General features: G+C 40.0%; 3 protein-coding genes across 6 annotated transcripts in view; 1 reads left to right on the top strand and 2 right to left on the bottom strand.

Moving 5' to 3' along the window:
• The window catches only part of iqgap2 (IQ motif containing GTPase activating protein 2), a 34,890-nt gene extending 752 nt beyond the window's left edge, over nt 1-34,138 (bottom strand). The window contains exons 1-39 of one of the 2 annotated variants that reach the window (XM_069178168.1): nt 33,856-34,138; nt 31,294-31,393; nt 25,643-25,799; nt 25,159-25,236; nt 23,226-23,302; nt 21,048-21,115; nt 20,045-20,158; nt 19,732-19,910; nt 17,548-17,635; nt 17,193-17,356; nt 16,537-16,624; nt 16,128-16,291; nt 15,813-15,973; nt 15,261-15,385; nt 14,867-15,030; nt 11,396-11,422; nt 10,951-11,041; nt 10,267-10,434; nt 10,012-10,154; nt 9,717-9,887; nt 9,331-9,414; nt 9,056-9,127; nt 8,895-8,964; nt 8,217-8,425; nt 7,888-8,040; nt 7,593-7,756; nt 7,137-7,361; nt 6,660-6,800; nt 5,860-5,944; nt 5,459-5,691; nt 4,479-4,611; nt 3,826-3,928; nt 3,588-3,729; nt 2,551-2,638; nt 2,184-2,396; nt 1,897-2,057; nt 1,576-1,719; nt 666-774; nt 1-254 (exon numbers count right to left, since the gene is read on the bottom strand). The exon at nt 1-254 is cut by the window's left edge and continues 752 nt beyond it. In XM_069178168.1, the coding sequence (XP_069034269.1) occupies nt 141-254; nt 666-774; nt 1,576-1,719; nt 1,897-2,057; nt 2,184-2,396; nt 2,551-2,638; nt 3,588-3,729; nt 3,826-3,928; nt 4,479-4,611; nt 5,459-5,691; nt 5,860-5,944; nt 6,660-6,800; nt 7,137-7,361; nt 7,593-7,756; nt 7,888-8,040; nt 8,217-8,425; nt 8,895-8,964; nt 9,056-9,127; nt 9,331-9,414; nt 9,717-9,887; nt 10,012-10,154; nt 10,267-10,434; nt 10,951-11,041; nt 11,396-11,422; nt 14,867-15,030; nt 15,261-15,385; nt 15,813-15,973; nt 16,128-16,291; nt 16,537-16,624; nt 17,193-17,356; nt 17,548-17,635; nt 19,732-19,910; nt 20,045-20,158; nt 21,048-21,115; nt 23,226-23,302; nt 25,159-25,236; nt 25,643-25,799; nt 31,294-31,393; nt 33,856-33,901 (5,016 nt within the window). In that variant the 5' untranslated portion in view covers nt 33,902-34,138 and the 3' untranslated portion in view covers nt 1-140. The remainder of the gene's footprint in view (nt 255-665; nt 775-1,575; nt 1,720-1,896; nt 2,058-2,183; nt 2,397-2,550; nt 2,639-3,587; nt 3,730-3,825; nt 3,929-4,478; nt 4,612-5,458; nt 5,692-5,859; nt 5,945-6,659; nt 6,801-7,136; nt 7,362-7,592; nt 7,757-7,887; nt 8,041-8,216; nt 8,426-8,894; nt 8,965-9,055; nt 9,128-9,330; nt 9,415-9,716; nt 9,888-10,011; nt 10,155-10,266; nt 10,435-10,950; nt 11,042-11,395; nt 11,423-14,866; nt 15,031-15,260; nt 15,386-15,812; nt 15,974-16,127; nt 16,292-16,536; nt 16,625-17,192; nt 17,357-17,547; nt 17,636-19,731; nt 19,911-20,044; nt 20,159-21,047; nt 21,116-23,225; nt 23,303-25,158; nt 25,237-25,642; nt 25,800-31,293; nt 31,394-33,855) is intronic. The other variant, XM_069178169.1, reaches the window with a different exon arrangement.
• f2rl2 (coagulation factor II (thrombin) receptor-like 2) lies at nt 12,605-14,871 on the top strand. The gene is made up of 2 exons (XM_069178172.1): nt 12,605-12,816; nt 13,234-14,871. Exons 1-2 carry the CDS (start codon nt 12,753-12,755, stop codon nt 14,271-14,273), a joined length of 1,104 nt encoding a protein of 367 aa, XP_069034273.1. The 5' UTR covers nt 12,605-12,752; the 3' UTR covers nt 14,274-14,871.
• A 2,185-nt stretch (nt 34,139-36,323) lies between the features above and the next one.
• Nucleotides 36,324-67,137, bottom strand: sv2ca (synaptic vesicle glycoprotein 2Ca). 3 transcript variants are annotated; one of them, XM_069138785.1, is made up of 13 exons: nt 67,120-67,137; nt 59,825-60,441; nt 49,770-49,950; nt 48,485-48,636; nt 43,168-43,301; nt 42,676-42,765; nt 42,087-42,197; nt 40,974-41,062; nt 40,407-40,571; nt 40,081-40,214; nt 39,726-39,932; nt 39,424-39,583; nt 36,324-39,284 (listed from the first exon to the last, which is right to left on the bottom strand). In XM_069138785.1, the coding sequence occupies exons 2-13, from the start codon at nt 60,420-60,422 to the stop codon at nt 39,101-39,103; spliced, it is 2,205 nt and encodes a 734-aa protein (XP_068994886.1). In that variant the 5' UTR covers nt 60,423-60,441; nt 67,120-67,137; the 3' UTR covers nt 36,324-39,100. The 3 variants fall into 3 exon arrangements, with proteins under 3 accessions (XP_068994886.1, XP_068994884.1, XP_068994885.1); XM_069138783.1 differs by lacking the exon at nt 67,120-67,137 and adding an exon at nt 66,416-66,601 and having other exon boundaries at nt 59,825-60,636; XM_069138784.1 differs by lacking the exon at nt 67,120-67,137 and adding an exon at nt 66,416-66,601.
• Between the last annotated feature and the right edge of the window lie 4,550 nt (nt 67,138-71,687).

Here is a 71,687-nt window from a genome sequence, read left to right as displayed (position 1 = left end):
AAATTATAAGCAGATGAAACAGAACACAGTTTTTCACCCCGTCACGTTTTCTGACAACAAACAAACTCCGTACAGTAAAAAGGCACCATCTGTTTCCTCCTCCACTCCTGTTGCTTTCTCACCCCTTGTGCTTCACTTATTTATTTTCCATAAAACTTCTTGTTCAGGAGGAAGATGAGTAAATTGACGTTCACTTTGGCTTTGTCGAACATCTTCATGACGGCCACGCCTTCGTACTGCAGCTGAAGGAGGTCCTGGACACAAAATATGGGAGATGCAATGAGAAACTCAAACAATCAAGCTTGCCTTAGATAAATGTGACTGTTAAAATAAATGATAGCATCTGTTATTATAGTTGATATTCTCACAACAACGTGGCCCAAGCTTTACAGCCTGTTCTAGTCTGTAAATACATATTTAAACACTGTGTGCTGTGTATATATATAGAATAATGTTTTCACATTCATTACATACACAGTGTTGTTCATCACTAAATGTCTCCATTATTGTAGTCAGACATGGGTCATTTTGGCTTTATTTCTATGATAATAACTGCCAGCAGTCCAATGAGGGGAAGAGGAAATACAGCCATCTGTCATCAGTTCAGTGCTGACTAGTGAGCGGCTTTATTTCATGAAATTCTGACGCACTTGGGAAATATTTACCTGGAAATGAAGCTGGACTTTTTCCATCTCAACACCCATAAACTTGGCCTTCACCTCAAAATCTCCAACTTCCTCAGTAGGCGAAATGTCGAACATGACATTTTTGAACCTGAGAGATGAAAGACAATAAAAGTGACAAACAGGACACATGAGAGAGTTGTTTTGAAAATTATAGATGATTTTGAAATTTGTACTTTTCCAAATACAATATCAAATCACCTAATTGAATCTGTGTTGACAGACTCGAGCTGTGCATTCGTAGTAAATTAGTCGAAAGGGTGACTTAGCTTCACATTTTAAGGCACAAAGTTGTGGCCATGACAGTATACAATGCTTCAAATATGAACAATGCAGCAAAGAAGCTACAAATTGTAAAACATGGAATGCCTTATACACATCTTCAAGCCAACAGCAAAGAAGATCTTTACAATCACCACAGTTTCAAGGTGGACACCCAAGAATAGTGTCACCAATTCAGTATCTGACCAAAAGGTAATATGTGGTCACAGTTTCCCCTTCTGTTTCTGAGTTATGGTGTTGAATCATGGACAGAACTTTTTTTTATTTTTTTTTTATCACTTCATCATTCTATCAGCTACAAGGCATTTGTGTGAAATGTTGTCATTATTAGCAGATTAAATCTTGATTTATAGCCACACACATGTTTTGTGAGGTCACAGTGACCCTGCTAGCACTAAATGCAGACTAGGAAACTGTTCTGTCTTACTCATGATAGGGTGGTTAACTTTTGACCAACATTTTAAGATGATACACACTAATTTGCAACAAGGACGTTGGTTAAAAGGAACTGATTTGATCATGCAGACTTCAATCAAAAATCTCAAAAACTTAATTACAGGTGGTGTTGGAGCAGTGCTAAAGAGAACAACAGGTGAACAACTCAACTCACTGGTTTGTCTGAAGACCTTCAATCTCCAGGATGACTCCCTTCTCATGCAGCCTCGCTCCAGTGTACTTTAGAGAATGGGCCTTCGACTTCTTGCTGCCCTTATCGTCTCCTTTGCTGTCCAGTTTTATAGATCGGCGTGAATTCCTGGAAAAACCAAAAAGTCACATGATGTAAAATCACGAGAAATAATGTTGCATCCATCAAACAATCCACACAAATGACAGAACGCAAGGAGACAATAGATATCCTCAAATAGTGAAAGGAATCGTGCAGTAGAAGTCTTGATCCTGAGAGGGAGTAAGAAATGAAGGTACAACTCACTTCCGGTTGAGGTTATCCAGACAAGTCTTGATGTAGGTATCATAGTAGTTCATCTGTTCCTGGTAGAACGCAGTTTTTGAATTGAGTGCAGTCAGAGTCTGCTGGAGCTTCACGAGCTCAGCCTTCCTTCTCTGTCTGTAGCGTCTCTGGTAGCGAATGTCCTGTCAATTACAGGTTTTAGATGCACTTACAAACGTAGAAGCCGGCAGACTGCTCAGAAGTTAACACGGAAGGCGTGCAAATTTTAGATGTGGGGGAGAAAGAAAAAAAAAGAGCTGCTTATGAACCTTTGATATGTCGTTGATGAGGTCCTGGAATGCGTTACTTGCAGTGACGAGGCCAGCCTGCTCCAGGTTACGGAGGTTCCTCGTGATCTTCCTCTTCTTCTGCTCGAGAGGCAGCTGGCTGTCCTCCAAGACTGCTGGGCTGCTCTTCAGACCCTCTGGTGTCTGAGCATCCTGGACTGCCCGGCGCTCTACAAGCTTAGTGTGCTCTGATTCCTACAGGAACAGTCATTTTAGAAGTGTACACATTAGTTATCACATTATGTTGCAAGCGCAAATCCAAAGTGAAATGATTACACATGTTGCTTTGCTAAATAAAAGGTGGCCGTTGGGCCAGTGGGTAAGGGGAAATAATATTAAAAGAAGTCACCTGTAGCACATTGGCTGGGGTTTCAAGAATTTCAGGCAATGTTTCTCCGTGTTGAATCCAAATCACATCGACTATTAGCTTTTTAGTCCTGATGCAGACACAGAAAAAAAACAACAACTGAGAGATCTCTCTTGATTTCAGTTCAGGTTTGAAGTCACCAAATCAAAAACACATGAAGCTGTGGTTGTTGGCATCCTGACAAGTAACACGCCACCAAGAACAAATCCATTTTCATTGGCAGAACGAAATAATAATTCCCAACCTTCAAATATATACAACATTTTTTGGGGGAAATATTCCATATACCTTGATCACACCCACATTTTATACTCCAACATATGTAACACCACCTCCTATTATCTGCTTTACCTTCATCATGAAGGTTATATTTGAACACGTATCCAGTTTCCTCAAAAAGTACTAAAGAGATTGCGATAAAACTTGGTGGTAAATTGGAAGAACAACAAAACAGTTTTGTTATTTTGTCCAATGTTCAAGACTGTATTCCTATAATAGGCATGGAATTGTTAGCAAATTTAGATGACACGTACACATAAATCAACTCCGCATTCACATTTATTTCACTACTTAAGTGCTGTAAATGCAAGAAAAGAAAGACGAGTCAGACACTGTTAATGCAGCCTCATTTGAGAAAGTGTTCCAGACGGAAACATGTTTATAGGTGTGATAACGCGGACCACAGAACCGCTTCCTTTTTGGACAGGATGTGATAGAAGAGCAGGAAAGACAACAGAGATATGGAACGGAGTGATAGTCACGGAGAAACGCACCGTGTGAAGCAGGGTTAAGTGCAGTGCATCACACTGCATTCATAACAATCCCAAACTCTACACCGAGTCCTTCTGAATACGTGCGACTCTGTCATAGTTTTACAAGGTTCACCTGAATCCGGATCATTTCTTAATTCTCACCCTGGTATTCAGTTGATTGCATCTTCAAATTGTGTTACTGGACACGTCTGACAACAGGCTTTGCATACAGTTTTAGTTTTAGCATTCTGCAATCATCAAACCTACTTTGTAACGACAGTCTTCAAGTCCCTGTCCTCCCCTTCCAGCAGCTCAAACTTGCTGGTTAGGGTGAGGGAGATCTCCGTCTTTGCCAGCTGGCTCAGAGCGCTCTCTCTGTTGGAGTCGTTTGGATCTGCAGCTCCTTCGCCTGAAATAAAGCAGCGCAGCAGGTAAAATCATAAATATGCCATGCGCAGCTGGTGATTAAATTGTGATTAGCATGAATGAAAGTGCTCGACAGTACCAAGCAATGCTTCCACATCAGGGACTTCTCCGAGGTCCTGCAGCAGCTCGTGCAGCAGGTCATTGTGGTCTGGAGAAATGGCCTCCAGATGTTCCAAAAGGAGCTGAACGAACACAGACGGAGTTATTTACTGCTATTAGTCACTGAAAACATTGTTATATTATAAAAACCTTGATGGATTTAGCCACAGAGAAACAACAGAGCCAATTAATGGGTCACAGGTGCCAAGAGTCATCTTAAGTTAAACTGATTCTTTCTTGCTGAACCTTAAAAAAAAAAAAAAAAAAAAAAAAAAAGGGGGATGATGAGGTTTCCTAATAACAGAGGGCACGATGAGAACTGTCTCTTAACCGAGTGTGTATTTGTTTAGTTGTAATTTTCACATTTGTTTGAAAAAAGAAACCTTGAAATTTAGTTTGCTGGCAGAAAAGGAGAAATTCCCAGCAGATCAAATTAGTTATGATTGTAATACTTACACCTCCAACACTTTGTGCATGTGACAAAAAAGGTGAGCTGACATTAAAAAAAACAAAAAAAACACCATGAAACAGCATGCAATAGAGCTGATGTTATTTTTACGTAGACTTGAACTGCATCCCGAGTCGCTAATGAGAATCTGCAGGAAAGATTTGCTCATTTTGTTAAGAGTTTACCGAGTGGGTGTTGATGATCTCCTCTATTGAGATGTAGATGATAGGTTTGCTCAAGGTCACCATGTCGGAGTATTCGTCAATATTAAACTTCTCCTCAGGTTCAGGGACGTCACATGCCGACTGGAAAAATAACCTGAAAGACAAGAATATCACTCGTTATTGGTTGTCGGTCAATGAACCTCAAATACTGACAGAAAGCATTACCAAAAATCACACTGAACATAAAGGGAATTTTCTTTGACGTGACAAGGTCAGATGTTCATACAGAGGTTTATGTGGTTTTCCAGGAATGATTTGTCACTCACTTTGGCAAAACAAGGCAGATAACAGCACATGTACTGGCTCAGCCTTTGTCTTGTACAAGTCTGTGTGGAGTTTAGTTGATTGATGTGGACACGTATCTCCCAACTGCTGACACAGCATGTAAAGCCTCTTCTCTTGCCAGGATTACCTCTTTTTCTACCTCGTCAGCTTAACCCCACTACCCGAGCGTTGACTTTGTAACTGGAGGGAAATTTCTTCTGCGAATAACTACTTTTTCATTATTGATTTATCTGTTGTTTATTTTTATTTTTTTTCTCAATTAACAAATTAGTTGTTTGGTCTTTAAAATGCCAGAAAATTTAGAAAAATGGCACCCAGTGCTTCCCAAAACCCAAAGTGCAGGCTAAAATCTCTTGTTTTGTTCCAATGTGCGGTTCACAACCAAAATAACATTCCGTTTTTCTTAAAGAAGACTAAAAGAACCAGAAAATATTCACATTTTAGAAGATCGAATCAGATAACTTCAGCAATTTTTCATCAAAAAAGTGACTCAAAACAGCCAATTATGAGAATAATTGGCCTTTTCTGTCAATCGGCTAAATCGATTAATTGACTACTTGTTGTTGAAAACATTTTGACACACAAATTCAGGTTTTAAGAGAATATTTTGTTCCGTCTACACAGCATGACATTTTTGCCACGTTCCTATTTCTCACCTAAACTTCTCATATGTCTGAGATATGTAGGTGTTCATTGGTGTCATATGCGCATTCTCGCCCTCAAACAGCTTATTGGCGGCAGCATGCTGGAGCATCTTTGCCACAGATCCCAGGTTGCGACGCTGGTCAAGATGAAGCTGCCCTCCTGCCGACATGTCGATGATGTCGAAGCCATCGGGTGCCACGATGGCTGGGTTCATGTAGCGGTAGTACAGCAGGTTTCCTACAATCTGACATGAAAAATAAAAGGGAACAAATTATTGAAACATTTTATCAAAATAAATCTCTCACCTCGGCACGCTCACAATAATCGAGCATGTGGAGAGGACTGAATGTTTACCGTAATGTTTTAATGGAATACACAAAAAAAACACATTTATGCATTTGAGGGCTTCTACCTTCAACAGCTCGTCTTCCGACGCATCTGGAAACTTTTCGTGGAGGCTGTTCTTCAGAATTTTTGCTATGTATCTCATGCCATAACTGCATGCAAAACAAAAAACATTTGATAGGATGTCAAAACACAGAACATGCATTCACATGCGACATGGCAAATAATAAAACAAGTTTACGATGAAAAGACTATGTTGTATTTGAGAAATCAATAACTGCATTAATGACAGCAAGTACTGGTGAGTTTGTGTGTCAAATCATATGTATTTCTACTTTTTCTAGACGCTTTCAGCATAATCAAACTGTAAAGCAGCACCACCTAGTGGGATAAACAGTTTTCAGAATTTTGTGAAATGAGTGTTGTATTAGTGTTTTTTTTAATTAAAGAAATGATAAAAAGATGGATATTTATGTCACATGTAGAGCTCAAGTCACAAACAACTGATCAACTACTTGCACCATAGTTATGATTAGGAATAAATAGTCATGTTGTAAAAAGCAGCTGAACCTTAACAAGCAAAATGAGTCCCAGAGGACATGCCACAGCACGTGATCATGTCGTCTAGACCCATTTCATTAAAATTATGGAAGTCCTGATCTAAAGACACGAGATAGATCTTTAATCAGAGAATAGAAAATACAATAAAAATAAAAAAAAACAGCAAAATATGAAAACAGAAATTTTAATATAAAGGAGGAAAAGACTTTAAGCAATGAGAGCTAAACAATATGCACAAGCACTGATGAGCAAACCTGTCACAGAGAACACAAAGGAAATTGACACTAAACAGGTCCTTAAACTTACGGGATATTATCCAACGAGGACACAATGGAGTTCAAGACCTTATCAGTAGCAGTCCGAAGCGCCAGACTGGAGGCCTGCAGCCTGGTGCGAACTTCCTCATGTGACATGGCCTGCTCCGGAGTCACTTCATAAGGCAGCTTGCTGAGGGACAGTAAAAGTAGGCAAACATTTATCTACATGTAGGCTCATTGTTTTCAGTTTTCCACATTCATTTTTAGTGTTGAGCATCCCTGGTTACATGAAAATGCAGTTATAAAGTGGTGTGTTTCAGCTCAGTTCATTAAATGAGTGAAGAATGAGTTCCCAAAAGAGAGAAAAAAAAATTTTAAAACACGAAAAGAAAGGCGACAAAGTCAACACAACTGACCACTCAGCATGTGATGTATATCAGACCAAAATCTATAGACAAAAGCTTGGACCATACAAAGGACAACAAACTCTGTTGGCAGTATTGTCATAGACTGTATTTGCCACTACCTGGCCTCTCCAGTAGCCATCTCCAGCTGGTTGACCCAGGCTTTGTACACATCCACAGGGTTGGTGTTGATGCCTAAATCCTTGTCCTCAATGATTTCTTTGACCACCGGCGCAAGCAGCTGTCTGAGGGTGTTGTGACCACGTGCACCTCTGTTGAAGCTCACCACCATCTTGATGACTGTTGGGTTGCCCGTCACTATGTCCTGGATCTGGTCCACCTTAGAACTGAAGGACGTAGAGAAGATGGTACAGGAGATCAGTCGTGTCATCCGAACAACAAAACAAAATATACTGTACAGGCAATTCCCATGAACTCTCAAAAGATCTTACAGGCCCTTATTTTCTGTAAATACTGCACATTATAACCATTCCATTACTACAACAGTCACTAAGCGTAGACTAGGTATGGCGGACTAGAGATTATGGTACTGTCATGTTCAGAGCTGCACTTCTCACTTGATTTCTTCTTCCAGAGCAGTCTTAAAGAGTTTAAGCAGCAGGTACTCTTCTCTTTGGTTGGAGGCATAGTTGTACAAGGTGAAGATCACAGTGTCCATGAACTTAGTGGATTTGTTTTGGGGCATCTGAAAGATCAGCTTAGCCAGGTGGGACGGATTGGTCTGAAGGGGAGGGAAGAGAGGAGCGGAGGAGAGTAATGTGCATCTGCAACTGGACCTGGATATGGTCATTTTGAACAGTGTAGATTTAAGTTGGGGTCGACGAGGTACAGCAAGACATATTTCTGTAATACCTGCAGCCGGTAAAAGAGATGTTGGTAGGCTTCCAGTTTCCTTCTTTTGCCTTTACTCAGGCCTTTAATACCCAGTCTGTCTCCTGCAGTCAGGTCATCTTTACTCGCCTTACTTTTCTTGTTCTTCATCTTCTTATTATGGGACACGACATCCTTTTAAAGAAGCAATTATCAAATTAATTAGGAACACCGGCAAGACTAGATAAAATCTTAATCACACAACTTTTATTAGACTTAAGTACATTAAACTTGGCATTATCAGACGATGTATGATGTACTGTGGTATAACTTTCACTTCCTTGAACATTCAAATTACAAGCGTCGCCAACCTGCAGAGTGATCCTGTTCTTCACCAGCAGTCCAATTTTTATGTCCATCAGGTTCAAGTCCTTCTCCATCTGCTGATTGGAGCGAATCTTTGTGACGACTTCCTCCCTAAGTCGTGTCACTTCCTGCTCTTCCTGTAGATCCAGGGAGCTCTGCTCCAACAAGTGGACAAATTTACGCACCACTGACAAGGGAGGATCCTTGGCCCCAGCTACAATTTGGCACATAAGAAAGTCAGCAAAAGCACTGGTCTTTAATATACACATGTAAAGATACTGTTTTTGCAATTTCTTAATCACATATTACGTGTCTATTATGGGCTGAGTAATTCATACAAAAATCATATATCAAAGCATTTTTGGCCTAAATATCATCAAATAAATCAGAATACTAGCTATAATTTGGAAATGATGCTCATATCACATATATAGACTAAGAAATGTTTTGTAAAGTGATAAAATGTGTGAAATAATGACTAAGCTAGCAGAGATACCACACTCACCAAAGTTTAAAGATTAGTGATGCCTCACTATAATACATCCTTCAAAACCAGGAAAACAGTGCAAAATATGACCATAACCAAAATTTCAGTCTCTTACTTGTCTCAAACTACAATAATGATATTACATCAAAATAGCTCAGCTCTAACTGCAGGAGTATAAAATGACTTATTGACTCACTTAGTGTTCTGTAGTCATCTCTGGCTTTGTTTGCCTTTAGAAAAGCCTGGATTTTTACAATTTCTTTTTCCTAGATGTAAAGAAAACAGTTTTAAACAGCCTGGGGGACAAAAGAATAGAAATCCAGCGCAGTTATGTGGACTAAATGAAGTTTTACGTACATGATCTTTGAAGAACTGCTGCCTCTGGTTGTATTTCCGTTTTGCTTTCCACATTTTCACCAGAGACTGGATCTAAAAACATCAGTGTTTTCTGTCAGGTCTTTGATACGGCAGCTATGTTGTTAATGTCAGTCACAAGCAAAGTGTTTACAAACCCCAGTTACCGTGGTTATTTTTGTTTGTCACTGATCATTTCCAGAGAGTGCTGATAAAGCTTTTGTACATTTTTACAGATTCTTTTTTTTAATTTTTTTTTAATAAAAACAATTCATTACCTTGACAACAGAATCAACATTTTTCTGAAGCAAATTCATCCTCTCCGTGTAAATTTTCCTCTGTTTGTAACCTTTCCAGCCAGCCTGCAAAAGAAAGGAAAAGGTAAGGTCAAAAATGTTTGTACGTGTGACAAGATGCGTGTTTTACATCAATGACATCAGTGGGCAGAGATTATAACACTTGAATAGACGATAATACTCTTAGATGTCTGTGTTCTAAATATTATATTGGCTTTTCCTGGTTTAGGATTTTCTTCTACAAATTATGCAATTAAAGAATATACAGGGATTTCACTGTTTGTTATCTCGTGTAAATGTTCCCGTTTTCATTTGACTCTGTTGATTTATTATTGCAGCATTCACCAACACTACCTGCCATACACTACCTGCAATTTGACCACGTGCGATTCCTGCTGACTCAGGTACTCCATTCTTCGGCCGTGCTTTTTTCTGACCAGGTAACCTCTGATCTTCGCCTGCAGCTGAGTCACGAATGACTCGTTGGCCAGCCATAACTGTTCCCTGTTGTATTCTACAGTCACACAGCTGATGACAGTCTGAGGGAGAAAGTCATGTTAGTCCCACAAAAGTGAGATTATTGATTGTTTAAAAGGAAAAGTACCTTTTAAAATGAATCTCACTAAAACCATCTTAACGCAACAATATATCATGGAGTAGTACCTGGATGTCATCTTTACTGAGCTGACTACCATTGTGTTCAAATCCTTCAGGCTCCTCCCAGGTGCCCTGTCCAGTCTGCAGGTTATAGTAATAGTCATATCTGTCCTTGATGCAGTGTTTTACCCACACACTATCAGTGCTGCCTGGAAGAAAGCAGAAAGTACTCCTTTAGACACCGTGAACATCAAACCAACTCGACTAAATCCATTTCTCAAACATAACATCCTTACTGGAGATATTTGTTTATAAAGTTACCTATAGAAGCGCTGCTTGACTTTATCTGCACCAGTTCATCCTGGTATATGTCAGCACACTCAGGCAGCACTGCTCTCACTCCTGCACTGGGAGCCTGCAAAGCCTCCAATGTATTTTGGGGGTCCCCCTCTGCCACCATCCTGTTGATATCAGCTACAGCTCCAGCCACTAGCAACGCCAAGAAAGAAATTGTTGATTCAAATATGAAAAACAGCAGCGTAAAAAACAGCAAGTGGAACACATCAGAAGAAGCAATGAGGCTGTGGTGAATATAAAAATATAGACATGATGACAGTATTAACACGCATAGCGTCTACATTACAATATCAATATCTAACTGAAGAGGATGTTATACCCATCAAAATGTTTGTTGTTTTTTTTTTGCAAAGTTGTATTTAATATATAACGTGTACCAAAAAGCAAAGTCATAACATTATTTTGATGTCAAATACACTAACACTTTACGGCTGGACAGCAGAGGAGCTCATGTACATGTCTGCTTCAGTAACGCAACAAAAACAAGTCGTAATACTTGTGCCAGTGTATCTATAATGTATCAAGGCAATACTGAAAACAACCGAGTGCTGATTTAAGTATTCTGGTATTCTATGTGCTAGTCCTATGATAATAATTATTCACTAATTGTTTAAAGTGGAAGAGTGTATTACAGCTCTGGGAACATACATGCGAGAGCCTCCTCTTCATCCTGGTTGGCTGTTCGTATGGCCTCTTGGATTTGGTCCAGCCACAGCACTGCAGATTCATCACCAGAGCTCTGCAATCAGGTAAAAGCACGCGATCACGTCTCTTCTTTTCACAAGGAAGAGCTCAAACCACATCTCGGGACACAAAACTCTCCCCATGCATCTCCACACAACACTAACTTGATATTAAGTCAAGAAATCTGTTGAAGCAATTTGAGTTCAACATTCAATGTACAAGGTTAGAAAATCATTATAGTACATGTAGTTCATGCCAATTCATCAAGTTTGGATTATGGAGAGTTTGTGTAAAGAAGTAGGAGCAGTATTTTTCTCTACAGCAGTAGAACTTCATGGCCACACTGATTACACAACACTACACTACACAAGCTTGTGCTATTAGAGCAACAGCAATTAACAGACAGTACCATTTCCCCTGTGTCCAGAGGTAACATCTAAGAAAAAGATAAACAAATATCAGTAATTGTTGAGAACAGATGCTCTTATTGCATGTCATTAAGTTGGAGTCTTCCCTGTCCCAGAGTTTGTGCTTTTTCCTGTCGGTCTTCTCTCCCTGTACCTTTCTGCAGGTATCTCTGCCTCCAGAGCTGCCAGTATTTTGTTTGCCGTCTTTTTGTGCTGATCTTTTCTCTGTTCGTTCTCCCCTTACCCCAATCTGTCGATCCTGCCTCTAAATCTGCTTCTGTTGAAGGTTTCTTCCTGTTAAATTTTTTTTTTTTTCCCTCCCTACTGTCTTCACATGCTGCTCATGTGGGAATTGCTGAATTAGTGTGTTTCCTTCTATAATCTTGTAATATCTTGACTGTACTATGCTAAGCACCCTGACTTGTGATCCGATTTGGTGCTTTATGAATAAAATTGAATAATCCAACAAACATATCCTCGTTCACACTTAAAAACACTACCAGTGTAACATCACAACTAGCACAAACAATGTTTATTCAGCCTGATTGTTCTCAGGCTAATTTTAGAGAACTCTGGCTACATCCTTGACTATTAGGAAGGAAGTACCATTAAAAAAAAACACACGAAGCAGTCAGAAAGTAGTGTTCTTCTTTGTATCTGCATTTCATTTCCAGTTGTTAGTTTCAAAAGAAACTTTTGTTTTGCGTTTGATATAATTTCAGTGTAAAGTTTAAGGTGTAAATCAGACACATTAATGCGCCTGGATCGTGAACAGTAAAGAGAAAAGAACGAGGGAAAGCAACTTCACTGAAATGAATGGTTACTATCTTAAAACACATGATCCAGTTCCCATAATATATTCATGATCGAATTGCTATATGATGCACGAGCGTTAGAGTAGCATTCATTTTCAAGCAGAAGCGTCCTATATCCCACATTAATTACAGCAGTGATTCTTCCATTCCATTACCAAAAACCAAATACATTTTCATACCAAAACCCCTAAATAACTTAAACCTACTATACAAATTACTTCTAAGACTAATTTGTTTATGGATCAAAGCTGTTGATAAACCATCAAACAGCTTCCCTCCGCCCCAGTGAGTCACAGGGCAGTTACTGACGTAGACAGAAGGGAATTCAGTTTTCAAGCCTGGGCAGGAAACATGCTCACATAAGCGTCCCTCACATACTAACGGGAAGCTGAGCTTGAGCACGCATCGGTATCAGCTCTACTGTTGCGCTGCAAAGATGCAAAACAGAAAATTTCACCAGTGGACAACTCCTGAAAAGAAGCAAAACTGAGAGGGTTGAAGAAAAGTAACCTTTAAAACTTTTGGATATAGACTTAAAGGTGACATGGCTGACCTCATGCCGGGACTACTCATTTGTTTGATGGCAGTGCAGATCAGTCAACATGATGGTAAGTTTATGAAAAGAGAAGATTATCAAAAGGATTAACTAGATTTGTTTTATAAGGAAGAGCTACAGATTTAGATATTCATGTTTAGACTTTTGAAACGTTTTGGAAAACAAACTGAGTGAGGCCTCATTTCCTAAAATCGAACTTACAAAACACAGATTTAACCACTGTAGTGTAATAACAATATAAAATCCAAAATTAATAATATTGGCATTAAGACATTGAAAACTGTATACACTTGGGATTAAAAATGTATTTGCTTTGTAAAAAAAAAAAAAATTCTTTAGATGAAAATAAAACAGCAGAACAATAGAAAACGTGGTTCACTATTTTCTTTTGTATTGTGGTTTCAAATGTTCTTTTATTTAACAAAAGTTGGTTTAATGCCATAAATATTGTTTTTTCTATTTATTACAGGGAACAGGACCAAAACTAATAATCAAACAAGAGCAATACCAAAAACGTTCAAGGGGTTAATGCACAAACTAAATCTCACGGCCTCCAGCACGGACCCTCGGCTGTATGTGAACCCAGAGGACCCAGTGACAGCGTATACCACAGGGGTGCTCAGCACCTGGGTCATCCCCTCATCGTATATCCTGGCCATGCTGGTGGGCATCCCCTCCAACGCCTACATCCTGGCCTTCCTTAGAGTCCGACTCAGAGCAAAGTCCCTGTCCACAGTGCTTCTTTATTTGAACCTGGCCTTGTCTGACCTGCTGCTCCTGCTTTCTCTCGCACTGCGTGTTCACTACCACTTCAACGGAAACAACTGGATATTTGGGGAAATTTCCTGCAGGCTTATTACAGCTTTGTTTTATGGAAATGTTTACTGTTCAGCTCAGACCATTGCGTGCATCAGTCTGAAGCGCTACCTGGCTGTGGTCAAACCATTCTTGTACAGAAGGCTGTCTAAAACGCTGCTGGCCGTGTGGGCGAGTTTGGTTGTATGGTTCCTGTTCGCGGCTGCTATCACACCTGAGCTCCTGGTCAAGCAGACCTTCCAGGTTACCCAGCTGGGCATCACCACCTGCCATGATGTACTTCCCCTAGAAGAAAAATCCCATTCCCCGCTGGTGCCATACAGGCTGATGCTGGTTTTTCTGGGCTTCATAATACCCTTCCTGATTTGCATCTATTCCCACACGGCTGTGGTTTACCACCTAGGACAACGTGCTTGTGACTGGAGACCGTTTATCAGGGTCAGTACTCTGGTTTTCATCATCTTTGTGGTGTGTTTCTTGCCCAGCGGCATCCTGCATTTCGCACACTACATCCGCCTGTTTTCCAGTGGGGACGACAGACTGTATGGATACTATAGAGTAGCGGTGTGTCTCTGCTGTTTCCACAGTTGTCTGGATCCTTTCCTGTTCATGCTCATTTCTAAGACGGCTACCTCAGAACTACAATTCATCTCCCTCCGCGGGATACCTCAGAGACCAACAGTTATGACATGAGACTGGAACTCTGTGTACAAAAAAAAAAGAGCATCTCCTTGCGAGACCATTGTTGGGACACAGCAGGGAGGCACAAGAAATAAGGATGTGAGATTTGAGACCAGACACTGTAAATTTAACTGGGTAATCTATGTTATTTGCAAAACAATAACAATGTTGTGACACGAAGTCTTTTAACAGTATCGGAAAAATGCAAAATGTGAAACCTTTACGGACGTATTATGTACACCCAGCAAATTCGCAGACTGAGAAACTGTCAGCCTGGTGAGTCAAAGCACGTTAACGACTACAACATTTTGTTAAAGGAGAATGAAATCCAGAAATAGACAATACGTATATTGATATCTACTCCTGTTCTTCCAGTTTTTAATTTAAGGTTTTATATCAAGAAGAAGTAATGCAGATTTGTATGAAGTCATTTTAGGGATGAGATGCCACAGTACAAAAGTTACACAAAGTTATGGCATGTGGTTTAAAAAAAAAAAAAAAAAAAAAAGGCTTTTTCCTGTGTTACACTTTGAGAAATGTAAAAGGTGCGAGCATTTTTTTTTTTTTTTTAACAAATGCTAAATAAATGAAACAAAATGTTTTACCTGGCAGAGAAGCTGTTTGGTATATTGTAGGACATCATGGTAATGTTTGGCTGTGGCTGGGTTCACCCCCGTCAACTTGGCTGTAGGTAGGAGAAGGGCTGCAAGCGTCTGCTGATGATCACCGGAGTTAAGTGCCTCATTGATCTCAGCTATAGCTATGATACCTGGTGGAGGTGGAAAGAAACCTCTCAGTCAAGTTAAGATCAGTCAACGGGTTTCATTTATTGCAGGTAAATTCTTACTGAACACCGAATAACCTTTTTTGAGGTTTTAAATGATGATTTGGGAACTGTTGGCTTAAAGCCATTTTACTGAGATTGATTAATTGTGTCATGAGTCCATGAGTTGCACAGGACAAAGCACATGCTACACTTTGTAAACAAGACTTTCTTACGTTCATGTTCTTCATGGACCTGAACGTTGACTGTGTCGATGCATTTCTGAACATCATTCCAGGTGAGAAATTCTTGACCCTCTGCAAGAGCCTCAATTCGCTGTTTTATAAGCATGTCCGCATACCTGAGGAAGAGTGTCATGGAGGGTTTCAAAAATGTTTAGTGACATCAAATTAAAATTGCTACTCAGTGGCCCACCCTGCTGTACAAAACTGGAGACCTTCATGCAAAGATATAATTCCTGGAGCTTGTATTTTTTTATGTAATATTCTTTGTAAACATGCAACCAATTTAACTTCTGTAATATTACAGCATCAACAAAACAGTAATCAATAGCGTCAATTAGCAGATGCAAAATCAGGGTGGAAAATGTAGCTATAGAGTGGCTCCAATGGAAATGGCAAAGTGTGGCGTCTTGTTGCCAAAAGAGAAACCTTAATTTATAATCCTCAACCTGTTAATCAATGTTACACATATAGCTGATGTTCCCAACACTTTTTTTTTTTTGCACTGATATCTTCTGATATCTATCTGTCCTGCAGCCTTCTTACCTGTTGAGGTTGTCTTGGTCTATGTTGGTGAAGCCCAGAGGAGAGTCTGTTAGTTGCTCAATCACAGCCTGGGGTTCTTTGGTGTCCAGCACCTCGTTCAGCATTGCTACAGCTGACAGCATCTCCACAGCTACACTCAGCTCCTCGTGGCTCAATCCAGACTAACAAACATAAAGTCCCAAGATAAAAAAAATAAAAAAAATGAAGGGACATTTAACCGCAGTATATTTCAAAGCACTGACCTTCCCGCTACCTGTAAGCATATCTTTATCAGCATGTGTGTCCAGAGTCAAAGTTTGAAACATGATGTCTCACCCGCCCCCCTTGTAGCTGCAGACTGAAGAGCTCAGCCTGGTACAGGTTGGCAGCAGTTTGGTAGACGATTGGCAGCCGTGCCTCCGGGTTCACCAGCTCCTCCACCGTCTCCGCAGCGTTGCCAAGACGAATGGCTCTATTGATCGCTGCAACTGCTTCGAGTTCTAGTTCGGGAAATGATCACAGATCGTCATGTTTTGCAGATAACCTCAACTCAATTGCCCAGAGCCCTCTCAGTATGAAAACTAGATAAGACAAATCTTATCTACTAATAAAAACAATTAGTAGGACTTGACATACTTTGTGAGTATTGAGAAACTAACTTATGGGTACATGACGTTCAACTGATCAATAAGTAGCATTGATACACATTCATGGTCAGTAAAAAAAAAAAGAAAAAGGTGCTTACTTCGTTTCTCTGCCTCAGCAAAGTCATTGCAAGAGCTGACAACTCTCTGAATCTCTTCTTTGTCCAGAATCGGTGTCCTCCCGCCATCCTGCAACACATAGATTCCAGTAGATATCAATGAGAGCCCATAATTATTCAGCATGCTTTATTGCAGGGTTACGGAGGGTAAAGAGGCGCAGGGTGTTCATTACAACTGAAGATATGCCAGGTGATTTGTTTTTTTTCAGTGTCTGAGGGTGGAAGTAGAAGTTTTTCGTTAGAATATGTTCAAAGTGTGAGAAGGGAAAGCAGCACAACAGCCTTACAAAACTACAGTGCATTCACAGCAATACCTCGAAAATGAAGCACATCACACACATTGACAAAAATACCTCAACTCTGGAAATGTGTTTTTATAGGTAAGGCATGTAAATGCAGATTTGTTCCTCTCAATGAATTTTCACATGCACAGAGGATTATAAATTGTACTTTTTAAACTATGACCCTCAGGATCTCTAAGTACAGATTTTTTTCATTTAGCTGTCTAATGGGGGGTTACACACTGAGATCTTCAAAATCTGCAAATAAATCCAATTAACTGGCTGCATGAAAAGAAAACCAGAGTTGCTCTCACTCCCAAGGCCCCGAGTGGACAACTGAGCCATGCCTCAATATACCTTTGGTTTATGTTGGCAGTAGGTGGTAAAATGTTCCAGGTACCAGTGGCCGTTTGACTCCTGAACACCCAGCAAGGCGAGAGCTTCAAGCCTGAGTGCAGCCAACAGAGCGGCTTCATCCTGGGCTGACACTGCTTGATTCACCTGCCGTACTGCCAACTGGACTGGAGACGGAGGACAACAAGACAAACATCATTGAGTGATGCAGTAGTTACATTTGAAGTCTTTTGGATAAGCAATGAAACAAAGCTAAAGCAACTGTATATTCAGATGTCCTGTGTTCACATCCACCAACACTACAAAGATGTATTCAAGGTACAAGACAGTGTTTTGGTGAAAACTGCCAAGTCCTTACTGTTGACAAAGTCAATGCAGCTCTGGATTTCCTGTTGAGTCAGCAGCTCCTCATAAACATCTCTTTCTTCAGTAGCAACTGAGGACCGCTAAAGAAGGAGACAAAGACAAATAAATATAGTTGTTTGATATTTTTTCATTACAGCATAAATTACTTGTAGGTGGTCATGTTAATTTCTTCCTATCTATAACATTGGGGTGAAAAGGGACAGTTCTTGTTTGTACAGTATTTGTACAGCGAATGGGAGGCGAGATGCCGGACAGTGTGGAGGGCTTGTGTTTGGTAAATACAGCTGACACTGCAGTCACTGGAATGTGCTGGCATGGCCTGTGGAGTGAGTCAGAGCAGGCCACCCCCTTTCAGACCTCAGTGCAGAGTCCTCACAGTTATTATAAGTCATAAATGACCTGCCCAAGTCAAGTTTACGTTGTTTGCAAATTAATTTAGTTGAAAATTACCCAATCAGTCTCAAATGTTGTACAACCCTGTTTCCGAAAAAGATGGGACGTTGTGTAAAAGGTAAATAAAAACAAAACGCAATGATTTTCAAATCACATAAACCCATATTTAATTGCAATTAGAGCAAAGACAACTAATCAAATGTTGAAATGTTATTGTTTTATGAAAAAAATATGTGCTCTTTTTGAATTTGATTGCACCAACACATCTGGAAAAAGTTGGGAGAGGGGCAACAAAAGACTGAAAAGTTGCGTAAAGATGAAAAAAAAAAAACCCACCAAATTGAACATCTCACAACTAATTAGGTTAATTGGCAACAGATCAGTACAATTTTTAAGTATAAAAAGAGCATTTCAAGAGAGGCCGAGTCTCTCAGCAGTGAAGATGATGAGAGGTTCATCACTGACTGTGGAAAAATAGTGCAAAAAAATTAAGAATAATGTTCCTCAACGGAAAATTGCAAAGAATCTGTGGATTTCGTGATCTGCGGTTCATAAAATCATTAAAAGATTCAGAGAATCCGGAGAAATCTCTGTACACATGGGACAAGGCTGAAAACCATTATTGGATGGTCATGATCTTCAGGCCCTCAGGCAGCACTGCATTAAAAACAGACATGATGTTGCAGTGGAAATCATTGTCTGGAGTAAGAAAAACTTCTGAAAATCGTTGTCCGTGAACACAGTTCATCATTGCAGCCACAAATGCAGGTTTAAACTCTACCTTGCACTGAAGAAACCACGTATAAACATGATTCAGAAGCAGCGCCACCTTCTCTGGGCCAAACTGCATTCTGCACGTGTTATGACAACATGGCTCTCTGGTAGAAGAGTCCGGGTACTAAACTGGTCTGCCGGCAGTCCAGACCAGTCTCCAATTTATAATATTTGGCGGATTATTATAATAAAAAATATAACAAAGGAGAACCTGAACTGTTGAGCAGCTGAGATTATATTTTAGGCAATAGTAGGACAACATTTGACTTCCAAAATTCCAGAAACTGATCTTCTCAGTTCCGCAACGTTTAGAGTGTTGTAAAAAGAAGTGACGCAAAACAGTAGTAAACATGCCCCTGTACCAACTTTTTTGAGACCTGTTGTTGGTATCAAATTCAAAATAAGTATATATATTCTTCATAAAACAAAACAAAAATTCTAAGTTTTAACATTTGATATGTTGTCTTTAGTCTATCTGTAATAAAATATTGGTTTATGTGATTTACAAATTATTGCTTTTTGTTTACAAATAACAAATAATCATGTTTCCACCCATTTTTTTCTGTAACCTAATACTGCATATTTGTCAGATTACTGATAGTAAAGTAGGCTAAAGGGGCCAAAGCAACAAGTGTGTCTTGATATGCGTGACTGAAATATTTAGAACAATATTACTTCAAGTAGTAAACTGTTAAGTTTAAAAGAAAAATAGTGTCATGTCCTCAGTTTACTGTCAAGATCGATGATCTGGTTTTAAACAACAGTGGAAATATTGCAGACATCAGTAACAACACAGATGAAATGATAACAATCCCACTCTCAGTGCGTCCCATGACGTCAACGTTCAGCAGTTTTACTGCAGTTCAGCTGAACCTATGCTTCTTTTTTGACACAGCAATCAGATGCACTGAAGCTTGCAGCTGCAGTTTAAAACCTTACAACTTCTTGTTCAGCTGCTAACAAAGCAACAGCCCCAAGGGGTCCCTGAAGAGTTTGTTCGGCTTCTTACCCTCCCCGACGACTGGTCCTGCTTACGAGCCTTGGCATGGCTCAGTGTGTCCTGGTAGTCTTGGGCCAGAGCTCCATGTATGTTCCTCAACATCGCGTTAGGATTGTTCAGGGCTCCCATCGTCACAGATGCCTGACCCCTGTCAACGGCTTCATTGATGGCAATCACAGCAGCGTGCACTAAAATAAGATTGTGTGCAAACATTAGGAAACAACACAAAACCACTTGACTGCATCCGATACTAACTCTCCATCTTGAAAGTTTGTGTCAAAAACATCAGCAGAAATCAAGTTAGAAAGGTCACAGGACTCACAGGCAGCTTCATCCACTGAGAGCTCATTGGCCAGGATACCTCCAATTTTACTGAAAGCAGGCATCTGAATGCCATACTTGTCGAGTTCACTCCTCATGTTGCTGATCTCTTCCTCTGGAGGATCGATATTATGCAGTACATTAATAACAGGGAAAAGTGGTGATATAGAGTACAGCACAGTAAAATATAGTACAGAAAATACTATTTATTTTACAGCTTTTCTTTGTGGTTTTGTTACAATCAAATAAAAATCATGATTCTCAAAACACGTGTAAAATCTGTTGTTCATTTTTTTAGACATAGGAAAGAAAGAGCCTCCAAGTTGCTGAGAATAATATGCAGATGCATGTAGGAAACCGTGCGTATGACAAATAACTGATGAAATGGTGTGAAATATTTTTCATGCATTAACTTTTTCTGTACTTCATTTCAAATTTCGCACATTGTTTTTCTTTACTGTTAAATATACATTATGCCTGGACGGGCTGGGAGTATTAATTTTTTTTTTAGGATTGATGGTGAGTACACTGTTGAGTCTTGACTGGAATTAAATATTTTGAGTGATTGATGGACTTTTTCCAAACAAACAGTTTGTTTACGTAGTAGTTTAGTTAATGCTTTTGCTTCTCTGTCTAAAATTATGTGGTGGTTGCCATCAGTTTGGAGAAACATACACGTTTCATAAATATGTGCTCAAGCTCTTAAGAAGAAACATAAGATACTGTAAATTTTAAAAAAAAGTAGGAACACATTTTTAACAACGTTTTAATTAAAGTCAATTCAAACGGGGACAAAATCAAAACCTTTTCTAGAATGATGGAAACACTGTTGAAAGCCTCGGGCCTTACTCAGAAAAACGTAATTAGTATTTAAAAATGCCCAGAGGATCCTTCACTTTGATATCATTTAATAATAACTTCACTGTTTCTTCTGTTGTTTAAATTTGATATGCCTTTTGTGTCACACTTTGGTTTCAAGAAAAGCTGATTTACATGGTTATTACCTGTAAAGGCCACTTTCCCCAGTAGGTCCTGGATCTGTGGTGCAATTCCCAGTTTGTACAAGTATAAACTGAAATAAACCACACAGGGTGTTAAGATTTATACACACAAAAAAGAAGGAAGTAGTGAGAAGTATGAAACCTACAGCAGATCAACAGTCTGATATCATGAGAATGAAACTCCACACATTTATTCTTCCTTTCAAGATTGTGGTCGCTTCTGATTCCTACCCCCTTCGTGGTGTCAGACTTTCACCACAGGGGGGTAGTATTGGCTCAGATTACAACCTGACAGCAGCCGGTTGTCTCAGTCCACCACCTTGCAATGAATTCAACAAGCAGGTGGCTGGAAACTTCATAAAACTTTCATCCTCCCGCAGGTACCCGATAAGTGGTAATGAATTATAGATATATAAGGCCGGTCTGACAGCAGCAAAGTTCTGACCAGAGGAGTTGTAGTAGGTGCTGGTTGTTCTGCCCTTTGGTCACAGCATGTGTAAACACAAGATGCACTCTGTCCTTGGGACACAGGGGCTTCAAACAACCATTTAAAATCTGCTTATACAAAGGCTAATGTTTTAACATGCAGGCAGCTGATTCAGTCTGCGATACAAACACAGCTGACTGAGGCTAATGAAGGAGGCTGAGTACAAGCCGGAGGTTATAGACTATCAACTGACATGCTTGGAGCAACTGTCTCTCTCCAGATTGTGGATTACCCCACCTACTTATTTTCAGTGTGTCATCTTTACTTTTGGACAACAAGTTAAACCTCACATCTTGAAGAGTAGTTTCAAAGTGTACTTTTAAGCTACAATCTTTCCCAGTTACAGCGCGTTTCTTTACACTTTTCAACCACCTCGAATGTGCAGAAGCATCTACTGCTTTGCCTCCATGTGTTTGTACCCAGTGAAGCGAAATATTCACTGGGACCTTGTGGGACTTGAGCTGGAATCGCAGGAAGGAAGAGCACGTGTGTGCACAAGGAGGGAAGGAAAGCAATTCTCTAAGGACCTGCCCAAAACACTACAACAGAGAAAACAATCCAGACGGCTCACATAACCACTCCCTAAGTCTAACTTTGGCTTACGAGACTAGTGAGACAGATAACATTCACCCTCCAGTTCATTCAAAGTCGTCTCAATGGAGTAAGCAAGAGCCAAAAGTAATGCTCGAGTCGCCCATGTGACAGTAAGACCAGCATGTTTTATTGAAAATGTTGTCACAAACTTGAAACTGCAAGGTTTTTTTCTTCATGCTAAAACTGTTGGTAACAAATTGAGCTCTGTAACAACAAAATTAATTCGACTGAAGTTTGCAGAAGCAGTGTGCTTAGAGTGGTCATAAGCACTCAAGCAAGTTTTCAAACAAACTTCAGCATGACTGTTTGAAAAACTGTTAATTTAGTTCATAATCAGCCCATAAACAAAGGTTTTTTTCAAAATGGGCAGTTCAAGTCCTTACAGTATGTCAACTTGCAGAATATTGCTTGTAACTAAATGCACAAAACATAAAAACTCTACGTTTGACAAGAAGTACTCTCACTCACTTTATATAGAAAATGTTTTCCAGTTTCTGTTTCATATCATTTACCAAGTACTATTTCTGCTTTTGTCATACAAATTAGAGGCTTACCTACACACACACACACACACACACACACACACACACACACACACACACACACACACACACACACACACACACACACACAGTGTAAGCAGTTTTATACATCTGTCATTGCACAAACGAGCTGGCCTCAAATTCTGTGTGGATGACAAAATAATTACTACATGTCCAAGTCAAACCTATGTGTTTGTCATTGTCTGCCATCACCATTGGGTGAAAGGAATCTGAATTAGATGGTGAGCAAACGTCAGTAACAACATTCCTGCTGAATCTGATCTGCCCAAAATGACTCAGTTTTATTCTTACTACGAGACACCAGCACTTGGCCTTTAGGTCATCTAACAAAACCAATTTATTCCACTGGTTTATATTTCTATCCTGAAAGTAAAATCACATTCAGTGTTCAGGTGTGGCACCTTCAGGAAAAACTCACAGGGTGCCCCGCCACTGCACGAACAGAAGATAATAGAAATGAACGAGCAATTTTGCTGTCAGAAGTGAAAAATAGTAAAGTGAAAATTCACAGTGTTTTTGGGATCCTGTCAGTCTTACCTCAATGCGTGTATGCAGTAAACCACCTTGGGCATGTTTTTGCGATCGTACACATCTGTTGTTTCAGGATAGAATATCTGAAAGCAGAAATCACAGCAAGTATTACTCTTCTTTTATCAGCATCTTGACACTCTTTTTTTCTGCTGTAACTTAAGAGCACCACACTATTCATAACAGCACATTTTTTGGACATTTTAACCTGTAGATGTTTGGTTGTGAGTGTGGAACATACTAATAGAAACACCTGTACAATAAAATAAAATTCTGGCAACAACAGTGAAATAAATATTACCTTTCTCAACCTAATAATTTTCAACACCAATCTTTAACATAATCTCTAAAACACTCAGTGTTCATAAAAAGTATTTTTTACTGGAGGGCTATTTTAGTGACGTCATTATATTTTACTGTTGCGCTGCTGCTCGTTTATGACTGCTCACAGTATTTGGTTTTCCAAGTTGTTGTTTTTTGCTCCCAACAGGCATTTTACAGATATTTCCCTAACGTTTACAACTTTGAATAACCTTTACTAATAAATATATCACATGTCGTTTGGTCCAATCTTACGTATCTCTAAAATTATGTCAATCATATGACACCTAAATGAGGCACTTAACATCACAGCTTTGTTGAAAAACATGGCGTTGTGGGATAGAAAAAGCTACAGGTAAGGTTACATTATCAGAATGAACAAAAAAGGCTATGCATAAAAACCTGCCAATTAAATTCCTACAGAGAGTGATCCCAAAGAGGGTATCAACTTTAGCTCATGTTCATTTCCAGGATACGCCTCAGTGAAGTCCTTTGTGTCATCTCATAAATGATGTAATGAGGTTAATACTGTTCTGTCAGAACTGACACACCCTCATTACAGTTTCATATATGAAATGTGTGTATGCGCTACAATGTCGCTACAAATTGTACCTTTTACTATGAATATGTATAAACTTTAAGCCAATGTAAACATTAAAAAGCCAGGGTCTCCCAGGTCCATGTGTTATAGTGCAGTGCATCACTTAAATAGGATCTCCCTGGCTGGATTGTTTTTCTTTTGCATCACACGCACACATATATAAATTTCCAGCCCAAATGGGATGTTGAGACGTCGTGAAACAACTTACTATATAAAGCTTTACAGTGCAAGGGAAAAAAAAAAAAATATCCCAAATAAATCTGAGCAAAGAAACAACTCAATAAATCTCAACTTCTAATAAGTCTTTCTTCATAAAAACAAGTTTTCTGGAATCATGTAGTTTGGAACCTGATATTACATGAATGTCTGTTAATGAGTAAACTATCACATTAATTAGAAATCATGGCCCTCTTTCATCAGCACTGTCCTTGGACTTCAGATTGTTCCCGTTTGTCCACAGATTCTTTGCAATTTTACGTTGAGAAACATCATTCTTAGATTGTTGCACTATTTTCCCACACAGTCTTTCTTCAGTGATGAACCTCTCAGCATCTTCACTGCTGAGAGACTCGGCCTCTGTGAAATGCTCTTTTTATACAAAAAATGTTACTGATCTGTTGCCAACTAACCTTATTAGTTGTGAGATGTTCAGTCAGGTGTTTTTTTTAATCTTTACTCAACTTTTCCAGTCATTAGTTGCCCCTGTCCCAACTTTTTTGAGACGTGTTGCTGCCATCAAATTCAAAATAAGCCCATTTTACATAAAACAATACAACTTTTCGATTTCAACATTTGATGTTATCTTTGGTCCATTTGAAATTAAATATGGGTTCATAAGATTTGCAAATTATTGCATTTTGTTTTTATTTACATTTAACACAGTGTCCGCGTGGGGTTGTACGAAAAAGCTGAGTATCTGAAGCTGTGATGCTTGTGAAAACTGAACTAAAATGGGTCTGTATAATGTCTATGTTCATCGGCATGCTTGTTAAACAGGGAGCAGGTGTCCGTGGCCCTTACCTTGGGGAGGCCCACTGACTCCATGGCTCTGAGCCACTGCACCGTGTTGTCAGTGTGTCTGAAGTGCAGCCCTTTGCTCTGAAGATGAACGTAGGAGCAGAGACAGAAATGTAGCCACATATTCATGAGGAATCACAAAGACGCAATGTTCACAAATAGTGCAGCATTATAGATCTTAAATCACATGCAACAGGTGAGCTGGTCTGACAGATAAAAACCTCGTGGACTAGTTTGAAAAGGACTGTTTAAAGAGAAACAATATCATGCTTTAAGTCAAACTAAACATCTTACTCAGACATCGTAGTTTACTGTAGCAGCCGCATGTTACATTGATCCCCGAACACTCGCCTGCCATGTTTTTCAGGAAGTGCCTGAAAGATCTGTGAACAGTCTTCCTGTCTGCTATGATGCAATCTGGAAAATCCAAATATAGTACAACTATGACCTTACCTATGGAAGGTCAGTGGAAGAAGAGAAGATTTACCTTATATCGGGCCTGATCTCTGTCATAGATCCTTTTCTCAGACACCATTTTCGGGGCAAAAAAATTGGCAAGTTTGCCAAGGTATACACCATTCCTGAGTCCCTCCTCAAGTTCTGTGGTAGGGGGCAAGTCCTCCTCTAAGCAGGCCTCCATCCATCTAAAAAAAATACACAAATATCAGATGAAGCAGAGGATGTTTATGAGCATATCTATCCTATGTTATTGATCGACCAAACAACATAACGAGAAACCCACTTTTGAGGGATTTATTACAAATTCTAAGCAACTACGTTAGTGGAATAAAACAGAGAAGTGGATAACATTATCTCAAACTGTTGTTTAACCAGCAGAGATTCATCTAAGGATGAGAACAGCCTTAGGAATATGCAATAGGAGCTGAACTCATTTAAGTCATACAACATTCAATTAGTGCTCAGTTTATTAACCTCTCGACAACATTGTTATGGTTCCCAGCCTGTCTACCCTGCAATCTGATATCTACAAGGTGCAAGGCAGAGATATTCGGTGGCTGAATGCCTGCATGTTGCCAACATGTCAATATTGGTTTTTCCTACACCTGCTGCCCTTTCTGATCAAAGCAAAAATTAAAGACAGTGAAACAAGAACATATAAATATACTATATATCATAATGAAATCCATAGAAACTATATGATCAGTGTAATGATAAATGTAATAATTAAGATACATTTATGTGATGGTCAACAAAATGACTATTAAACAAAAGTTTGGGTTAACATAACATTGTGTTAAACGGAAGGTTTTTGTCTGTAGGTGTGAGGGAACCGAGCGTTGCTGCAGCGTGTTGCACCCACACTGAGCCCAGCATGCTTTAGGAAGGGGGCTGCGGACACATTGGCACTCTGTGCTTTGAGCTTACTTGTCAAATAGGCAATGAGAGGTGATCAATCGGTGATCAAGTTAGCTAATGTGCAATCATAAAACCCAAAAAGTCTTTTATCATTTCAGCTTGACCACAGTGGTATTTGAAAAAGATAAAAACTAGAAAGTGAGGAGAGAATATTCACTTTATGTTAAATTATGTTGACCTCTTTTTAAACTGACGTAATTTCCCTTTCAAAAGGTTTAACAGTGACTTCAGGGCCGAAGTCTCTGCCAGACTATTCCCAGAGAAATTTGGAAAAACCCATGCCAAAGAACCAGTGAATGATTTGTGAGCACAGTGAATGATCATGGTCTGAAAGTCTGTTACACATTATCTTACAGCCTACAAGTGACACCATATTTACTGCTACAGATACACCTCTCCCCTGCTTGTTAGAAACTAAAAACAGAATTTATGTACAAGTTGTTCCCTTGTAGCTCAACAACCTACAACTGAATTTATCATTTGCCAAAAAGACAGTATGCCTTTCAGTCATCTAACTTGCTTATGTTTCATTTATAGGTTTCATTCCAGCAACGCTTGCCTCCTGTCAGCCTTAGCGATAGCAAGAGAGCACTCCCTCCCACATGAAGTAAAAGACACCTTGTTTAGGTTAATTAAGGCCGTGTGGGTGCACAAACTACCCAATCTGGCAAAATATGCGTCAGCACATTAAGGACATCCATAACACACCATACACTCTCAACACAAACCCACTGGAGTGTGTAGGTTATGCACCTTGAGGCAATAAAGCATTCACATAATCAATGATATCAAGCAATGCTGTGAATTATGCAAGAAGAGTGTTTAAAAAAAAAATGGAGAGCAAAGACAGCTGCTGTTTTTGCTCAGTAGAAGTATTTAAGAGTTTTAATATTAGCATGTAAAGTAAGTGACCTCTTCCAGGAGAATATTTTGTAATATACCATTTCTCCCTACACAAGTAATGGTCAGCGATCAATATCAGTGAGAGTGATTTTCTCAGCCCATATCTGTATGATTATTGTCACCAGGCACATCCTTCTTTCTTAATACCGGTGATCTTCACTGATGGTATGCAGGAATTGTTTTGGCTTGGTATCAAACATATGATTGTTGAATCAATACAAGTTAACCTTTGGCAACCGCACAACATTGACTGTCAATAAAAGCCAACTGGTGCTAACAGACTATGAAACTTACACAGACAAACCAACACAGCAAAGCTTTGTGCCCGAGGTCAGCTCAGGCAAAGCAGTGATGTAGATCAGGACCCAAACAAATTACTGAATCTTTATATCTTTAATAGAAGATGCATATTAATGGAGACCAGCGGAGATGATAGTCAAGTTTACAAAGAACAAACACATTTGTTTGGTGCATGAAAACATAGTCAGACAACATCCTGCATGGATTCCATAGTTCTCCAGTGAAACTTTACTTCCTGTACTTAAAACAATGAAGGGAGAACTAGTCTCCTGAAGCAGGACAGGCGAGTACTCCTGTTTACAAACCTCCAAAGAAGGCCTTCCTGTCATTGTCCAAACTGTTACCAACTGTGCTGAACAAAATACAGCTTTCTGGACTCCAGAGCATAAGTCTATCCCTCCTCAACACATTATTAGTAAACTACCCTCCTTTGCTTTCAGCTATACTAGTTTGTGTACACAGAGTGTCTTTTGGAAGCTTGCGTCACATCCTTTAGTCATGCTGGTCATGAGATGGTATTTTTGCATAAACCCTTGTTTGTAATCTGTGTGTGTGTGTGTGTGTGTGTGTGTGTGTGTGTGTGTGTGTGTGTGAGATTCAGAGGAGGGTGTGTCTATCAACTGTCAACTGCTGTCAGTTGATAGAAGTTGAAGATCTAGGGGATTGAACAATAAGATATCTACTGTAAAACTGGAATTGCACAGATTATTACGAGAGAGTGAGGACCACATACCTTCACGGAGGCCAATCTTTGATATGCAAATCTGAAACTTCATCCACTATACTGTACTATATATATGTCTGGATATATTTCCCAAATTATTAGAATGATATCAACATGCTCATTCCTAGCTGAAGTCTCACATGTCCACTGTTGTACCAGTTCTGGTTCTCCTCTATGAAACCCTCGTCCCCAAGTGCTCCATAACAACTGCTTGCTGTATTATGTTTGAGAAAGTGCATGTGAATCTAAGAGGATTACTGGTGCCTGTGCACGTGGATTGTGATACAGAGTTGTCGCATTTCTAAAGTTGTTTGTTTTGTCACTATTGAACTTTACTACTATATACTGGACATTAAGATGTATGCCGATCTTGCAATGTTACTGAAAGTGAAAAAAAATGATTCGTGGATCGGACCTGTGATTTAGATTCACTCCAAAATGTAATGGGTTCTTTCTTGGTACACGCTACAATTTCCCTCTAGGTTTATGAAAATCGGGTGGGCAGTTTTTCCGTAATCAAGCTAAAGAGATAAACAAACCACACTGAAAACATATCCTCCCTGGTGAACTTAATAATTACTGATTTGAACAAATTAAACATGCAAGTTCATCATATAATAGCAGCAAATCAGGTCAGCAAAAAATTTTTTTTGCATGCACAATTACATTGTCATCAAGCACTACAAGAAAACAAACTGTATTTATTTTTTTAAAGATGCTTCTATCTAGACCACAAGTTGACAGTGAGGACATTTTATTTTTAACCTGCTGGCTATTTTTGGTTTTGTTTTGTTGTGTTAGTGCCACTTCACTGCAAAGCATTGAATGAGTGTTCCATTTTTTACAGATGGCATAGATGGCGGTCAATGAAACAAGGGATCCAAAGGTAAACTGGACTGGGAACTGAAATTAAAATGTGTGTCCAATTAGACATGTCACATGTAGGAAAGACGCGTTTAAATATAATAATGATGAATTGTAGCTTCTTCGGTTTCTGGGTCCTGATGTTGAGCATGCTGGGTCACCGTCATGACATACTGGGACCTTTGAATGGAACAGGGCCATCATTATTGTTATTGGTAACACCTGTGTTTTTCCTACTATTATAAATCAAAGCATCTACAGCCAATGAGCCCGGCGTTGCCAAACACAGCCACTGATATTTAAACACGTTCCCTGCTGAAAACTGCATGCATTTTATTTATGAGCTAAACAACGAAAGACAATCCTCATACCATCTAGAATACAAAAAAAAAAAATCTCACTTTCTATTTAAACTTCATCGTTTAATTAATAATATTGTTAGGCCAACAATTACAAAAGCAAAAAAACTATTTTAATGAGGTCATTTTGATACAGAACATTTAATTTATGTTGCAGTTGGTCTGCTGGTTAATTCAATATTTTGTTTTCCACATGAAAGGCTAGAAACTATTTAAATACATTCATATTCTGGAGTTATGGGTTGAATTAGCAATTTCCTTTTTTTAACCAAAGTTAAAAAAGTGCATAATGAAACCGTGTCCTTAAAGATCATAACCGAGGTGTACTTGTTTCTGCCGAGTCCTGACTCCAGAGACCAGAACGTAATCCCATGCTCTCCGTGGTTTACAGCTTTATTAGAGACCTGTCTTAATCCTAATCTAATTTGACACGTTTCACCGAATAGAGGTTCCACTGAGAGGAGTGACAGAATATCTGTAGCTTTGGGATGAAATAACAGGAAGCGGGAGAGTGAAAGTGAGAGAATGAAACGTGGTCATTTTGAGGTTTACCGTTGTGTGTAACTAAAGAACAATTTCTCTGAACAGTCTGTGCAGTTCACATAGCCTTCCACTGGCATCAAAATCACAGGTGTCATAATCAAGGCGTGGCCTGATTATTATGGATACCTGAATCTGTGCTCAGTTTAGCCTACCTGCCCTTGTAAAACCTAACTATCCTGTGACATAAGCAGATAATGTAGGCTAGGTCACAGTCTTTACTGAGTCAAAGTGCAAGTCCAGTTGTCAAACAATAATCTGGGAGAAATGCTAATATAAAGGAGACTGCACACATCCATACAAAGAGTGTTCAAAGCAGCAGCCTGGTTGTTGAATCACCAAAAGGCTACAGTGCACTGCAGTGGATTGAAGCATTAATCTCGGGAAATGATCTGTGCGATTGGATAAGGCTGTCACAAAACCAGATAAAAGAGGTGTGATCACACTTCCTGTTGAGATGAACGCCCTCGTGGAGAAGACAGGAAGTGGTTTAGTTTTAGTTTTGCTCTGGCTATTCGCCGAAACTCTTCATTACATGTATGCTGTCTAACCTAAAAATAGTCTCGTGTCAATCAGAGATTTTTTTTTTTTTTTGAATGCTTATCTCAGCTATCAAAGAGTCTGTGGTGGATAGATCCACTCTTTCCACTATGTCAGCACCTCCCTCCGACTTAATTGCACGCGCTCTCATGAATGCTTACAGCTTTGTGTCATCATCTCGTGTGCATGCTGATTCTGCCTTATTCTGTGATTACAGCTTCACACTACAACAAACACTGTTTAAACAGATGCTGCTTTGTTCCCTTGTGTATCATATAGCCTTTAGTTTCTCGCCATCACTTTATTCTCAACCACTCCCTGCAACAATATTCATTAAACACACAAAACTGTTCCACATAACAAATTAAACAAACCTAACGATTGCCGCAAGAACACACCCAACATAATGCCTACAGTCTACGAGTGGTGACAGAGCGACCAATGTAAAGAAAAGTGGTTGTACTTTATCAGCCTGTTCCATTAAGCTCCTCTTTACTTCAAGGTTTTATCCTTCTTTCCATCCCATCTTACCGTTTGGCCTCCTCCAGGTGACAGAGGTACTCGTAGGCAATATTCTGTCGCCTCCTCTCATCCATCTCCTCCGCCGACAGCCTCTCATCATCCTGGATGGCTGGAAAAAGCAGACAAATTCAAAAGCATGTCACTGTTTTTCATTTTTAAACATACTCCGTCGGGGTTGTGCTTTCTTATTCGTCTTAATCCCACATTATTAAAGTTAAGGAAGAGCTGCTTAATCAAGTACAACAAGAGAAAGTCTATAAAAGTTAATCGTGAAATGTGCTTTTAGGATGCTTACATTTCTGTAGCCCGATTCCATTATAGAGCACTTCATGCATGTTTCATATAGGATCTTAATTTATAGATGATACAACTTCTTTAGGCAATAGGTTATTTCAAATGTTACAATGCAACAACATTAATCTCTTAACACATGAAACGGAAGAGGATATTTTTACAACAATTTGCATTCGGTATCTGTAGGAGAGAGGAAATGGTCCCGTCAAAATGGCCTTAGTGGTGTGCCCAATCAACAAGTGACTTCTGCTGAGAGTTGACATTTACCTGCAGCTTAATGAGATCTCCTTCCCCCCCCCTAATCCAAGCAAATCTCTTATTTCTGGCTGAGTGAAGGGACAATCTCAAACTCAGGGTTACAGAGCTCTCTCCCACTGGATAACAGGCTGGTGGCTGAGGTTTCACATGGACTAGAACAGCTTTTAGTGTTTATCACTTCTTTATTAGAATGCAAAGTAAAAACCCCCAAAATTATAAACTTGATACACATAAGAATGAAAACACACAAGAGAGTCCATGTTTGTTTTCCTTCAGGGGACATGAATGTTAATGTGTCTAGTGAGGCCAAATGAAATGAGTTAAACCTGTTGACTGATTAGCTTAAACAATGTAATCTAAATGTGCAGAGAGAGGGCAAAAAAATGACTGGAGCTTCTGAGATTGCTGTCTGGCATTGCTTCCAGTCCATGAATGAAGCCAATTCCACCTTTTATAATGTTTCAGTTCATCAAAGCTGCTGTAATTTATTTTACAGCCTTTTAAGCCCGTGTCATTTTAGGCCTTTATTGTATTCATTTCATTTGCAGCTGCAATATGGAGTCTAAAACAGTTTTTTATCTGTGAGATGTAAAAGTAAACTATTTTCAAACTATCTTAAATCAGACCACCCTGAATCTTCTAAACCTCTAAAGTGCACTCTGTTAAATTCTGTCCATTCATCAGCCACCTGTAGATACATCCATTTACTAAGCCTCACTAGAGGCTTGACATAAAATAACACTCACATTTGAGGCCAAACGCATACAGACACACACAATTGTCCCAGCACGGGTGAAATGTTTTATATCCTCATGAGCACAGTATCCGGCCGTCCAACCATAGATCAGTGGCCCAGCTGTGCAGATGACATGGCTGAAAATGTGTATGAACATGTGTCTCACAGGCACAGCAGCCCCAGAGCAGCCATTACACACTAGTGCCTCCACTGACTCACAAACACACACACTTCCTGTCTGCACTCTTGCACTGAATGTTATATTTAACGATCAGGACGGGTTTGTTGCCTTTGTGTGTGTGTGTGTGTGTGTGTGTGTGTGTGTGTGTGTGTGTGTGTGTGTCACAGGATCACCAGACCTGGGTTATAATCTCTCTGATAATGACGTGTGCTTTTGTTTAGCAGCAGCTGGGGTTATAAGCATTTGGGGGGGGGGGGGGGGCTGCGAGGGAACCACAAATCAAGACAGATTTTCCTTTTTACGTTTGTCCGTTTCACAAGCAAATCCACAAACTACAGTTAATATGACATTTACTGAAATTAATACCAGAGGATGACTTCACTTTGGTCCCATTACAGCACATGCAAGGTAAAAAAAAAAAAAAAAAAAAATGCATGCAGGGGTAACTTTGGTCTGTTCTACACAATGACAACAAATTAAAGTCAGCTCGCTGGTACCTTAAACTACAGTCTCTGCAACAAACTACTCTTTACCCCCCCAGATGCTGGTCTGTGACAAGATATCTTACAGGAAAGCCTCACGGTTATAAATGACATTCTTGACGTTCTCGTGGAGTTGGTCAATAGCTGCAGAAATCCAAAGTTAATGGTTGACCTATGAGAAAATACCTTTATGTGTGTAGACATGTGACATGCTGCCTGCCACCATAAAAAAAAAAAAAAAAATCGCATAAAAATGACTGCGGTGCATTTGGGGCCACCTGGGGGGGGGGGGGGACAACAACAGAAAATATTGAGTTTCGATTTTTAACAACTGGGATGTCCCCTTCACTTAAAAACGTATTTTACCGAGTTAGCTCACTCTCATTCCCCCCCATATGCCCACACGTCATCCTTAATTCACCACATTATCAGGGCCTGGCCACTAAAGAGATCAGTGGAGACAGGTGCAGGTAAACCACCTGTAGCTCATTAAACACCCCCCCCCCTCCCCCTGTGATGGCACCTTTATGTTAGCGTGTGGCCAACTTTTTGCCCCCCCCTCCCTGATAACCACGCAAGGAGTTAGCTTGAAAAACCCCGTTAGAAAACGTGTGACTTACTTCCATAACGTGGCTTTTGTAACGCTGCAGTTTCTTCATGGTACATCCTGCCTCGTTTCCTCCGCTTCTGTGAAGTCGTCAAGAACTGGAAATAACTTCAGCCGACAAGCAGCTATCGGGCAACACAACACGCCGCGCCTCTCAGGATATAATATGAATAAAAAAAAAAAATAAGTGATGTAGCTAACTGATGGTGGAGGAGGAGGAGGGAGAGGAGAAGGAGGGGGATATTATGCCGAAAATGGGACATAAAAAGTCTCCAGAAGTTTCATGAAAGTGCTGACTGTGATCTGCAGCAGACAGCCCCCATGGTGTGCGCTGCTTTTTCGTATCTCCTCCTGTACAAAGTGCTCCTGGTTGGTTGGCGGATCTTCGCCCCCGCCACACGGCTCTTGAAGTGAAATGATTGACGGGACGGGAGATGGACATTTAGCACCTTTGCACCACCTGTTGGTCAAAAAAAAAAAAAAAAGGTGGATATAATGCTGCATTCAATGCCGCTGGGAAAAATGGCGAGTAGGCAAACCGTTACACCACTGCAAGCAGTGAACTCCGCGGGAGGGGGGGCGGAAAGTAGCCTAATTCTTTACCCTAGTACTGTACTTGAGTACGCTTTTAGGTACTTGTGCTTGTCTTAAGTATTTGCCATTTGATGTTAGTTTACATTTCGAAGATTTGACACAAGAGCCGATCAGTTATCAACAGCTTTACCAAATCGTGATATTCCGATCTGAACCTGAACTCGGCCGTTGGAAACAGGGGCGGGCGGGGCCAACTGGCAGAGGATGGAGGACCTGCACGTTCACAACTATAAAATAGTAAAACATTTTAAGAGTTTTATTTTCATTTTTGTTGATTATATTAATATTCTAATGATATTTTAATTACAATTAGTGGTAAAAAGTTCATTATACAACAAGTAGTTCCGACCCAGCGATCTGATTGGTCAACTGTACATTAGGTTAAGTAGTTACTTTATTAATCCCCGAGGGGGACATTTTTTCGCTACAGCAGCATACAGGAAAGCAATAGATAATAATAGAATAATAGAAAGCAATAAAATAGCAGTAAAAATATTAAATATAAAATATAAAATGCATAGTATATATAAAATGCACAGTATATGCAGTATATACATTACAGTATATATCTATATATATTATATACAACGTGCTCAAATCGCCATAAAGCACACACTGCTCATCACTTGAAATATCACCCTTCTCAATGGAAATATATGATTGGGATTGAATTTCATATAATGTGCAATATAATGTTGTTATACTTTTTATAGGTCTATAATAGTTCCAAACTTTCCTCCCGGCTGGTAGTGACGTATAAGGTCAAACAGACAGGTCAAAGGTCTCATGTGACGTAGACACAAACAAACGCAATAGTGGAAGAAAATGACAATGCAAAAAAAAAAAAAACGAGTATGGGATTCTTTTATGAGGCCATCAAAAAGATCAAAACCTAGTGGATCACAATCAACAACTGACAGCAGCACATGCCGCACTCATGATGATGGACGAGTACCTCGAGAACTCCACTGACAGCAGGGAGGGGAGATTCCTGCAGCTACAGGAGATGAGTGGCTAGCAGCTGACAGCCCCAAGTAGAGGTCGATATCGCTAACAAGGTAAGGCAAGTTTATTTGTGATGCACATTCATAAACATCTGCAATTAGGCATGAAAGGACATCTAAAGCCATGAAAGTAACACAATCAAATAAATAGTAAAAACTAAAAAGGAAGACTGTAAAATATGCACAGGAGGCCCACATGAACTTTAGCCTGTTATTACCTGGTAGTTTGATGATCTGATGTTCTTGCTTTGCCTGTGAATAGTAACTGTCAGTGAAGGACGCTCATATGTCAAGATATTTTGTAAATCTGGCTTTCATAACAGCCAGTGCACAGCTGCTGTTGTATAATGTTTGTTTATACTTTGTGTATGCTTGCAATCAGATCATCGCCCACTGGTGTTGTTTCATTATCATCAAAGTTCATTGTGTAAATCTTGCCCCTGATAGTGTGTGTGTGTGTGTGTGTGTGTGTGTGTGTGTGTGTGTGTGTGTGTGTGTGTTAGTTAATGGCCTAAACGAACATCATAGACTGAGAGACATGTTCTTATCATAAATTCTCATCAAGGGAGGGTAAAGTTATTATTGTATAGAACTTTAATCTAAAAGAGTTTTTGACTGTTCTTATCCAAATACTTTTTTTTTAATGTTTACACCAGTAAGAATCAGTGTCAAACTTAATCTTAACCGCTAGGTGGCAGACTTGCATTGAGATCATGGTAGAAGAAACCACAGTTATACTGTATGTGTTTCTCTGCATGCAGTATTGTAAAACAGACTGCACAAATTGTACAGCCTCAAAATGAAGGTGAAACGTGAATCAATACATCAATAATAAAAATTAAAAAAATAAAAAACCTCAAAGATATAAGGATTTATTCCAGGCTGTTTTGTATGACACTGCTTTGAATTGAAATATTTATTACACTGCCATTTTTTTTATGGGCCAAATACATTGACAAATATGCTTATTTTACAATTACAAAGTAGTCTTGAACACTTGCAAATGTATGATGTATGAAGAGCATGATAATTATATTCTTATGCTTTAACCTAAATCAGGACAAAATGTGAAATAAAAGCACAGCATAATTTGCTAGAGAACATAACTTTTATTATATATGTTCAAAAGCAGCACAGTCTGCAATCCCTGCCTTTCCAGTTTTTTCACATCATTCATTTGGCAAATATTTCTTCACATAGTTTCACACCTATGGACCTCTGAACATACAGCTCAGTCACCTGTTGACTAACAGGCCCTTCACAATAATATTCACAACTTTATTGTCCACATACATTTGACTACCTCCATAAAATGGATGAACAGAACTTACAAGAGTGATACATTCACATTTTTCCTCAACAAAAATCAGAATATTGCCATCATTTTTTTGCCAGGAGAATTTACAGTAAAAACACAAAGTTGAGCACAAAATAACAGAATTTTTCTTACATACATGCAAGTATGTGCGCACACACACACACACACACACACACACACACACACACACACACACAACACACACACACACACGCACACGCACACACATAAGCACACACATAAGCCAAGGACACACAGAGAGATGTACAACAGAGATACAGTAGATGGAAATTTTGTGTGGATGAAGCAGGAGACACAAGTCAATCAAGGAGCTTATGCACATTAAACCCAGAACATCACCAGTATCAGCTTTGATATGTACATATTATTTACATTAATGCATCCATACGGAAGCCCACACATGTACAGTCCTCTCCCTTTGTCTCTGATACACTCATTTACATGTACACACAAAAATACAGTACATATAAGCTATACCTCAAACATACCAGGTAATATTGTTTCTCCCCAACCCAGCACATCAGGTAGATCTGCCTCTAATTAAGCTTTTAACATACCTAGAATCAGAGGTCACTCCTTCTGATATTCTTGCTACTCATAGCAGTTAATAGTGCTGGGCAAAAGCCACTGCTTTTTATTTAGTATCTGTATATCATACTCTTGATTCAAAAATATTTAAATTATATGGTCAAAAAATATCTGTTGCGCAATAGCAGCACACTTCACAATGTATTTCGATTGGATCTTACAAAATCTAGGAAAGGGTTCCGTTTATGGAATGGATGCACACGTACAGTACAGTTTTCTTTTGTTTTTGAGCAGCCATGAGTGAGCCAATTCCAGTGCAAGGACAGACAATTTCTACACTGCAAACATAGATACAACAAATACGTTTAAGTTAATTTGAGATTGGTTAAGACACAATATCAAAAAACTTGGTTTACTTAGTAGATATTGTCATCATGGGTGGCACCAATTAGTCCTCATAACGAGGTAGCTGTTAATTATATCATTAATTTGCAGTCATGTACAAAAATCCTACATCCCGATCATATTATGATAATACTACCCAAGCAGGTGAGGATAAAGCTTACTCACAACAATAAAAGTTTTACCAAAATATGTATGTCTAACAAAAAAACATGTGGTTTTGACAAAAGGGAATTCAAACTCTATTGGCCACATATTTCACATATGTACAAAAAATTGGATCATTATTTTCCTGTTTTTACTCCCTGTTCAGTTTCTGTCTGTTCCTTCTAACCTTTGGACAGCACATGACTATGGGCAGACTGCTCCAGTCAAGGAGAGGCACATTAAAAAAGGCCATTCAGTATTTTTGAAAGGAAGTAGCACAACATGTCACTGCCACAAGCAGAATCCAACACAAAGCTAAATCAGAAGGAGAGCTCATCACAGAGCCATGGAAGGTGACATGGAATAACAACATCTGGACAAAATGAACAATTCATCATTACAACTTAATAACACAGCAGAAAATAACAAGTATTTTCAGATACAACATAACTTATTAGTACAAGAAAATAAAAATTTTCAGTATGGCCTTTTTGATTCTTGGTTGTGTAGGTAATGCAAAGGGCTTGGTCTCCTACTTAAATCATCTATTTTGAAAAGGTTGCAGATGTCTGAGCAAATGTCATGTTGATCAAAATACACTATTATGTGTACACCATGATGCAAGTGTAGAGCCGGAAAAAAAGTGTAGATACATGTGAGACTTAGTATTTGGCGTTTTATATATTTCTACATGACTTTCTGCACATATATCCTGTGCACTGTGGGTCTTATGGGCTAGCCAGCTGTCATACAGCTGTGTCATGAGTCTACTCTGTCTGATCATCTATTCCCTGCGTTGTCACACAGCAGGTTGGCTGTGCTCATTACAGCTTGTTTTTCACTTTTCTCCCCATCTGGCATGTCTTAATAAGACTGTATCAATATTAAAAGGCTTGAGCTTTAGCCGTGCAGTGTCTCCCCACAAGGTTACGACTGCGGCTGGAAGGTGCAACCAGTCAATAAACAAAACTCCACCAAAGTCTCAGTACCAAAACCTGGGAAAATTCTCATGTTGTTCAAAATGGCTGAGTTTTACCTCATAAGGATCTGTTTGTGTGCTGGAAGTCAAACACACTGTGAAAAGACGGGTTACTGTTACCTATGATTATTAGTGAAATTGGATTAATAGTGTTAAGATACGTATGAACCAAGCCACTTGCACTCATTACTCTAAACTCTTGCTGGGCGTCCCCTAGGACTCACCCAACCAGGTTTTATCCCAGGTGATGAACGCTACACTGCTCTTACATGAGGACGTTCGCCCGGGTGTCAGGCAACCGGAGTGCGACCAGGCCTCCCCCAACAAGTACTGATGAGGCCATGAGGATAGGGATGGCCTTGGTGATGCCGACAAGAGAACCAAAAATCAGGTTCCCCAGGACTGCAGCAAGCTTACACAGAGCATTGCAGAACCCAAAGCCTGTTCCCCTAGAGAGAGAAACATCAGAAAAGGGAGGATGTACAAAGTAGAGAAGAGGGAGAAATGTTAAAGTTGACCAAATAACCTGTACGTCTGTTTTCAAACAAGTCTACGCAACTATGCAAGGCAGGATGTATGACTCCTCACCTCCTGACAGTAGGGAAGGACTCCGTTGTGACCACATCCAGGGAGTTCCAGGCAGAGATGCTCAGGCCGTTGTAAAGGCACAACATGAAAATCATCATGGACTCACTGGTGCCAAACCACAAGAAGAAGCAGCTGATGCCTGAAAGGACCATGGAGCCACCTGAAGGACATGCAGACACAAAAAGTATGTTAAAGTTGTCCCTCATACCGAGTGATGATAGCCACATCTACAGTCAATATTAAAAGAAATTACCAAAGTGCCAATTCAGACATGAGCCCGGCCTTCACCCCCCCATCCTTACCCAACATGGACAGACGCCCAATTTTGTCCATGAGAAGGGCGGAGACGATGTTGCCGGGCAGAACAGCCAGAGTCCCCAGGAAGTTGATGAAGTAAACCCAATAGGCACTGTAGTCATCATCAAATGTCATCTGGCATCCTTTCTTGTTGTGGGTGAAAGTGCTGTTGATCAACTCTGTGCCATCAATCAACTTGGATTCATCAATATCTGAATGAAGAATCCCCCAAAAAAAACACAATTTGGAAATTATAAAACGGACACAATTACAATAAAGTACATTGATGTCTTGGCTCTGAGAGTCAGACATGGCAAAACATATGACTCTAGGTCGTAGTCTTAAATTCTTACGTCTCACCTGTATTGAAGAAGAATGCATCAATGAAAGTGCAGTTTTTGAAGGACGAGCCCACCGATGTGACATCATCAAAATAGCAGTTACGAAAGGTCGAGTCAACAAAGGTGACGGACTTGAGCTTCATATTGATGAATCTGTAAAGACACAGTTTCATTCAGTTTACGTTCAGTTTTGTAACCTACACCTACTTTTATCTACTTATTTGCATAGCACAAATATGTTCATATTTAATTGTTAGCACTGCAGGATTAACAGTTTATAGTAAGCAGCTAGCCGTATGATAATTTTGTCCCCGTCAATCCTGCTAGTAAATTGACTTGTCTCACTGGTCATTAATGAAGAGGCCATTTTTGTGTATCTGGTTCTCCAGGGTGAAGTTGAAAGTGAAGCCCTCAATGCGTTCATTGTTGTGGATCTTCACTTTAGAGGCATAATCATCTGCCTGAAGGTGTTTGATGACATCAGGGAACCAGACTGACAAACCATAATACCTGCAATCAAAAGGACACAGTGATATCAGAATATCAAGAATCAGTTAATCTGCCAAAATTATTGACTGAAACCTGACTAATTGATGGACGGACACAGTAGAAGACACCTGTGCTTTCATTTTGATTTTAAAGAGTATTTTCAGTTTTTTTTGTGTTTTTTTTGTTTTTTTTTTTATCTCTAGCTGCTTTCCCTCCTATCTCCACTCCCGCTAAGACACCAGTGTAACAGTATTGATCCAGACACTGTGATTGATTTCGAGACCATGCAACTTCTGCACAGCAGAAAGATCAAGATGACAGAAATGCAATGTTACCGCAAGCCCGACTCCCGAGAGCTATTATCTGACCAAAGAAACTTGTCAGATTTTTCTATGACAAGAATTACATCAGAAAGAGTCTCACCCGAATGACAGTGTGAACCACACTATGGCTAGTCGTATCATGTTTTCTTTCATAGGGTAGTTGAAGCACTTCATAAGGTTTAGATAGATCTGAGAAGAGACAAGAGATCTATTAGAATACTCATTTGGATTTGAAACAGTGCATAGAAATAAATATGAGGATCAAAATCTTCTGACACGGCTCCTGTTGCACGCGAATGAAGGGCAGCCCCTTGACATGTACAGAGAAAAGGGAAGCAATAGCCTTCATGGGTAAGTATTCCGTGTTACGGTGCTTGAATAATACCAGCACCTTTGTACCGCATCTTTCTGACCAGTTGCGACTTCATTATGGACTTGAGCAGAGAGCGGCCATTCAAATTTGTGTCACACTCAGTAGATTAGAAACAGAAACATTTGAAATGCTTCAGAAAATCAAGGCCAGGACAACAAAGCAATTAGCAAGGCGTGGTGTTTTGAGGGGCAGAACATCGCTGTCCAAGATTATAAAATTGACATCAGGTCAGGAGAGCAACCAGGTGAATTGTCATTTGCGCGGTTGTGTGCCGTGAATTCGTGCCCCAGGGTCAGACTGTCAATGCTGAGTTCTACTATGACATTGTGAGGCGTTTGAGGGAAAACATTTGGTGCAAAGAATCTGAACTGTGGCGTTATGGCACTTGACACATGACAATGCACCCACTCAGATTGTGTTGAACACACACAAGTGTCTCGTTTTTTTTATCAAAACAATCATCGCTCCCCACCACCATTAATTTCTGGATTTGGCTCCCTGCTACTTCTTTCTGTTCCCCAAAAATTTGACACAGAATTTAAAGTGCACTCACTGCTCAAGTTTTAGGGCCATGGTGAAATCGCAAATGTGCGTGGAGCAGTGGTCACAAAAATGGGTGTAACTCAGGTGTTGATTTTGATCAAGCAAAGTAATTTGGAATACTTATTTACCCAAGTCATTGCTGCTCTGTGCTCCATGGACGTTACAATGCTGAAGTCTATTCATGTGCAACAAGAGCAGGTTTGAAACTTTTTGATTGCCCCTTGTAATAAGAAGAATAAAAAAATAAACAGCAAAAAAAGCATCCGTGACATCTAAATAAAAAATATAAATATTTACCCCATGTATTTCAGCCTTTATTCGAAAGAAAACCTTGAAAACTGGATTGCCAGACTCTGATTCCATTTCCACCAATTCATCCAGCTGTTTGGGGCATTTGATCCTGTTTACCTGGAAGAAAAAAAATAATGATAATATAATGGGAAACAGCAGAACAATGATATTTACAATATTGAACCAGTGTAGTCTATAATTAGGCAATGTCCTTTTTAAAAAAAAATTATGAAGTATTTTCACTTATTTCTATGTGATCATCTTTGTTTTCCCACAAGACTGAATACACAACTATACAAAGAGCAAAGGAAATCAAATTAAACAGTCAAACACGTGAATATAAACAGTGTGTAGTACAGTACACGATCAATTTAAGAAACATGTGTTGACTAAGTGGCTTCCCCGAAGTGCAGCTCACGCAGCAAATAAGCCTGAATGACACAAAACAGCTTTCAGGACCTTCATAATTCAGATATGATGCTGCATAGTAAAAGCTTAAAAACCTGTCCCTGTGGTGGCAGAATATAAGCCTCTTTGCTTCCTTAAGCATCAGGAAACCCTGCCAAGACAGCGCACCACAGAAACAAACACTCACGGTGAAGACTTTCTCCGGTTGCCCACGCGCTCTCATGTTGGTGTCATGGATCTGTTTGAGGATCATCCAGGCTTCATCATGCTTCCCCACCTGACAGGAAGGAAAGTGAAGAGAAGCAAGAGAGAAGATTAGACAGATTCATGGGATCAACACCAGTCTTACTTAACCAGGCACAGCAACAGTTTCACATCCACAATAATATTCATGAAACATAAATATGGCCCTTCGATTTCTCCAAGATAGGACAAAATGATGAATCAGGACAAGGGTGACTCCTTTCACTTCAAAGGGTAATTATCCTGCAGCAGCAAACCTACTCTCAAAGATCTCAAGTGTTCTTTTTTTCCTAGATACATAAAAGGCCTCCTCCAGGAGTTTTAATTGACTCGCACTGTTTTGGTCCAGTTAAACATCTGCCAGGAAATAAGCAGATTCAGGGAAGACTACAGGTTTACACAAAACATTTATAGAAATTCAGAAAGATTTGCTTACCTCAAGGTAGAACCTGGGACTTTCAGGCATGAAGGTTAGTGCCACCACGGCACATACACAGGGAAGGGCACAGACGACGACAAACACCCTCCAACTGTGGAACTGGTACGCTGAGCCCATACTGAAACTCCAACCTGTAAACAGCAGCAAAGTGACAATCTGGTCATATGGATATGGATGACATGGCAGAAAAGAAGAGGATGCTTTAAAATGTGGACAATAAATGAGGTAAACCAGCAGAACCTGTTATAGATTACCAATAATCCACAAACCTGTGACTGTGCAACCAAATTGCAAGAACAGTTAACATTTCCATCACAATTATCCAACCACAAAATTGGTTAACATAGAGAATAAAGCAACATTACTCTAACTGAATAAGAGTCATGTTTCGGGCTGCCGAACAGATTGGAGTAAAAATCCATGGTCCCGAAAACCAAAACAGGCTAAAAGCTTTCACATAATAAAGTCATTTGATGCTTTGTTATGATAATATATAAACATGAATTAGTGCAGCTTCAATAAAAAGGGACTTAAAACTCTAAGAAACCAACATTACAAACACTGCTGCAATACCATCGCACTAGATGCCATAATACAATATATTTATACACATATTCATGTTGAATGGTGTCTTTTTAATGGTGCGCATATTATCAAAAAATCTTGAGGATTTAATAGGTGTTTTGGTTTTGTCTAGTAGTTTTAATCTTTTAGCTCACAAATCAAAGACTTTTATTTAAATTCGCAAATAGATTTTTGGTTGACTTCTAACCTACAATGGTATTTCTTTGTAACTACGTGTTGGCACTACCTAAGTTACTTCAGAATTAATGTCCCCTTAGTTTAATTTTTACACTTTTATTCTTACAAAGCTGCATAATTAAAAACACTGAAGTGATCCTGATAATGAATTATCATTTTTCATTAAAAAAAAATGCTTAACTATTCGGGAGAGTAGCCCACAATTAACAATTGATGAATCATTAACTAATTCTCAGCGCACCATGAAGCCAGCAGATGGCTATTTAGCCAATTTTTAACTCACAGGGGCAAAATAAAAGCAAACATAATTACTTAATAAGTCTTGAAAAAATGCTTTTGGGAAGCAGTGACTAAATATCATTAGATTTAGTGCAGATACTTTTCTGTATCATTACCAGAGAGAGACTACTTGAAGTGAAAGGCTGATTGTAAATGTTACATGTGAATCTCAAACTGCAAACACAAAGGAGCTTCAAATAAAAGATGGCATTTAAATGAGAGCACTCGACGGCCGCAGCAGAGTGATGTGTAAACTCAGAGATGAATGGCACTGCAGGGGAAGCTGAGAGAAGTACACAGGGATGGGTTAATTGAATGTGTAGGAATAGAATTGAGTGTTTTCTGCTAAATTAAATCTTGTTGCATCTGATCTCAGCCCGCAGGCACTCTTTCAGACTCATTAATCACTGTAACATGTACACATTCTCACACACAAAAATGTATGAGTATGTGTGCACTGACAGAGAAAACAGCTCAGAAATTAATTCATAATTTGAATAACCATATGCAGATTATGCTGACACCTCATAATGCTCTGTCATACACATTCACACAAGTAATTACACAAACATACATCATTCATCATGTATTTTTTATTTTCCTTTCGTAGCAGAACACCTACTTTAAAGTCCATGTAAAGTCATTATAGAAATGTGTTCTGAGTTTTTTACACCACAAAAAAAGGTGTTATTAACCACCCGTCCAAATCTGAATGAATATAAATGGCGAGTAAATCAAATTAGGTGTCCAAATATACAAGCTCTGACTCGATCTAATTGGAAACCAAGCGATACTACGTCCCGCCCACCGATAGCTGTGACCTACCTGCACCACAGGCCTGTCCCAAAAACTCTGCTTTCCGAAGCAAATTTTCTAATTAATGACGGGATTATTTTCAGATGGATGGCCAGAAAACTAATAAGAAGAAGCGACTTGGGCTAGCAAAAAGGTAATTGTGGAGAAACTTTATTGACTTAAAATTTTATGAGACTAGTTGAATGGGAGTCTATTGAGCCAGAAGCTTTTTGGAGCCAACCTTTAGCGGCACTCGGTGGTATTGCAACTTAAGGCACTTCCGCATCGGCCTCATTTTTCAGACCTGGAAGCTATCGTGTTTGGGTGGCGCCAACTGAAAATATTTCAATCGCAATTATTTGTATGACAATTAATTGTCAACTTAAATTTCATAATTGTGACAGCCTGAGTTGTCTCTCGGAGCGACGGGTATTTTGAAAATGGAAACCAATCTTAGAGGGAGAGCTTGACTGAAACAATCAACCAATGGCAGGTTTATTCCAACATTCTACATCTAGTGAGTCAGACTAAATTCAAAGTAATGCTTTACATCAAAATAAATTTGTAAATAATTTTTTTGTCTTTTAAAACATGGGATTATTTTCTGCAATCACAAATGTAAAATGGATTGTGTATGCAGACTTCAGTTTGTGCCCTCACTGACTTCATTTTTTGGATTGTTTTATGTTTTTTTTTTTGGTAGAATGCACAGAAAGGGGTTGCCGTGTCAGTCGTGACCTCCCACGTCTCTCCACAGATCGTGCCTCATGGAGATACTGCTCCAAAGGGAATAGCACCATTATCCATCAACAGGCGTGGGAGGGGAGTCGTGGGGTGGGGAGGGGGTTAATGCTAATGGTTAACCAGAAAAAGGCTGCTTGGAATTAATCTCACAGCATATTAAATCCAGCTTTGATAGGCATGCATATCAACAGCTGAAAACAACTATTTTGTGGTATGAATAGAGACCAGAGAAATGAAAATGTCTCAGTATAATTGACTAAAACAAAAAAGGTAAACGTACTTTGAAATAAAAACAGCAAAAAGACTACAGGTATTTGCTTTATCTTTATATTTGCCACTATGCAGTGCTAATATATTTATTAATTGATATAGAGAACACAATACAATTTATTTTAGTTTAAAGTTCGGCTAATTTCTCAATTTATGAGACAATATATTGCACATGAGCAATGATTCTGTGATTGGGTTTTATATTTTACTGGGCAGAGGGAATAATGATTTTGATAGACGATGCCTCGCTTGTGTGTAGCTATCCCTGCCTCCCTGTCTTTGTGTGTGTGTGTGTGTGTGTGTGTGTGTGTGTGTGTGTGTGTGTGTGTGTGTGTGTGTGTGTGTGTGTGTGTGTGTGTGTGTGTGTGTGTGTGTGTGCGCGCGTGTTTGAAGTGACCTACAGTGAGAAATAAAGAGAGAAAGAGACAGCGTAGCAAAGAGAGGAAGGGAAGGAGTTGTTCAGCAGTGATTGCCTTTTCTCCAGAAATGTAGCAGCACTTCCTGCCCCTCAGGGTTAGTGTTTCACCCGTACCACTGGAAATCTCATTACAGGGATTATGTACATAATTGACTAAATCTCTGGATGACTGAGTCATCCATCTCAGACATATACTGTAAAATAGATACAGCATATACTGCACAGATAGGAGATATTATGTGGAGTGCACTTGAGGAATTTAAACTTTAATCTGTAGATCTGAGTGGTGTCTAATGAGGTTACTCTTGTGGTGATCTGGCTTGGCAGCAGCTCGTAAACTCCTCCAACTCTCTCGTCAGTGTGATGAGGATCTGTGCCGAGCAGACCCCCTTCTGGGTTCCAGCTGCGAGTCTGGCATGGGGGCTTTTGGGAGACATTAGGAGTCAGCAAGTGGTGAAGATAAAGAGCTCTAATTGTGTATAATGCGGGGGCACTAGTGTCACAATCCATCACTTAGACTTTCATGTTTTCACTGTAAGGACATAAAGGTATCTCTGCAGGAGTTTTTTTTTTTTTTTTTTTTTTTTTTTTTTTGCTCATGCATTCTAGTGCTGTTGGTTGAAGGCACTGCAGCACTTTAGGGAAAACATAAAAAACATTGTTGAGCATTGGAGTATGTATGCGAGACACGTATAGTTCCCTCTCAGAAAGAGAGGCAGAGTCGTAGTGAGTGTCACAGAGAGCAAAGTAAGGCCACTACCATCCCTCCAGTACGATATCAACAGATCTGACAGCAGAGTTTCCTCATGGAGACTCGTTCCCAGAGTCTCCTTCAGCTGTGTGCCTCTGCACATCCATGTGAGCACAGCTACAGCAGTGCGTGCAATTGTGCATATCTGTATGCTCGTCTTTGGGAGGCATGTAAAAAACAACAACTGGGAAGTCCTTTATAGGAAACTCCATTAGAGAGTTGCTTTGTGTGTGTGTGTGTGTGTGTGTGTGTGTGTGTGTGTGTGTGTGTGTGTCCGTCTGTGTCTGTCGGTGTGTGTCTGACTGTATGTTAACTCAAATGCCCTCTTCCAGTGTCCATGTTATTGCCTTCAATTTCCCTTGAAGAAGACCTGTATGTGTCTACAGCAGCAGTAAAACATTATCCATGCAGCAACACACACACACACACACACACACACACCCACAGTCTCTGTCTCTGTCTCACTGACGTCACAGGTTGGCTAAAGCGTAGTCTGGCCATAAATCACCTCTAGATGTAGCTTTGTCCTATTAGAGCAAGGAGAAAAACCTAATTATGCTTGATCAAGAAGAACACTCTGCAGAGACAGAGAATGGAGAGAGAGGGAAGGCAATAAAAGGAAGGACAGGGTTACACAGAGATGGGTAGAGTACAAAACAGGAGGAGAGGGGATGCAGTAAAAGGGAAGGGACAGCGGGATCAAAAAGCAGGTAGGAAATGAGAAGGATGTGTGGAGAGGAAACGAGAGGAAGAAAGCCAATTCCCTTTAGTTAGTTTCTTCTCATCATGAGTGCAGATGGTATTTAATGCAGTATTGTCATAAATCACACCACCCTCACTCTTTCAGCCTGTGCCTACTCTACGGTATCCACGCATACGTTTATCTCTTAACCTCTGCCTCTTCCAGCCTGCAGTCACTCACAGCTATAAAGTGATTGATTCGCATGGCAGGGAAAACTGGCACCTCAACCCATGACCACAGGGAAGCCATACAGTTTTGTAACTGTGACCGGGAGCTTTGCTTAAAGTCACATTGCCAACCATCCAATCAGTACTGCAGTACTGTTTGGCCAGATACAGCTTTTTACAATAATTGGCTCATCCAGCCGTCCAGCATTCATTTGACTGATTAAGTCTTTCTGTGTCCTTCGATGTGCCATTTAAATACTAAAGAACAAAGATTCTTTCTCGTTTGGTCCAGCTTCAGTCTATATTATATAAATCACGACCCTCAGCCAGGTCCCTGACCCAGATGGGTGAGCCCTATAGATTTTTTTTTTGACTGGTATACTCACCATAGTGCGGTATGATGGCCCAGGCCATCGCAGATGCATAGATCTCTCCAATCATCCAAAACATACACAGCCAGCTGAGGTGTTCTCCTCTTTTCTCCCTGGACAACACCTCTGCAAAGAAGGAGAAAACAATGGGCACAGCGCCTCCTATCCTGCAAGAACCAGAGAATGAGAAGGTTAGAGAAGACGGGAGTGAGGCAGAGTCCAAACCAGGACAGAAACTTAACTTTTTTTAATCACTGATATAGTTTTACATCTCATATAGTTACAGTCAGAATTGCCATTACATACTGTGTCTTAATCCCAGTTTGTGGCCTATTTTGTTCCTTTAGTTGAAGTCAGACATTTTAGTTGAAATTGAAGTTAATAAAACGTCAAATACATTTTATTCAGCGTTGTTTCATCTGTAAATGGCATTTAGGGTTGTTTTTCATTTTTTTTTAAAATGGGTGAATTGAGTCATTGCAAATATTAACAAAGATAACAAGTAAGCAAAAAACAATCACAGCTAAGCATATTTGCCCTGAAAATAATACAAAAGAAATCCTTGTACTAGTTCGTCACGCTTCACCGATACAGGTCATATTGGTAGTTTGGACTGCCTTTTCAATTACTCTGAAGGTCTCTGGAGAGAATGATGTAGAGGCAATTATTGAATTAGCTCTTAAAGGAACAGTTACACTGCCAAAGAAGAGAAAGCCATAAATCACAGTCTACACCATATGTCTATGTTTTAAGAGGAGCACACCACACTGTCTGTCCCTGTTTCATTTTCTCATACATTCAAACACTGATTATTTTAAGATACTCTGCAGATGCAAGAATGTACAGTAAATACTAAAGGTTTTGTTATGGAGTGAGAATATCATCAGCTATCACGTTTACCATGATACTTTTTTACAGTTTTTGCAGCAGTAGGAGAAAATTACATATATTTAGCTGGAAAGCAAACTTAACAGATAAATGTACACTTTGGTAAACCCTCTTAGGTAAAATAATCGTATTTATTTTTTAATTTTTTTTTTTTTAAACAACTTCAGCACTTACTTATTGGATTTCAACAAAGGGAGTAATAATAAGAAAAGATGGGAATGTGCCTGCAGAAAAACTAAAAAAAAATTGCCTCAGAGATTCTTTCTTTCTCTCTGTCACTGATGCACACTTTGATTTCGGACAGAAAGTGTGACCCTCCCATTGCAAGAAGAGATTTTGAGGTATCACCGTGCATCATTTGACTGAACTTCTCATCGGCCCCCAAAAATGACCTCCATTTTATCAGACTTACCCGAAGCCTGCAACGAGACGGCAAAGAAGGAACAAGCCGTATCCCTGGACAAAAGATGACAGGAAGGCAAAGAAGCCATTCGTGGACATGCAAATGAGGAGGCATTGTCTGCGACCCACTTTGTCAGACATCCCTCCCCAGAAGAAGGCTCCAACCATCATCCCCAAGTAAACAACACTACCTGGAAGGAGGAGAGAGGGGCCTTAATTTTGTGTGCTTCAATATACAGTGTGTCACCTCATATCTCGATATTCCATCCTGTTTGTATTTGTTTTCATGTTCTGGGAACTAGGACTTCTCATTCTTAAAGTTTATCCCATTGGTCAGCAGACAAGGACAAATTTAGTACTAGTTTTTATCTGTAAATGAACTAATGAGTAACCTCCCATAGTTTTCTTGTTTGATTTTTTTTTTTGCATATGATTTGGTAGATTATTTAGGTTAGGTTAGGTTAGGTTAGGTTAGGTTAGGTTAGGTTAGGTAGTTACTTTATTAATCCCCGAGGGGAAATTTTTTCACTACAGCAGCATACAGAAGCAATAAGATGATAATAGAACAATAGAAAAGCAATAAAATAGCAGTAAAATAGCAGTAAAAATATAAAATATAAAATGCACAGTATATACAGTAAATTTCATATTTTTGACGCGTTTGGCTAATGTGAGGCTGATATAGTCAACCTGAAAGCAAAGATTTGTGTTTAGCCACCTGGTACATACAAGATTAAGCTCTGCTTTTGGTCTCCACAAACTCCTGAAGGGAAATAGCTGACTCTAAATACTCAATTACGTTTCACCACCGATGCCTCTGTGTGGCGAGCTTGGACCAAAGTAGTAATGTAGCCAGTTGTAAAACCAACAGAATAAATTATAAGATGTAATAAAGATCTGTAAATCTGAGGGGAGCAACCGAGTCTGGTGATGATCTCTGCGGGTTTGTCGCTACGAACCACTCCTCTCACATATAAGTGTAAGTATAATTGTTAAATTAAAATGATTGATTATAGCCTCTTTTTAACATTTTAATATAGCCACAGACAATATTTATACCAAAGAACAGATTGCTTTCATCTATGCTGAAAGTTTGAACAGATTACATTCACAGTTATGCGTAGTTTTTTTCTTACATCTCAATTTACCATACATTTTCTAGTAATTGAAGTGAATGTGACCTTAGTGCAGCGACATTTTGAAAACATCTCAGCCTAAGTGGACAAAGCCAGCCAACACTTACTCCCAGCCAAGTCAAGTGTTTTAGTTATCGTGTCCTCTAAATGTTCCTCTGCTTGCAAATGGTGAGGTCTCAAATTAAAATATGGAACAACATGAAGCTTGTGCCTCATCAGCGAGTTGGAAGTTGTGTTGGATGACAGACTCTTTGGAATACTAAATGCATAGATCTATTTTCTAAAGGAAAAGATAAGACTGCTGCTATAGGTGCAACTGCTGATATTACTCTAATATTTTATTGTTAAACACACACGCCTTCCAAGAGTGCATATCAGACCTAAACTTTCTAATTTCATTACGTCGAGAACGTATTACTACATGTTTACTCTCCAATTTAAAGCTATATTATTCCTGCCAATCTGACTGGATTCTTAAAAATTAAAGCCCTGACTGCTATCACTGAACCTGAAACCCCCATCGGAAAACCCCCGGTAACACACCAATGTTGATGAGTAAATACAGTGTGTAAAAGACAGAAAACCGGCCGTGATCAATGGGGAGACAAACGTGAACAGTAATGCAGGGTGACTTTACAAAAGGGCCTGCTGCTCTCTTTCAATCTCTCTCATCACAAATGGGATCAATGCTCCAACAAAACAACATTGATTTCTTTCACTGATCATCATGATTCTGCCCTGAAGAGAGGAACCTATTATTACTGCTGTAGTCTATATTGTATGTGGCATTGTGTGCTCAGCAGCTCACACGGACACGCAATGTCTGCTGCAAAGAGCAACTGCAGCTTGATTTCTCACTGTTGCAGGCTGAAACACGGCATTGTTTACTAGCAGATAATATTACAGTCATGTTTGGTCTTCATCAATATCCAGGCATATCCAGACACATAACCATAAACCTGATTTAGAGACGTATTTCTATTCATAATTCCACACAAAAAGAAAGAGGATGTGAAAGTTGCCATCGTGTATGGATTGATACGACTCAGCCGTAGGGACACTTTGTTCATCCCATTACAATAATCTTAATAGCAAGATGCATTTCCTTTCTGTAATGTCTGCAGTCAGGTCTCCTCTCCTCTGCTGTGAGCAGATATCTGTTTGACTCTTTCGCTTCAGGGGTCAAAACCCAGCTATCTGTCACATTTGGCAGCCATCTAGATACTCGCCTGAAGGTACCATAAATTCAATTCAAAATGTAATGGACATTTTTAGCCTATGCACAGTTCACATTTGCTTCATTAAGGAGAGGTTAGATATACAGTGTACGGGCAAACCCCCACTGGCCTCCCATTTAAATGGCATGCATCCAAACATCTAGAGGCCCTTTTATTTTGAATCAACATTCCACTTTTTATACAAACAATAAAGCGTTTTTGGGGTTTGGGGATTCTTTGAGATACTGTGACAAAACAGACAAAGGAAACACCTCTGATTCCTGCTACCTTAATGCCCTTTAAAAAAGAGCAAAAAAGCTTTTAACTAATGAGTACATCTCTCACAGGACTGTCAATTACGTGATGAATTTATTGATGTTCTGGACTTGCTTTACGGTATCTTTGAGCATGAGCAGTGCCCGTACCAGCAAAGGAGAGTTCAGTGCACTGTGGTGTAATATGGTACAAAAATAGCACAGACGTCTCTTAACATTATAAGGTTTGGGTGGAATTAACCTGTCATGTTCAAAATTTATGGGACATAGTTCAGCAGAATTTTCTGTCCCATTTTTGTTCTTTGCTCCAAGAGGGATTTAAAAAAAAAAATTATGATTCCCACGCAACTTTCAGCCTAATAGAGTCCCTCTTTCTGTAGCTTTCATAGTAAAAATAAGCCAATACCTCAAGCCAACCTGGAATCACACCCACAGATGTTATTGTCACGCTCAGCCTCACATCGATGTGAAAAGTAAGGTGCCGTAGGTCATGGTTCAGGTTGAATGTGACACGGTCGCAATTTGTAGAGGTGCAAAAAGTACTTGGTTAGGATTAGAAAAAAACTACGGCTCGGGTTAAATTGAGTAACTTTACGTAAGTTACTTAACATATGTTAAATACCTTTGGCTATGTACGAAGGTGGATCAAAAAGTTCAGAGACGGCTCCTGTTGCGTGCGAACGGTATGCAGCACTGTGACGTGCACTGCGCAGGAAGAAGCTTTGAATCTAATGAGTAAGTGTTACAAATTGCGTTGCTTGATCGTCATCAGTTTCAGAGGTACACACACATTTGTGAGCCTGGTCTGGCGAGCGGCTACTTCGTGGGCATGACCAGAGGGCGCACATCAAATTTTTCTCTCTGCTAAAGTTTCAGGTGTGCAGACCTGGACCACCGCTCACAAAACCATGTGTGACTCAGGTGCTGATTTTGATCAAGCGACAAAACTTGGAGTACACACTCAACATGTGTGTTCTGTGTTTGCGGTGTTCTGCCCTATGCACACTTAGCACTCTTTGTACTTTGTACATATTCACCGGTCACATGACCTCCAAAGCCGATCAGATATGAATGTACTTTTCAAGCCTCGTCGAGGCAAAACGTGACACTGACACAGTATCCTCTGGTGGACTGACTGTCACTATCACATAGTTTGGCATGATACCGTGATGCACAAGCAGTCAAATTTACGCCAAACTAACTTTAATGCATCTTATCACTAGTTTACTGAAAGATTTTTCTTTCAAATCCAACACGGAAAAACTTGATCCCCCTCAAAATCTGTTGTGCAGAAAAACAGAAGCACATGAGATGGACATTTAATGACAACCTTAACTGCAACACATTAACATTTTGCACATTTTTTGGACAAAGCCTTTTATATGTGAATAAACGCTTTGCCCTGAGGAGCACTTATATATTTCATATATTACTTATATATTTAAAGCTTACAAACCTTTATATCTAAAGCTTTGAATGGATGCCGGCTGGTACAAACTTCTCATGTAAGACTGTGAAATACAGCTGAATTTAAGAGTTAAGAATATAGACTTTGAGCACCATCAGAAAAATGACAATGTGTCAGGAGACTTCTCCGGCAGAAGCAAAAGGCTTTGCCCCGTGACACTATGTTGAGATGTCAAAACACATCTCCGAGAATGGTAAATATTCAGCAAAATCCTAGTCACACTTTAAAGACAAGACAAATTCCACAGAGCTGCTCTTTTAGGGTAAAATAGCACTGCAACAATCACGCACACACACACATAGGACCAAACAGTAAATTGAATTGATCGATTCAAATATTACACTTGCATTAGTACTGCTGAACAAACCAATTGGGAACTAGATGAAGATAAAGAATGAAAATGTACACAGGATCACACACAAATGCAAACAAATTAAATACATGTGCAGCAGCAGCAGCAAGTGCAAAAGCAATGAAGAGGGTGACAAAATAGAGAAAAAGGTAATAAGGGAGGAGAGTTCAGTAATTGCCAGACAGGGTAGGAGAAAGAGAGTGAGGATGGGAGGATGAGGGAGGCCTTAGTGCAGTGTTTTCTGCCCTGTCACATACCAAGGAGCCCCCTGAGAGCCGTGGGAGCGCTGAGCTGCATCACGACCTCTTCTCTGATTTCATGCTTTGATGCTCTTCGCTCTTAATGGTGCAAACTGTTTCAGCATCGCGCAAAACACCCATCCTGTTTTATTCATAATGGTGTCACTATCATACAACAGCGTATCTGGTGCTCGCTGCGACTACACTATGGTACTTTTCTCTGTTTAAAATGTTTGTACTGCACTCAGTTTCTTTCCATCTCTACATCATTACTTTGAGCTTATTTTATCTCCTTTCCTTTTACCTCCACTCTCCTCCTCTTCTGCACCTCTCTTTTCAACCTTTCTTCCATTTCTTTTTCTCACTGCTTGCGTCCTCTCCTTTTTGCTCTCCAGTTTCTTTGCTCATCTCTTATTCCCCTTCCTCATTTCTCCTCCTTTCCTCCCTCCTACGCCCCTGTTCCTCTCTCCTCTCGTTGGTGTTCCCCTCTCATTTACACTGTTTGCCTTAGTTTCCACTTTGCTCCACTGTCAACAGCTCCTTTACGCTGAGCAGCGTGTAATCACATTTGTACTACATCGTGTCAGTTTGATCGGATTCATGCCTCCGTCTTCTGCCACCTCCGCAGAAAAAGAGATTGAAGCTTTTTTGTAATTTTTAAGTCATATCAGTGGGGGGCGTGAATTCAATGGAATCTATATGATAGTAACCTATTATAGGTCCCAGAGTGCAGGGTTTAAAATGACTCACTCAGCATCAGTAATGATCCAACCTTCATTAACATTAAAGACTGTGATAATTCGCATGAAATACAGTGATGCTATGAAACGCTGATAAGAGCGAGCAGTTAGACATGGTTTACTTGTGGCTGATATTGCTGGTGACAGCATGTTTGGTTCATATGCGCGCAGAAATGCTCAGACATTCATTCAAACACTCTCCCCTTCCTCATCTCCCATCCACACACACATTCTCCCACACAATGTGGAGGTAGCTGCACGATACAAGTAGTGTAATCTCTGCAGTGACGCTGCGATCTTGCTGCAGTTTAGCCATGCTCAGCTGCCCCTGGACCACGCAGCCCCACACAGCCTGCCAGCTGGCTCATACAGACAGGGAGAAAAAGCAGGAATGGTAGGAAATGAAAAGTGACAAAGAGGGAGAAGTACTGTAGAGATGGAGCGTGAGAGGAGACAGAGAGTGAAGTTAGGACACAAAGAAAGCCAAGAAATGAAAAGGTACATGAGATCAGATAACAGGGAAGCCGGGATGAAAAGAAGATAAAGTAAAAGAAACAAGAAAGGAGGAGAGGGAAGCATCAACGGCAGAGAAGGAGAGGTGGCTGTTAAAGGAAAATGAGGACAGCCGAGTTGAGAGAGTCAAAGGGAAAAATGAGGGGAGTTTCAGCAAGGAAAAGACAGCCTAACAGAACAAATAATGATAATAATGATAGGGTGATGTGTTCCCTTTGTCGGTTGTGTCTGAGATGATGGCTGAGCCTCTCCCTTACATTGTTGGTGCTCTAAATACCACCAATCTCTTCCTCTCTACTCCCGTCCACCCACACCTCTCTCCCCACTACTCCTCTCTAACTTGGTAATCTCTGTGCTTCAAAGCTGTCTCTCCTCTCGCCTGTTCGTCACACATATTGCATTGTACAGTGCCTGCCTTTCCCCGCCGCTTCATCGTGCCCCCTTATTCAAGGTATTTACAGTATTTCACCCCCTCCTAACCCAGCACTTCATCTTTCATCCTGATGTTACTCTAATGTAAAGATTTCTGCGAGATCGGGAAACTAGTAAGGACCAAATTGAATCCAGTAATCGAATCAGCACTCTTCTCATCCATCCTATTCAGGCCTTTGTGTTTCTGTACTGCATTATCCCATTACATTCAGCTCAGTCTGTGCAGTATGTCCCTGTCTGTGCCTGTTGTTTGGTTAATGGAGCTGCACATTTCAACTGTGACTGAGTCCAGCTCAGGTAGTAACCAAATACCAAATCTTTTCAAAACCTTGTAATTCAAATGTTGTCAGTGATTGAATTGAATTGTCCAGTGTTATAAATGTTTGCTTCTGTATTTTAACTTTTGATTTATTGGGGTGATTTTTTTGCCTGTGTTTAATTGGATGTTGACAGCCATGAGTGCCTCTTATTGGCTTTTTATTCCCCTGTGCCGGCGACATCTCTAACTACAGGCATTATGTTTTCCGCCTGTCCGTACTTCCATACGCATGTACTTCCCATTCTTGTTAACACGACATCGTAAAAATGACTTGAGTAAATTTCCAAAAAAATTGGCAGAAATATAAATTTTGTCCCAAACGATGAACTTATTGGATGTAACTTGTCCAAGATCAAGAATTTTGGGGCCAGACATTGTCCCATTTTTGTGAATACTATACCTCAAAAAATTACTTGAGGGAATTTCCTCAAATTTGGCACACTTGAACTCATTGATGAACTGATTAGATTTTGCTGGTTAAAGGTCAAAGGTCACTGTGACTTCACAAAACATTATTGTGGTCATATCTCAAGATATCATGCAATATTTGATCAAATTTCACACAAATGTCTAATAGGAGAAAATGATGAAGTGAAGACATTATATATTCAGAAGGTCAAAGGTCAACTTCACCGTAACATCATAATGTTCTGCAAAACACTTTTCCGGCCATTGTTTAACGGCAGAGCTCAGGAACAGAAGGGAAGACTGTAACCATATTTCACATTTGGTCGTGCATTGACTTGACTGTCCACCTTGAAGCTGTGCTGATTGCTGTCGGGTTCAGGACGTGTATGAAGCATACATTTTAGATGTCATGAGTCTATAAAGGTATGGATGGAAACTACGACTTGACTGGTTAGGTGAGGCGTACAAGCGTAAGGCAGGAATTATTTTGGGTAAATCAAGAAGTACAGAAACCCTGTTGATTACTGTGTATACAGTGCATGATGTCTAGGAAATCGAGTCACAGTAGAAAGTTAACTTAAATATATGTAAATACACTAAGTGAGGAGTGCCACCATGCAGGAAGGTGTGACGCAGGTGGAAAAACATACACAATCAAGACCCCTTTAGTGGCACCATAACTAACCACTAGTGCAGCTACTTCATACCTCACGAGCTTCCCACGGCACACAGGTACTCGGGTACTACTGCTAAAGCTGAGCATGGGTCTTCCCACTGAGTGCTATTTTTCATTGCCACCACCAAACCAACATGAAAAGGACAGCTTACTGTTATGCTTTCATTGCAAAAGAAGCATGTCATGCAGCTTGGTTAAATAAAGGTTATGTAAAGCACATAAAAAATGAGACCACCTCATCACATGAATTCACAGATTTAACTGCCTGTTTATTTCTACACTTAAAGGCAATAAAATATTGACATGGCACCTGTAAAACATCAACTCACTTCATTTTGTTGGCTGTAATTAAGTGCAATTAGTCTGGAAAACTCCAAATGGATACCAACAAGGTCATAGTAATCATGTAGGCTCCGCTCAGACATGCACACACACACACATACACAGCAATCATGTTCACCTCAACGGGGAGGAGCCTCAGGGCAATCAGTAGGAGAGAGAAGAGGAGAATGGGGGAGGATGGGAGAAGAGAAGAGAGGCATATAGAATGGAGGGTGTGAGGGGGTGAGGGATGGAGTCACGAACAAGGAGAAGCAGAGCGTAGAGCATGAATGCCTGCAGGACTTTGCTTGGCTAGAGAGGAAGAAAAGAGTTTGCATGGATACTTGGAAAGAGACAGAAAAATGAAGATGCAGTAAAGACAACATCTTGTGTGGATCACACACAAGAGGAGAACATTTAGGAATAAATGTTAATTTACTATAACGTATTTTAAATGTGACAGGGCATGCACATGATTTTAGACATTTACCCACTGTGATCCAGATTTTTCAAACTTTCAGTGCAACCTTTGTTCTCAAAGAGGCCCTGCTGTATGCATCAGATGTTGCAGTGAAGTTGATGTATTGTCATGTCTCACTGTGGCAGATAGTATCTAAGGGCTGTGCGCCTGATTTAATGTCCTCTCCACTCTGGTACTGACACAGTGAGTCAGCCCCTGTACACAGCGCTCTGGTGATGGATTATACACCTGCAGCTACTGGGACTGCTGAGACTCCACCTCAATCCACAGAGCACACAGGGAATACTAGCAACCCTCTTAATCCTGACACGGAGACCAGTGGACCGAAACACCTCATCCAAGTGAGGCACTGATATAGAATAAAGTCTGACATGTATAATACAAACACACAGAACTTATCCTATTTTTAAAACTAACATTATTCCATATAAAGTCAGGTGGACCATTGTTTTATCCAAGTTTTACATTACGTGCTAATTCAAACAATAATCTTACAGAACATGTTGGTAAAGTAAACTTGCATTCTAAAATGGTTAGATGTTGGATATAGTTGCATCAGTATCATTAAATGCTGTTAAAGTATGCACTGAATGTTCTTAGACAATACGATTTAACATGTAGAATATAGTACAACTATTTATTCTCTGCAGTAGTACCTCTGCAGAGCCAACAACAAATTTGATGTAAAATTTGTATTTTATTTAAAATTCTATATTAATGTTTGGTCATTTGTGATGCTAAAAAAAGGAATGACCCTTTTTGCTATCAGAGGAACTAGTAACTAGTTACTTAAAGCAGTATTCTTGTGATTTTCTGTTCGGTCTGTTTGTTGGAAAGTGCAGAGGCCGAGATGTCCCAATTTTCAGGCCCAAGCCTGAATCAAACTCTAAAAGCATTGGATCTTACATTTCCCACAATGCAGCTGCATGTCTTTTCATTATACCCACCCTGCCTGGTCAACATGTGTCTTTCACACTCGACGCCTCTAGCTTTTTTGTTTCTTAAATCACAGACTTGTAGTCTCCAAGCCTGAGCTGATATCACCCTGATGACATCCCTATGACATATTCAGGGTTATTTTCATCTACAGAACCCTATTTCAGTTATTATTGTTGTTACTATTACTATTATTCATACCCCGATCTTTTTAGGTAACAAAGTTGCTTTGTAAAATTGCAGATTAAATGAAAGTGAAGTGAATGAAAAATTATTTTAATCAAGTTCCCTACACCCAAAGGTGCTCAGCCAACATTACTCTCACGGGGAAGAAAAAAGAAAGTAAGCCAAGTGAATGTTATTGTCCCACAATTAAATTTTCAGCTGACTTAATGGCTATTGATAAAAGTCCTTGAAAAACACTATTGAGAATCTTAAAAAATAACTGAACAGACTCAATTTAATACATTTCGAAGGAACTGCATCATTTCCTGTTGGCACAAGTAGATGCCTAATCACTCACCAACACACAAACACACACAGGATCCTTACCTAGCCATCCTGAGCTGGAGTTGGGCACACACATGTCCGTCTCTGCGCTGGGCAGCACAAAGCCCACGACGAACACCTCTACCCCATCTGACATGAGCGCCAGCCCGAGTACCAGGAACAGCTGCCACTGGAACCTCCCGTGGCCACACTCCTGGATGATGAGCTCATATTGCTGGGCCAGCTCTTCCTCATCAGCCTGCCTCTCCTGCTCCAGCTCTTTACGGTCCCTGGTGGCATCTGACATCGGTTGTCCCAGTGCCACCTGGCCCTCCTTATGCTTCTTGTCTCTTGCCGCGGGGATCCCCTGGTACTCACCCTCGTAGATCTCATCCTCATCATCGTGGCCCTCTGTGGCATCGCTGGAGCCCTCCTCATTGTCATGGTAGCCCTCTCCATCCTGCCTTGGGGGGTTTCGGTAGAAATCCTCATCCTCCTCCTCCTCATCCTGGAATCGGCTGTAATTGTGTTGAGATGAGTACTCATCTGTAGCACGGTCCACCACCTTGTTGACTTTCTTTGCTGCATGACGCTTGGCCTCTTTGACAATGTCCTTGGCTCCCTTAGCCAGGGAAGTCCTGTTATTGTAAGTGTCCTCCATTTCAGCTCCACCGGTCGATCTTCACAGGAGTTCAGAGGATAGTTAGGAGTAGAAGAAAGAGGGGAGAGGGGAAAGAGGGGTGAATGTCAGCTGACGGTGGGATTGCAGGAATGGTGAGATCAGTGGGTCTCAAGATGCAGCAAGGACGAAAACTCTTGAGTTTGCAGTCACCACAGGAGATAGCCCACAATGGCTGTAGCAATCATCGGCCAAGCTGAAAGACAAGAGGGAAGGTAAGCAAGAGACAAATAAAAATAATAAAATTTAAAAAAGGAGTGAGCCAAAGGAAGGACAGGGGAGAGATCAGAGAGAAAGGAGAAATAAAGTCAGAGACAGGGAGATGTTCATCAGATCGTGCCCGTAACTCACGTCTCCCACCACTATATCCATAACTATTCCAGACTAACGGTTGACACCCCATTGACAGCACATACCCTCTTTAATCATTCACTCACCATTCGCCGAGGCCTTTTAATCATTTGGACTGATGTGAGGGAAAAAGGCTTCTGTATAGCTCTCTGTTTTTATTCAGAATGAACATTTAATTTCCAGAGGCGCTCTCCTTGTTCTATATTTCATGAGCTGGCCTTAGTTTGGAAGAGACGATCACTTCAAACAGAAATGCTGAATCTGCTGACTCATAATCAGCTCTGAGGAACAGAGGCTAATAAACAAGGCTCTGCCCAAAATCAATTTGCCCCCAATAAAATAGCTCGTTCATTACAATGGCAGTGACGATCCAGTTGGAACGACACTGTCAAACGTAATCCATGCACCGGAAGGAGGAATGGTCATGAGTGGCTACAAACGGACACAAGACTGGTTTGTAAGGCTGCTAATTTGGTGTAGTCAAGTCTCTTTAACACAACACACTTGAAAAAGGCACACATAAATAGATACCCAGAAAGACAGTCTCTCACACTTAAACATGTCATTGACATATGTTAGTGTGCATGCACACAGCATGATAGGGGAAGCCCTTTCCCATCTTGGCATACCAGCAATGGGAGGGAGACCCCAGCTTAACAGTGTAAATGATGTAACATGATTTCATGTGAGTGCTCCACAGGCTCACCCCGGCCTGTTTATTCTTTAATCTATGCACACATACACAACTATTACAAAACAAAAACAACATTTATAAAATCCACTCAGTTGAATTAGAAAATACTAAATTGCTCACTTTATTCTAAAACATTTCTAAATAGCATAGAGTGCATATTTATGAGCAGGGTGGGGATGGTCAGAGCTGTCCAGTGTGTGTGTGTGTGTGTGTGTGTGTGTGTGTGTGGTCAGAGCTGTCCAGTGTGTGCAGTTCCCATGTGTCTAAGAGCTGCTAGCCACAGCCTCTAATGAACACTGAAGCCTTGTCAGGAGGACACAAATCACGGACCCAGTTCCAGCTCCCATAATGCAATTTAACTGGGCAAAATGACACTGCTGATTCAAGGTGACTCTACTAATCCCTTTTGGCTCATTGAATGACTTCTGTGGTTACGAGCATACTCCTTTACACGTAGACTAATGATTTTTAATGCCTCTGTTGACACCGGTGGTGCCTCAGATATTGTCTTAAGGATGAGCAGAGTGACAGCATTTTAACAATCAGTTTGTTTCCTTTGTCCAAAAGCAACATTACAAAGGATGAACTTGGCAAAATTTTCTATTTCTTTCCACTTTTTTCAATAGAATAATAATAATAATAATAAATGCTGTTATCCTGCATAAATATGAGATAAGTGGCATAGGTTTCTTTAAACAATTCTTACACTGAATATTGTGGCTTCTTGTCATATGTGAAACTTCTTTTTTGACAGCATCTTAAAATAAAGTTCATTTTGAATTCCTCAGTAGACTAACACCCTGCTGGGAGCATGTCAGAGTTCATGGGGTGTCACTGAACAGATCCCATTTATTGTTTCAGGATTAAATCATGTCAGCTTTCACACACATTTTTACGGAAAACGAGAAAGCACACACCGGCAAAAGGGGTTGCACACTGGTGGAGCCTGCCTGTCAGCAAATCAATGGAGTGTGTGGTGAGGCGTGCTGTCAGTGGTGATGAAGCTCAGAGGACACCCGAGCACAAGCGACCAAACCTCACCTGAACGCAGCTGACGAGACCCCGACAGCGCAGACAGCCCGAGCAACGGGAGCAATCACAATCAAACTCCGTAACCACCAACACTGCCAAACAAACCAATCTCAGTTTTATTTGATGCCATCTCTACCACATCCTGTTTCTCCTGCTTTTTCTTTATTTATTATCTGCTTTGCTTTCAGGCTCCCCCTTCACTTCCACTGATGCTTCTTTGTCATGTTCATTCTTTCATGAAATCACCTGTGCATTTTTACACCATAACCAGCTCACTAGTCTTTTTTTACAACTTCCTTTGATTCAGCCAAGACTCAATATCCACCAGTAGTTGGAAATCCAGCATTCATACATTTCTCCCATTTCCTTATCTTTCTTACCTTATCCCAATTTATCATTTAATCATACTTGTACTGATAATACACCAAAATTGTAATGGGGAAATGTATTGTAACAGTAAGAACTTTACACTGTCCCAGGGCATAGCTGTTCCATATAATTAAAATATATAGAGTTAATATAGTGTGCGTACCATTGTTGTGAACCATGTGAGGATGGCTGAAAATAGGCCTTGCTCCGGCGATACCCCCTGTCTGCATGATGGATGGCCTGCTTTCCTTCAACCTCTTTAAAATATTTAAAAAAAAAAACTCTTGGTCAATTATCACTTGGCCCCAAATTTTCCCTGGTATGGACATACAGACAAATGAAGAGATTAGAGTTACAGGAGTGCTGGCCATATATTCAACTGGGGACAACCAGTTTTGGAAAAGTTAAAAATAAAAAGTATGTTAATATCCAGAGTGTGTGTTCTTTACAAAGGTGATCCATTTCAACACTTAGCATTAACTATTAGTCGAAAATGGTGCAGTAATGATCCTAGAAATGGGCATTTTGGCAGGAAAAAATTATTAATTACACCATATTGCATAGTAATGATGACTACAGTAATGAACAACGTAAGTCAAAACAACCTAAAACATAGTGAGGCAATTATCAGCCTCCTATAAGCAACGTACTTTGTCAAAAGGATTGATGTCAGTATTGGTGCTAATCTACCAGCTGAGTCCAGCAGTCACCAAACAGACTGGCAGAGGCAAGCAGGTTGTTAATACAATATAATAATAATACAAAAATCAATTGTTGTCCTATAATTTCTGGTAGCTTGACCCCGAACTTTTGGTGGAGACAAATACTAAATGTTTTTCACGAGAACTTGAAGGAAAATCAATGGTGCCCTTTTTGGCTAAATGCAGTTTTTTAGTCTAAACAATGGCTTTTCCCAAGTAAAAAGGCAATGACATAAAACACTGAGGGCAGTAGTATGCCGCTCATCCTTAGACACTACAACTATTAGTGTATTAGCAATGAATATTATAATAAATGCTTTTCACAGTTTATGTCCCTTCCCCAGCAAGAATCACGAATGCTTTCCATCCCAGTCAGGTTTGACTTGTCTGCGTCCTGCCCTTCAAAGACATGCGTAAGCGCCGTCGCATGACGGGTGGATTGTTCTATTAGCATCAGAGAAAGCAGGCCCAATCTCTAAATGGGCAGAGCCACATGTAATCCCATCACAACGATGAGCCCATGACCTCATCTGGAAGGCAGAAGCCCATCCAGCCCGGGACGTCTTGTGTTAGGAGATTTCATCAAACACTGATGCCATTACTGGAAGAGGAGAGAGGGGACAGTGGTTGTACAGGGCCAATTGTTCCTCATGAGAATATAATAAAACTGTAGCTGTCGAGATGTTATAGGAATCATGTTGCCACACAGCACTAAAAGATCCACCACATGATAAAGACGTGACAGGATCAAATTATTACCAGCAGTGCTAAAGTTACATCATACAGATATATCATGTATGTGTATGGACAATGGAGCTGCAGCAGGTTCCTACCATGAAGAGCAATACAATTGAGAATATTAGCACTGATTTCAATCACTCCTGTGCCAAGCTTAGCTGAGAAAAAGGGAACTCCCTGTTTATATTCATATATTTTAACATTGATGCTTTGAGTCCCTTTACTTAGATTGGATAAAGGATAAAGAATGCATATGTTCAGAAAATCTGTCCAGAAGTGTGAATTTCTTTAAATCATAAAATGTAAAGGCAGAAAGAAAACATATTCAGGAGTTATTAGAATAAAAATATAATTCCCATTGCACCCTGAAGAGCTTTAGAGGGTAAAGTGTGCTGTCTCTTTTGCTTTTTTTCTCCCCCATCTAACTGATATGTATTTGATCTTCTTGGTAAATACATGGTCTGACCGCATCGGCACACGTCACTGCTGACACAATATATAGGAGATACGAAACATAACGTGCCACGGCCACTGTCTGCTGCAGAGCATTTGCGTTGCAGTGACGCAATAACAGTTTATAGGCAGGGGATGGTAGATGTGACACATTTACTGTTTCTGTTTTACAAGGAACCTTTTATCAAACTGTTTAATGTGACGCACAGTATACGTGTGTATGTGTGTCTAAAGTTGTAGGAATCACGAAAAAAACAAAAACTTTGTGATTTTCTTTCTGACATAAAATCACACTACTGTTCAGGCCGACACAAGGATGACAAGAGGGTTCTTAAAAGTAAAAGTATTTCAGTTAACTGCAATAATTACTAATCTGTTAAACCCCTACTTGCCCATTTGCTTGTACATGTCAAGAAAATGCGCAGACTGTTTTATGAAGCTCTCTACTTTTATACATCGTCACTGGCAGATCATATTTTGTACTTTGAGTCCTTTCTTCCGTTTAACAGTGACACACTGGAACAGAAAATGTCTTCCTCTAAAAATAGCATTTGTTCTGCTGCATAAACTTTAGAGTAAATAACAGAATTACAAGTAAAAGGATGATTGAGTTGGCGATTTTGTTGAATGCGGAGGAAGGGTGTAACAATGCCTTGACACTTTTGTTTATCGTGTGGTGGAAAAAAAACTACATCCAAAAGACTGAATTCTGCAACCTGCAACTTTACCTCATCTAACATTTCTTTCATTGATGCACCCCCTCAGTGTGAACCCAGCAGGACTACTACAGGAGCCTTGGGATTGCAAACAAAGCACTTTGCCACAGATTTCCAGTTCACCGGCTGTGTGCCTGTCAATCGCTCACTGCCTCTTAAGGTGCAGTTCATGGATGAGTCAGTTGCCTGCTCCCGCATCCTCTCCTCCTTTTGGCGGTAGTGCAGAGTGCTTTAACTGCCCCGGGGCAGGTGGCTGGATTGCACTATACAGCATGAACAGTCCACAGCCAACAACCCGAAACTCTGCTCATGCCGAGGACAAGTGTTTCACTAAAACATGGCGTTGCATTAAAGATGGGCAAACTATGAGCTCCAGTCAGTGTTTATCCCGAGCCAAACAACAAAAGGTTTCCAACCACAGATTAAATAGGAAAACCTTGTTCACGTATCTTAAATCAGATATTAGACATCAACATGTGCATAAAGAAAACAGTCAAATGTATGCGAGCCCTAAAATACGGAACTGATTGGATTCCACAATTAAAAAATAAACAGAACCTGGAGCTGCATCCCCACTACATCCCTCAATTAATCACGACGGCAGCCTACTTTCAGCTAATGCAACCGATTCTTCTCCACTTTTGCAGACTCAGTTTAGTGAACTCACACATGCCCGGAAACAATTCCAACTTTTAACAAATGACAAACAAACTTGTGAATAAATAATGACGCATTCCCGTCTCCCAGCATCGACGTTCGTTGGAGATATCATTGAAAAGGTGCAAATAGATCAGCAATTTCACATGTGAGCCTTAATATAGCTGATTACAAAAGGCTGAAACAGATTTTTCCAAGTCGGAAATCTTCCAGTCAGCATGTTTTCTGAAGGAAAAAAAAGAAAAAGAAAAAGTAATTACTTACCGTCATTTACGGCGAGAAGAGTGTACTGAGCTGATAATAACCCATTGCATCAGACCCTGCTATCGCTTTCTGGATTAAAAAATATATATTGTGGGCTTTTTACTGTAGAATAGGATCAGAGGTAACTGCCAGCGCACGACAAGGTTTTTTTTTTTATGCAGTCCTCTCGCTGCAGCACTCCAGGAAAGGAGAGAGAGAGAGAGAGGGGGGAAAAAGAGAGATGGTGGCAGGAGAGAGGGAGCAGAGAGAGGGGCAGCGTAATCAATAATTGTATTTCATTGAGTGATGCGGGTAATTCCGTCTGATGGAACAATCTAGTTAGGTGACTGACGTGAAACGCTGCAGCGCACGAATGTTGAACAGATGAGAAAGGTCTAATTTAAGCAGTCGGTGCTTTCATCCATTCACTGTAGGGCAAACCCACTATTTTGTACGAATGTGAACAAGACTATTTATTCCGTCTTGGAGAATGGTGAGTATAAAGTGGACTTCTAGTTTGGGAATTAACGATGCCTGCTTGGGCCAAAACTGCTGCTTAGTCGAAAAGTTACCCACTTTTTTTATGTGAGCTGCAAGAATAACAACAGATCTAAATTCTGTAGACAACATTGATTTCTATTTTTTGTAATTCGGTGCTTTCACTCGACTGATTTCAATTTCAACGATTACTGTTTTCGCAAAAGTGGAGCTGTCCGGAAGCTCACCGTGTTACGAAGAGTCGACTCTGAAGCCGCTCCGTGCATTTCAACGACTTCTGTCCCGACCAACATCTGCGCGTCTCAGTGCGTCAGGTTATTGTACTGCTGTTTATGCCCCTGCGCACATTCGCCACCTCTCTGAACGTGCAGGTGCTTTATTTGAATATCTTCCGTGAATAATCACAGAGTGCTGACCCTTCAGAAGAGTTGTAGTTGATCTAACCAATGAATATGGAACAGAAAATGAAAGAATACATAGAAAGCATTTGTTATATGAGGAAAACGTTCAGTACATTACAATATAATTTTTACACAACACAATAAATCATATCTATAGCACTATAAATACCAGAAATTATTAAATAATGTAGTTATGATTCATTTTGGGAGGCAAGCCAGAACGAAAGTACAGTAGTAAAGTAGCTTTGAACAAAAGTCTGTCTCTTACTGACTTGAGACATTCCTCCAACACTGCCCCATATTAACTGCCTCAGTAGGATTTAGTGTAAGGGTTACTCATACATCAGTGGGAAGTTGTAATCAAAGGTGTAGTCACATAGTTTGGCTTTATTTGTGTTACATGAAAATTATTTTCAGGTCGTGACCCTTGAGCATGTCAGTCACTAAGCAACTTAAGACACTGCTCACCTTGCATATCATTCACATGTGTGTAAATGGTCTCCACTTGGACCCCTAATGGAAAAATAGAGAGAAGGGTCAGAAGTCGATTCCCTCACACCTTCGAGAACTCTCCGATCGAGGTGGTTTCCATGTGACTGATAACCACCCTTGATTCCTCCCTGTCGAGCTGCAGGAGCATTATGGCAATGCAGGATTTCCAAGGAATCGCCACCTTCTTTCAGCATCTCTGATGAATCCCCACCGGGAAAATCACAAGTTACTTCTGGCAGCTTCCCAGTTATTTAAAAGAAACGACTGAGGCCATTTTATGGACTGCAGTGGCACCTCTCAACCACAATATACCTTTTATCCCACTGGATGACAAGTCTCGGGGACCTCTGAAAAGAGAAGAGTTATGAATGCAACTTTGGTTCTGTGGAATTCTCACTCTGTCCAGCTGATGCTTGTAAAGGTTCCTCTGCAACATACAACACAATAATGGAAGGGTTTTACACTTTAGTGACACATCATCCCAGGTCACATGTTGGTAATGTAGTTTATATTTGTATAAACAATTGTATATCTATATGTACATCGGCTCAACTTGTACATGTGTAAGATGGATTCAGTGCTAATGCACTGCCGCTGGCAATCATTCAGAATTCTCAAAAGCACATTTACAGTGATTGCTCTTATTTTACTCCATGAAGCCAGAAGAATATGGTTGTATCTCTGGTTACAACGACCCTGTTTCTCTCATATAGATGGTGTTTTTTATTGTGGTATTATTTTTTTTCAGCTCACAGCTTGGGATTCTTGTTTGTGATTCAAGTATTATGTTTACTTTTATTTTTTTTACTCATCCACAGCATGTTTTTCCTTTATTTACACTCCAATGAGCTTAATTTGGCAATATCAAGTGACCTGCACAGTAAGTAAAGCCCCTGATTCTCAGATGCAATTTAAGCACAACAAAACCTTCATTTTTCTCAGCCCACAAACGATGCCCACAGAGGGAGTGATAGTATTGACGAGCACGACACAAAGATTATACAATCCGGTTATAATAATTGCGTAACCTAACATGAGCTTAAAAGATAAGTAGGCTCTTTAGATGAAGTGTGAAACAGTGACTGTCTGTGTGCCCGCTATGTCAGATCCTAATGCCTTTGAAAGCCGCGAGTGAATCCTGGATAAAGTGAGGGAGGGAAAAAAGGAAATAACGGACTGATGCAAGCACAGGGACATTCAGCCTTTCAGTATTCACATCATTAAATCCTGCAAACTATACCAGCACAACCAGTGAGACTCCACTGCACAGTCCACTGCAGAAACCAACTGGCAGCAAGCTCTTTGTTGTGTTACACCCAGCCCATCTAATTTCTTACTCTCACTTTTAGAAACACAAAAAAATCAATTGCTTCATATCAAAACATCTAACATGAAGGAAATGCAGTCAATAGTGCATTCTGGTTGTGCATTTGCCTCTTGAGTTTAAACACCAAGAGATGGCTGTAACACTGGCTGTGCATCATATTCACCACAAAGGACACTGAATTGGATTGTAAATGATGCTGTGCACAAATACACACATGACATAAAAGCGTGCACACACACACACACACACACACACACACACACACACACACACACACACACACACACACACACACACACACACACGTAAAGAAAAGCATCTCTCTTTTTCCTCTGAATTTGAATTTGATGATTCACAGAAGCAGTGACCTGGGGTTTTGGGACACTCTCTGCTTTTGATTCAGAGTTGGGAAACAAACCACCCTCAAGCCATAAGACTCCATTTATTACTGCTGGAGAGCTGAGGAGCACTTAGCTTAATGTACAGGACAGTAGAATGACCCTCACGCACACACATACACGCACACACGCACACACACGCACGCACGCACACACACACACACACACACACACACACACACACACACACACACACACACACACACACACACACACAGACAACTGTGCATGTCAGAGCTCTCTCTCTCCTCTTTTAAACATGCACACAAGCAAGAAAGATGCTCATGGATTTCAGTATCTTTTTATTATAGTGCAAATACAATAAGTACTAATGTTTTCTTTTGAATTGGACTTTGACATGTATGAAGAATAGCTGTCAAGTTAATTTAATTCCCATGCCACACTTGATAAATGCAGCCTAATACTGGTTGTCGTTCCAGTGTTGGAATCTCATATAGTCAGTCCTGCTGGCTGAGATTGTTCACTGCTTGTTCGGCATCCCTCTGCCTTCCCCATATGAGCTGTAGATTTTGTGATATGTACAATTTATATACTATATGAACATACAACATTACACTGTTATATTAATACATGCATATAATATAGAAATTATATGGAAGCATGTCTCCTTCTGTTTTTGTGTGTTTTATGCACATATTTTAAAGGATTAATACTCGGAGCATGGTTCTTTATAAGATGACATAAATTAAAACATGATATAGAAAACAAATATACTGTATGCTTGAGTTTTTTAGTCGACCAAATACAATCAATGTTTCAATAGACAAACAATGCACCCCCCTACATGAATGATTTGCAATGGCTTACAATTCCACTTTTTCTTATGTTACATATCTTACTGTCCAGAGATCTAAAATGAATGTAGTACTTGCAGGGCCAGCTTTCATTAATAAATTAATAGAGAGGTGGAGGTACACTGGAACAACTGTCTGCTGTTTATCTTCATTTGGATTATAACAAACGGATGTAGACACTGATGGTAATTGTTTGTGCCTTGTGGAGATAAAAGCTCAGGCTAACTGACTTAGTCTCCATCTTTATTGTCAGCCTCCAGCTCATCTGCACTCAGATGGCTGACCACTTTATGCTGGACTCAGCTTTCATCATGCTGCAGGGATATGTTATGTGTATAATTAAAGAAAATGTGCTGCCTTGTATCTCATCTGGTTGTGTTATCTGAGTGAAAACAATGATGCCTTTGGTTTACAAGAGCTAGAGAATTCAGTAGCCAAGCTTTCCGAAAGCAAAACAAAGGAACGTTGGTGTCACTGATAGATAGATGTGATGGATTAGAGTGGCCCAAGGGGGAAGTCCTGGTCCATCAAAATGTAATGAAAACTAATTTGAAAACATCAGGCAGCTATGAATAACTCTAAGATGAGTTCTGGTAACATTGTGTTCAGTGAAAGGTCATTATTGTCTCATATATGAGAAAAATGGGTTGATAACATTACGATTGATGATAGGACATTAGTTGTTGTCCTCTGGAGTTATAGCTGTCTGTAAATACGTCTGACTGAAAATCGATCAAGGGCAGAAACAATTTTACACCAAGTTTGTAATCCGCTGTTTCCCAATCGCAAAGCAACAGATGAAATGACAATTCGAAAGGGGCCTTAATACCAGACATTGCTTGAATCTGTTAAATTTTAACTGCAGAACAAAAGTCTGGTCAGAAAAAGTTCCTTAACAAAGTCAGGATGTATAAGCGCGGAACATTATTTCTAAATTTCTGTTCTGTCTACCATTGCAAGGTCCTGGATAGTCTAACGTAGCTGAGCTAAAATACCAGAGGGAAGAAAGTCAAATGGATTGTGATTATTGTCCTGGAACAGATTGAACAGGCTATGAGAGGAGAATGTGAGCTGAATCCCATTTCAACACACAAGTCCAGGTGCATTTCTTTTGCTAAGAGGAAGGTGAAATATCCATAAGGGATCTGTAGAAGTATTACTGGCTTTAATCTTACCACAATCAACAGTGGCACATTACCTTTGTCTGCAACAAAAGGAAAATATTTTACAGAGTGGGTGCAGAATGGAGGTCTCTATCTATCATCTGTGAATAAGTTAAAACTCAGGTCTGTGCTTTTACTTCTTACTTTATTCATGTTTGTGCACATGCAAGTCGAAAGACAAGAGTAATGGCTGCTGCAT

Source organism: Embiotoca jacksoni, unplaced genomic scaffold (genome assembly GCF_022577435.1).
Source record: "Embiotoca jacksoni isolate LCO1_2020_lvr unplaced genomic scaffold, fEmbJac1.0.p SCAF_8, whole genome shotgun sequence".
Lineage (NCBI taxonomy): Eukaryota > Metazoa > Chordata > Actinopteri > Embiotocidae > Embiotoca > Embiotoca jacksoni.
Note: the sequence above shows the minus strand (reverse complement) of the source record. Positions and strands in the feature narration are given on the sequence as shown.

Bases quoted from the DNA above. Each gene is read 5' to 3' on its own strand.
- f2rl2 (XM_069178172.1), top strand. From the start codon at position 12,753: ATGGCTGACCTCATGCCGGGACTACTCATTTGTTTGATGGCAGTGCAG. The intron at 12,817-13,233 runs GTAAGTTTATGA...TATTTATTACAG, and splicing joins GCAGATCAGTCAACATGATG to GGAACAGGACCAAAACTAAT.
- sv2ca (XM_069138785.1), bottom strand. From the start codon at position 60,422: ATGGAGGACACTTACAATAACAGGACTTCCCTGGCTAAGGGAGCCAAG. The intron at 40,215-40,406 runs GTGAGACAAGTC...GTGTCTTTACAG, and splicing joins GGCCTCTTCATTAATGACCA to ATTCATCAATATGAAGCTCA. The intron at 39,584-39,725 runs GTAAGGATGGGG...CATGTCCTTCAG, and splicing joins TGGGCGTCTGTCCATGTTGG to GTGGCTCCATGGTCCTTTCA.